Here is a 72,089-nt window from a genome sequence, read left to right on the forward strand (position 1 = left end):
AAATCCACTGTTGATCAAATAAATAAAGTTTAAGCTTGACTCTATGTGGGGAGGGGAAAATAAAGAAGAAATTAAGCCAATGGTGCTCTAGCAATTAAGTACTCAATTCTTGATTTCATGACATTATTAATTTGCTATTTTCATGATAAGCCTCGTAAATAAGGGTATAAAAATCTCTTGTGATCAAACTCTCATAATTAAGGGTCGGTTTAATTTCTATATGGAGTGAAAAGTAAAATTTTTAGAATAAAATTAAAGTAATCATGCATGTTAATAGATCAGGTCGAATTGGAGATACATTGTACAAAATTAACTCGTAAGATGATTTCACGAGAGTTTTTGTGCATAAATAAATAACCAACGACATACTGTTAAATAGTGATACATTTAGCCTTGTAAATACCTTTTAATAAGTGTTTTACCGAATATTACGTTTTTAATATTTTTATGGTTGATTACACACTCATTAGTATTATACAGTAGCTTACATTTTTTGTACTTTAACTTACAAATTTTTCATTTTTGATCTTGTTATCAGTCCATTCGCAATTTCAATATTCCTATAGATTGACTAAAATCTGTGATTTGTTATATCAGTATTTTACAATATCGCATTAGCACTTCGATGAAAATCGACTAAAACTTAAAATAAATACAAACTAGCAAATGAAGACTATAAATTAACCAACAACATGACCGCAAATATATATATACTTTCCCCGCTCTACTAACAACTTTTAGACAAAAATTCCTATATATATATATATATATATATATAAAAGTGGTTTGGTAAATCTAAATCAAAGAAGCTATATATCTTATGTTTAAAACATGAGCATTCCTTAGAAACTAACATGGTATCAAAAACAACAACATGTACATTCTAATTCTCTTCATTCATTTTTATTTCAATAGTACCCAAATAATGTTGGAAATATTGAATGAAAAAAGGGTTGATGATGAAGTTGGCAAAGTTAAAGTTGGCAAGGTTAAAAAAAAAAATTGTGCTCGAGCACAACTTTTTATGCTCTAGCGCGCCTGGAAAATGTCCAAGCAGTAGCCAACAAAAATTTGCATGCTCGAGCACAATTTTTCGTGCTCGAGCGCGCCTGGAAAGTTCCCAGGCAGTAGCCACACAAAAATATTCGCGCTCCAGCACAACTTTTCGTGCTCAAGCACGCTGTCTGATGTTTCCGAAAAATTATGACCTTTTTGGGCCCTTTTTCACTTTGGGTTGCATTTTTTTGACAAAAAAACACGTTCCTTGGACCCAAAACTGTGGTTTTATATATACAACAATCCTCTATCTGATGAAATATATATAATTTACTCGACTTGACATTGCTTGTGTAGTGAACAAGCTGAGTCGATTCACAAGTAATCCAAACGAGGTTCATTGAAAAGCTTTGACAAGGGTTTTTAGATATCTAATACACACTCTGGCGTATGGATTGCATTACACAAGATATCCTGCAGTGTTTGAAGGATACAACGATGCAAATTTGATTTCAGATACCAAAGAGTACTCAAAGTCCACAAGTGGCTATGTTTTTAGCATTGGTGGTGGCGCAGTCTCTTAGAGGTCATCCAAACAAACTTGCATTGCTAGATCAACAATGGAATCTGAATTTACAACACTTGATAAAGCCGCAGAAGAAGCCGAATGGCTTAGGAATTTTCTGTAGGATATTCTTTGTTGGTCAAAGCCAGTGCCTGCAATCATGATACATTGCGACAATCAATCGACAATTGCAAAGACACATAATTCTATGTAAAATGGTAAGTCTCGGCATATTCGTCGAATATACAATACCGTACGACAATTGATCTCAAATGGAGTTATCACTATTGATTACGTCAAATCAAAAGATAACTTAGCGGATCCGCTTACAAAAGCATTGAATAGAGATCAAATGTACAATTTGTCAAGAGGAATGAGCTTAAAATCTACAAAATAAAGATCTCATAGTGGTAACCCAACCTTGTTGATTGGAGATCCCAAAATCTTGGTTCAATGGAACAACTAAATTATGAGAACTTGAGTAAATACTCTGAAATTTTTTCCAACTCATTCCTAGGACTAAGAGTGTTGTAGCCTACACATGTAGTGAGGTTAAGTTTTGAACTTTTAATGGTTCCTTTCCTGGAAAGACGGAGTAATGTTGGATACTTCTAACAGGAGACCACCTATGTAAGTGTAAGGACGGGCCGCCTCAATGAAACTCTTATGAAGCCAAGATGTGTTCCATGGCCAAAACGGACACAACCGGAAAACCAATAGAAATGTAGAAAATTCATTGTGTCTGGGTTTACACAAACCGCCAAGAAGTTCAAGACATTATGTTCACTTCGTGGCTTAGTAAATCCGATAGTATTCTACTACGGAAGGTTCAAAGCCACAAGCTACCTCTCTTGATGCACTGAATTTTCGTGTGAACTTTTTTTAGCATCATATACATTCATGCATTATTTCATTCATGTGAGGGATTGTTGAAAATATTGAATGAAAAAAAGGGTTGACGATGAAGTTGGCAAGGTTTAAAAAAAAAAATCGTGTAGCCACACAAAAATATGCGCGCTCGAGCACAACTTTTCGTGCTCGAGCACGCTGTCTGATGTTTCCGAAAAGGTATGACCTTTTTGGGCCTTTTTCGATTTGGGTTGCGTTTTTTGACAAAAGGACACGTTCTTTGGACCTAAAACTGTGGTTTTATATATACAATAATCCTCTATCTGATGAAATACATATAATACATATAATATACGTATCATAAATTAGAGAAGAAAACATTCTGCATACATTCTTCTTTCTTCCAAAGAGAGTTCATAAACGTTTCTGGTTAAGAAACTTGTGAGTTATAGTGATATAATCACAAGTAGAAGTTGTTGTATCTTGGGAGAAGATCGCCAAACAACGTAAGCACCAATAGCGGGGCAAAATCTTTTTAAGAAAATTGTGTTCAACACGAGCCTCAACTGTTTTGAATCATTTTCCTATTTTCTTCTGCCATTTTCTAGTTTATTCCAAACCTTTTTACCAACAAATAAAATGTATTTAACATCATAACATACATATACATCCACAACACTCGAAAAATATCGGATACATCTTTTCTCCACAAGTTCCCATTCATTCATTCATTCATTCATTCTTCACAATCACAAAAATCTCTTCAATATTTTCTCAGAAATGGAGGCCGGGGATGCGTTTTCATCGGACGAAGGCGAAATGTTGCAGAGTTTCCAGAAGAGGATCGTGCAAGTTCAGAACATATTGGATCAAAACAAGCTACTGATCAGTGAGATTAACCACAACCAAGAGTCCAAGATCCCCGATTATCTTACCAGAAATGCACGTTTGATTCGACAACTCAACGACAACATCAGACTAGTCGTCCATCTTTACTCCAATCTCTCCAACAATTTAACGACAACCAACAAGATTCATTCCGTCCAAGGAAATGGAAGAGCAGCTGGGAATATATAATTAAGAGGCATGATCATAATCATGCTTCATTTGATGATGTCCGATCCCATAACGTAGATTTTGTTGAAAGGGATCTTTAAATGTTTTTATTTTCTTTTTGTCAAAGTTAATGGCAGATTTCAAGAATGTAGATTTTGATGATGATATCCTTTTCTTTTCCCCTTTAACTGATCTTCTTTGTTCTTAACTCTTCTAGTCAAGAAACAAAGCAGCAAATTAACAGTTCCAAAGGACAGATAGATATGTACTCAACAGTGAACTCCAACAACTTTACAAGGGACTCGAAAAAGGGCCCCCTTGTGAGCAACTTATTCACTGTCTTCTTATCCCTTAGCTTCTCTTATCTCTACGTACCTTTGTGATCTTTTCTGTTTTCTTTTTTTCTTTTTTCAGTACAATTTCAGAGGACCACAATCGATTCGTGCATGTTTTTAGAATGTATTCATAAATTCATATGATCGTTAATTTTGAGCTCATGATATATGCGTATATGGATTGTTATAACTTAGACTCGAACTCGTGATCTCGTCTCAAACTTGAGATTCTGATGTCAGACTATACATATGCTAGAGCTCGTGATAAACTATATTTTCTTATGTAGATAGATTATAATTTTTTCTGTTTTCAAAATTTGTAGTGGTTTGTAATAATTAGTGAGTTAGGAGTGATATGGATGTTTTGTCATTTGTGATGATTCCATAAGATACTAATTAAATGAGGGGTTATTACACATTAGTCTTCAATTATGATGTACTACGTTTGATTGGAAGTATTATTAATCTATCTATAACTTATTTTATTCAATTTCACATTCTTCTTGTCATATTATTTATCTATCTATTAATTATTTATTTTACATCAATCAAATCATTGAATTTAAATTACTATATTACCCCTTATAAATAATATTATTCATATTAATTTTATTTATTGTTAAAAGGACAAAATGACAATTTATCATTTTTATATAAAATTTAATCAATCAAATCAAATAAACTAAATCTATCAATCAAATTAAATACTATATTAACTATCACTTTTTATTTATTTATTATTGCATTGTTACTTATCTATGTATTATTTATTTCATCAGTCAAACCAAACGGTGCTAAGATGTCTATCTATCTCGATGACATGTTACATTCTTGCATATATCCAAACACCGTCATTTGTTTTTTTGGAAAAAAATCGCATATTTAAATTAATGATCATTAGATTTACAATGAAAATAATACTCTCAGGGTAATATTCTCACAATATATATAATGTTAATAATGATCAATATTAAATTTACAATGAAAATAATACTCTCAGCCTCAGGTAGAATATTATTAACCGATATTACATATTGCTTGCTATATATATATCTAACTTCTTTTTAGTCTCATTCTCCAAAATATAAGCTTTTCCTGGAGTGGTTCCCATGCATAGTAATTGTGTGATCATGCTCCATACACTTGTTCCTAAATCTCAGCACTCTCTTTGATGGAACAAGCTGTGACTTTGTTGGTATAGGACCAACGAAATTGGGTTCTTAATTTTTTAATTCTCGAGAAAAAATTTAAGAAAAAAAAATCATAATCATTTTTTTAAATTACATCAAGTCGTGGATAGTGCCTATTCCACTAGGAGAATTTTTTTCATAAAATAATTTATCTTTTATGCATAAATTTTCGATAATTCATAGTTTATTTTTCGATAATAATAATAATTATTAATTTTAAATGAAATTTATTTAGTAGGTATGTTTGAATTGACGTACCTAAAAATCTCACTTTCAAAACGATAATGATATTATTGATTTTACAAAGTAGCTCGTGTCATCCACTAGACGATTAAATTGAAAAGTGAGTTGAGAAATGACCTCTACCTCTCACTTCCCCAAGCTTTTCACTTTCATATTATATTTTTCAACCATTCAACCATATATATATATATATATATATATATATATAAAATGCTAGATGTACACCTTGTAATGTACCCTTTGGTTTACACCCTTACTTAAAATTTTTTTAATTTTCCTCATTAATTGCAAAATACCAATGATAAGAAATAAATATATAGTTGATCAAGAAAAGTTTTATAATTAATAAGGAATGGTGTAAACTAAGGTGTATACAGAGGTGTACATCTAACATTACTCGGTGTACACCTTGGTTTACACCATTCTTTATTAATTATAAAACTTTTCTTGATCAACTATATATTTATTTCTTATCATTGGTATTTTGCAATTAATGAAGAAAATTAGGAAAATTTTAAGTAAAGGTGTAAACCAAAGTGTACATTACAAGGTGTACATCTAGCATTTTTTTTTTATATATTCTCATCTATTTTTAGCTATTAGATATTTTCTTATTTATCAATATGATAATCACTTTATGTCTTTTGATTTTTTTTATTAATTAATCAAATTGTTACTCACTAATAACCTTTGTAAAATCTATTGATTTTTTAAATATTTATTAATGAAAACGTATTGAATTTTTTAATTTTTTTTCTTTTCGTTAAAAAAAATTTAATTGTACAAACATACAGTGTGTGTACCTCGAATCTAATACCATACTATTTTATCACCCTGAAGCGATATTACAAAAATTAAAAATAATTTCATAAAACCAAATTACATACAAACACAACATATTTTCCAAAACTATTTTAAACATAAAAAATCGAATCGAATCGAATCATCTTCTCCCGTAAGAAATTCATGATGCTTCGAATTGAAGACCTAATAGACGTCCCTTCTTAATTACCACCATTCATTATTTGATGGAAAAGTGGCAATATGATATATATATGTGTGTGGTGGGGTAATTGTCTTGTGAGATAGATCGATCGAATTTATTTATACTATGAAAAATAATTTTTTTATTAAAAAAATTATACTTTTTCATCAGTCGCATCAAATTACATCTGATATATTCATGATCTAACAAAACCGACATAATCTCGTTGCAATTTTTTTAAAGGGTTAATGATTCGAAGTACGTATTAGAAATTGAATCATGATCATCCCATCCCTTTTCCTTGATACTTCAATTGTCTCTCTAGCCTGTAGTTCTAGTTTTTTAGCAAAGTTTTTTTAAATTTTTTTTTATCTATGTTTATTCATATAACATAAAACTTTACATCTTCAAGCATTTACAAATTAGAATCCCTTGAATCTTTAATTTTTATTATAAATATACTAATTAAATTTATTAATATAATAAAAAGATTGCAAGTATAAATAAATGGTCTGACGTGTTTTAACGAATCGAAAACGTTAACTTCAGGTATAGATCGAGCTGGTCTAGGTACAAATTTAAAGGGGTCGAGATAGATTTAAATATTTCATAATCTTAGGTTGAGTTTGGATGAAAAGATTTTGATTCATTGGATGATTTTAAATTAATTAAATAATTTGAAATGCATGAATTTTAAATAACTAGGTTAGAAAATGAATTTGAAATTGAAGTTCAAAAGAAAATATTTTAGAAAAATCAAGAATTTCAAACCCTTCCTTCTAATTTAAAAACAAATGAATATAATCCAGTCAAAAAAACATGAATATAATAAAATAAATATTCTTCAATCCAAATGAAACCTTGATGAATTGGACGAACAAATCCGACTCGTTACCATTTCACTATGGATTGCCTTACATTTATCGGGGGCCACATCTTAATATCTTGGATGAAGGAAGCAGGCTTGGGCCATCAGATCCTAAAGTCTATAAATTTTTAATGGGCCTTTTGTTGCCACCCAATTCCGAACAACCCATTGACAATTAAAGCCCATTTCGATCGCATCGATTACAACCGTCGGATCAATTCTCAGATCATTTATAATCTGCCGTTTGAACTACCCAAAAACCCTAATTTCCCAGCGTACGCAGCTTGACCTAACAACAGTTCTGCATCAGCCTCAGCCTACGCAAACACGCAAAATGGCTACTCAGATGAGCAAAAAGCGAAAGGTTTCATTCGATCTAGTCTCTAAAATCTGCGTAATTTGTGTTTTATTATGTAATAACTAATGGAGTAATTGAATTGGCTACAGTTTGTCGCTGATGGAGTGTTCTTTGCTGAGCTCAACGAGGTGTTGATGCGTGAGCTGGCCGAGGATGGATACTCTGGGGTAGAGGTCAGAGTTACTCCCATGAGGACGGAGATTATCATCCGTGCAACGCGCACACAGAATGTTCTCGGTGATTATTTATTTCCAATCATCGTTTATTTTATGTTTGTGCAGTTTGAACTTTTGGGATTTGAAAAAGTTCCTTGCTTGATAATTCCTCTTTGAAGATTTTGATTGGTTGTTTCTTTTTATCATACGATTGTTTTGATTTGTATTTCTGGGAAGTTAATTGGATTTTTTTGTGGTGTTAACGCGATAGGCGAGAAGGGGAGGAGGATTAGGGAGCTTACCTCTGTAGTACAGAAGAGGTTCAAGTTTCCAGAGAACAGCGTTGAGCTGTATGCTGAGAAGGTGAACAACAGGGGGCTGTGTGCCATCGCGCAGGCCGAGTCTCTTCGTTATAAGCTACTCGGTGGCCTTGCTGTCAGGCGGTATGAATGCAAAATTGAAAATGTCGTTATTTACAAGTTTTTCCTGTCAAAAATAGTCAACATGCGTGTATTTGATTGTTCTTTGTCTTTAGTGATTTCTTTGTGAACCGTATGTGCATTGTTGATTTCAATAAATTCTGATTTATGACCTTATATCATCCGCCTTACCTTGCCAATATGCTATTTGATGATGGATGATCTTATTGAAATGTCGCAAAGTTTAAGAATTTTACTCTAATGACACTTTCCATTGTCAACATTTTCTACTGCCACATTTCTAATTAATGACCTTATGTCATCCACCTTACCTTGCCAATATGCTATTTGATGATGGATGATCTTATTGAAATGTCACAAAGTTTAAGAATTTTACTCTAATGACTTTCCATTGTTAACATTTTCTACTGCCACATTATGTTTGTTCGGATATATATTTCTTTTATGAAGGTCGGTTAGATCATCAAACAATTGAGATGAGACATCAAATGATAGTTCTCCATTGCCTCAAGTCCATCATTTAAGGATTGAAAGATTCTTTCTGTAATCAATCATTTTACGATCCCAAATGCTTCAATGTTATCCATAAACCAAAGTGGCACCCCAATTAAGTTGATCACCCGCATGCCAGATAAAATTTTGTCGTGTTTTAACTGATTTTGATAATTAGCAACTAAATTTGTCTTCTATAATTTGCAAGCTCTATATTTTTATCTTTCTTTCGGTTTCCAGCTATTATTTATGTTTGACCTTTTAAATTTCTGAAGTATATTCTGTGGAGACTAGGGAAGGGGTGATTGTTCGAAAGTTAGTCCCTGTTCATTTCTATTGTATGTTCAATAGTGTCTGGAAAGTCATACAGTTCATGTTTACATTCCTCAGGGCGTGCTATGGTGTATTAAGATTTGTTATGGAGAGTGGAGCCAAGGGTTGTGAGGTATACCTATGCACTGTCATAATTCTTCAAACTTCGTTGCTTGGTATTTGCTACATTTATAAGATTGTTATCATGGGTCTCAGGTAATTGTTAGTGGAAAATTGAGGGCTCAACGTGCCAAGTCTATGAAGTTCAAAGATGGCTATATGATTTCATCTGGTCAGCCAGTCAAAGAGTACATCGACTCTGCTGTGAGACATGTTCTGCTTAGACAGGTATGAATCTATTCTTCTTTGGTGATACTTATAGTGTAGAATTATTGTGATTATTGTTCAATTCCAGTATTCCACTATCTTTAATTCTCTTTCTGAATTTAATTCGATTTGTGGACCACTGATTGCTCAGGGAGTACTCGGTATCAAGGTTAAAATCATGCTTGACTGGGATCCAAAAGGAAAGCAAGGTCCTATGACTCCTCTACCTGACCTTGTCACAATTCATCCTCCAAAGGAAGAAGAAGTTTTCAGGCCACTGCCAGTTCAGACAACTGAAGTTGAAGTTTGAACCTTTAATGGATTTTCTCAACATTTCTCTGAGCGCGTCAACAGTCCTTAAGACAGATGAAAACCGGGGAGACTTGTTTTGAAAGGTTTTCATGGTACAATGCTAAAGTTTTGTTTTCCATTGAGAAATTTTCTTGTCAGCATTTGATCTGAACGATTGTTCTTATTTAGCATGCTTGCGTTGGTTGTCAGATAACTGAGGATATATTTGCATTTTCAGATTCTTTAAATATTTTGTTTCGAAATTTAGTTTCATCATTCACTATGACATTCACGATGACTAATATAATTGGATGAAATGTATTGTTTTGTTTAACCATAAATCAAGTCTTGACCTTATTTGACAAAATACTAAGTTATGCGGGGGCAACTATCCGGATGATGAGAAAATCAGTTTTAAAGCTAAGAAATAAGTTAATTTTGTATTTAATCTTGAGCTTGAACATTGTTATGTAGATTCCAATTTTTTTTAAATGAATTATTCCCTTTGTCATCTCGAAGAATAAAATTGACCTTTGTTTGTCATCATATCATATTTCAATTTTAGTCTTTTTATTATTATTATTTTTTCAACTTGATCTTGACACAAAACCAATGGAGTAATGATGTGATGACATGATGTTGATGTGCATAGTGCCATATCAAGAGTTTCAAAGAAAATAAACTAAAATTGTCAAAAATAAAAAAATCTCAAGACCAACTAAATTCGATAATATAGATGACCGAAATCGCAAAACGACAAACTTATCAAACTAGTTTCGCTACAGTTGCAACATATTAATGATTATTGTTTTGTGACAGCGTTAAAACCCGATAGAAGTTTGATAATTTGCACTATAGATCACTTTACAATGAAAACCACTCAAAAACATGATTTACGCTTCAAAAAATGCAAGAAAAAATTACAAAGCCAGATATCAGAGAAGTCGACACCGTGCTTGCTTGGGCCATAATATAGGAAATTGTGGCTGTGAAATAGATAACGTTATCCAGCAATACCAAGTGGTGAGACGCCACATTGGAAACTTACAAGATACCCTCATCCTCTCATCTCCTATACAACCAACATTCAAATCCATAACTTATATTCATTTAATCTACAAGCAGATTAAGGTGACTTCCCAGAGTAAATCAAGTGGAATTTTTTTTTATATAAAAAAATGGCCTCCACCTCCTCCTTGTCGATGGCGGCGCCACTCACTGGTGCCACCCTGAAGAGGCAGCCGCCAAGCTCCGATGGGTTTTTGAAGCCATTGCCAATGAAGCTGTCATCAAATGGAGCCAAGGTGTCGAAGCGAGTTGGGAAATTTGTAGTGAATGCTTCATGGAAGGAGAAGGTGGCGACCGGAATCACGGCGGGTGCATTGACCGCTTCCATGGTCGTACCCGACGTGGCGGAGGCGGCCAGCGGCGTCTCGCCGTCGCTGAAGAACTTCTTGCTGAGCATTGTGGCTGGTGGTGTTGTCCTTTTCGCCATAATCGGGGCGGTGGTTGGTGTGTCCAACTTTGATCCTGTCAAGAGGAGCTGAGAAAGTGGCATTTGTAGTATGTTGTTATTTTTCTAATGTGTAATGGACATAAATCACAAATGTGCTACTACTTTTGGTGAATAGAGTGATAATTATTGGGTTTTGTTAGATTTGGTTCCGCCATTGAACATGTATATGTCGATGAATTGAACTTAAAGAACGTGCTCATGGTGAGATATCTTCCTAGTAATTAATTGGGTTTTGTTAGATTTGTTGGATTTGGTTCCACCATTAAACATGTTAGTTTTGGGTCGCTGATGCTAGCACAAGGACACCTATGTCCACTGCCAGGTAGAATTTTTGTACATACGAAATATTTATCCGTGAAACCGAACTAAAACATTTATTAGGGCGGTTCACATCTATCACCTTCCCCTTGAAGAGGATTCTTTGCCGAGTGATTTGATACCATTGGACGACAGACCAAATGAGGCAAAAACCGAATTCATCACACCATTTCTCCAATATTTTGCGTTCTCCTTTCATTTCTTTGTTCATATAGTTTCAAAAGTTTGCACAATAAACTGGTGAAGGGAAAGAGAACACACGCAATCTCTTTTCCTTTTAGTTTTAGTATATATATAGCCATATAGGGTTTTATATTTAATGCAAATTAAGCCCAAAGAAAAATACATTATACTATGAGCATGGAGCTTATTCAACCCTTAATCTGCTATAACAAATCATTTAAAAAAACTTCACAAATACGAAGGCCAGAGCAAAAACATGAACTCACTCACACTAGGTGTACTGATAAACCTGCAAGTTGTCAAGTTTCAATCCTAAAGCTCCACCGATTAAGGGCAAGGGCAAAACAACACGCAGCTTCACTCACAGCTTCAAAAACTATGCATAATGTACAGCCTGAAAACAATTTTATTGGAAGAATCCAAGCCATATCCAACCATAAGTTTTAGTATCTTCACATATGTTTCATTGCCACATAACAATACCAATCTCACAGAAAATCCTATTTTACAGGTCATTCACATTTTCCTCAAATTGTCCAACCTGGCCTGTAGGTCACTGTCTATTCCACCGTCGTCATTTCCTGTTGCCTCAGCTTGTGGAACCTTAGTCTTTGCATTTGAGGCAGCTACTGTGGCAGAAGGTGCATTAACAAGCTGTGACATAAGTAGGATCTATGTCAGTTCAGGAATCAACATTAAGGAGTTTGTGCCACGTACATTTCAAAAAGGATTGAACTAAAAGAGGTGATATTGTACCTCAGAGTTGATGTCAATGCCGATCTCATCAAGAACCTGATTTACCAACTCTTCTGTTTCTTCTTCTTCCTCATCTCCTTCCAATGCATCATCAATAGCATCATTCATCACCTCACTTACTAGTTCCATTTTCTCATTCTGTCTTTCAAATTCTTGCATTATCTTCTGCAGCGATGGCAGGTTCATCTGCCGGTTCATTTGCCCCATTGCCTTGGTGACACCTTTCATCGCCTCCCCCATTGATTGTGTCGATTTTAATGTCTGAAAGTAATTATAAATTTATAATTGCATTCATCAGTGAAATGAATGAGCAACTTTTGTCAAACAACATTTCTTAAACCATTTGCTGGTGCAATCTTTGCAAAATCCGAAGTAGAAAATGCTATGAAATCATGCAATATTTACAATTACTTTTTACTTGAAACAAATTTGCCCCAGTTAAAGTCAGTAGCAGGAAGTTTCAGATTGAACTAAGCCACATCTTCCAGAGGAACCAGAGCAACAAACAAAGAAGTGAAAATGATGGAAACACAAAACAGTTCGTATTTCATCAAAATCAAATGTGTCTGAAAAAAATTGACAAAATATCTAAAGAATATCCTAGAAATCAATTAGAATACTTACCTGAATTCTGAGGGACACACCTTGAAGTTGAGATTTCAGCTTGTAGAACTTTTCAATCTGATGTCGCGTCTAACAAGATCTTTGGCCATCACCCTAACAGCTCCCTGTAACAATTATATTACAGATCAAATGAGTAGTTGGTTTAATACAACTTGCACTTGTTGCATGCAGTATTGCAACTATCATCCCAAAAAGTGCCGAACATATAAACAACAGAAAGGTGAAATTGGAACAACAATATGGATGTTGGTCCACTCAAATTTCTATCAAGTCCAAGTAAAAAAAACTTTTCAGATTCAAAACATCCATGGGGAAGAAGTCTCCTAACAATAAAATGACACAACTATTTACACAAACCATCAAAGTAGCTATCCATTAACTTAGCTCACAGTGTTTTTAAAATTGTTACAGTTATTGATTGCTCAAAATTCAAATTCAGGTTCAGTCAGCTTTCCGACTTCAAGGTTTCATAAGTCAGATTGCAGAATTAAGTCTTTCCAAAAAAGTTTACGCATATTTTTACACTGCAAACAAGCAAAATTGAATCCTTCCATGGAAAATGTTAAGATATAATCCACCCAAACTCCAAAGAAAAAAAAAATCATGAAGTGAACATGCTTTGCCTAGATCAGTATATCATCGCAAGGGACCAAATAAATGTTTCTCGTAAAGAGAAAAATTTTAACTGATGCTGCAAATCTTCATGTAAGGCTCTTGTTATCATTATCGGCTTCTCCATCTTTTAAGACTGCACTGAGATAGAGAAAAAGAGGCATCTGAGAAATGCCCATAGAATTAACAAAAGTGAAAGTACCATCTGCCCCTGCTTTACACTTTTCTTAATGTCCACTATAAGTTTCTTCTCTTGTGCTTGCAGCCCTTGTCTCTCCCTTTCTATTTCCCTTATTGATTTATCAAGCATTCTCTTATTTTCCCGCAGAAGTTCTGGAAAATAAAACAATATATTTAATTCCGATGATCAAGTAATTGAGAAAAGTAAACAAGACCATCAAAAAACAGGCATTCCGAGACAAAATTCCTGATCCTAATTGCTAATCAGAAATAGTAATATTAGACCACCACATTCATAGGATTTTTATTTTATCATACATAAAAAAGTAAAAACAAAAGAATGAATAATTTTTAACACGGGAAAGGATTCAAATGAATCAGATAATTCTACTACAACCACCTATGCCCAGGTAAGGCACCTGAAGGCCCTAAGCCCCTGACACAAAAAAGATGGAGGCAGGACAAGAGTCTAAGATTCGGAGTAAACGCTAAAGCACTTATCATTTATCAAACAAAACAGTATATCGAAAAAGTTTCGCAACGAAAGTTTAGAAGGTTAATACTTGATACTAATCCAACCAAAACCTTATTTTGCAAAACCTCCGGAGATATTTTGAAAAGATATCATCTACTTCTCCACAGGAAATGTTGTTTTCCCACAAGTTATACCCCGATTTAAGAGTAATCCTGGAAAGCTCAGTTCTTTACTACACTTAGTAATCTCATGTCATGCACTTCGATTAGCTCCTACATATAGCTTCTGCAAGCTTAAGTTAATAAGGTAAATAGTAGTACGCCTATCATCATAACTTCATCACATTGGATGATAAGCTTTGTTTAATACTTAATTCATTTCTTTTTTTCCCGTAAACTTTAGGGGGTGTATTCATTACAGAGATTTACCGATTTTTTTTAAATTACAGACTTTTGTGAAGTTGATAGACTTTTGCTGACTTTTATAGAATCTCACAGACTTTTGAAGATTTTCATAGAATCTTGCAGATTTGTTTTTTATGACCTTTACTGACTTTTGTAAACTTTTTTCTAGAAACCTATTAATTTCGTAATTTATGATTGTGATTTTAAATATTTATTATTTTTTTGAATTAGTAGTGAGTTTCAATAACTTATATTTATATATTTTTTAAAATAATGATATTTTTTTAAAATATTTTATCTATCAATATAAATAAAATTTACTTACTTAACGATTTTATTTACAAAAATCGATAAATAGTTAAATTTATTGCAATTAAACAGGTAATGTTACTCTGTAAAATTTTAATATGTTTAATTGAAACTTTGTAGAATCTCACATAATGATTTTTATTAATTTTTATTTTATTATAAATTTAAAATATAAAAAAAATATGTTTGTATAGAGATTATTTTTAATCTAATAAGTAGCATATATGTATAAGAATAGTGTTTGTATATAGTTTATTTTTAATAGAGATGAAAGTGTGTAGACATATAGTATTATTAATCTTGTCATTCTTCATATTATTTTTTTAAAAAAGAATTATTGTTTCGGAGATCTCGTGAATTAATCAATTACATAATCTATGGCTAATCAGTAATTATTAATGGAGAAGTGCGTGTACAAGAATACAAGATAATGGAAAGTAAAACATATAATACGAAGGAACGGAAATAATAAATAAACTTACCCAACTCACGAAATGTCCACCCAAATCTTTAGCATAAACCAAAGACAATTATTGACATTTTATTGTTGTACTTTATGTTTTAATTCTTGTACTTAATAGAATTTCATGAAATCTTTAAAAGTTTATTGACATTTTGAATACCTCTAGACTTTTGTAGAGTTTTTAAAAGTCAAGTTTGAATACCACGTGACTTTTTAAAACTCTCTCAATATTCATCTTGAATACCACTAAACTTTTATGAAGTATATAAAAGTCTAGATTGAATACCTCAAAACTTTTAAACTTCATAAAAGTCATTAAAAGTCTAGAATCAATACACCTTAATTATCGATAAAGAAGTAGGTATTTCAAATAAGAAAATACTAATAGAATCTTAAAACTGTGATACATATATTATAAGAGAAAAAATAGCTCTCCAATCATCTGCAGCTCACCGGTAACTAAATTTACACCAATTTTCTACAAAATATTTAGTCCCCCAGCGCGGATTACTCATCGCACCTCTGCTCGTAAAAAATATCGGCATTTGAATATTAATCATTCGGCTAGATTTTCAACAACCGATCCATATGTCAACAACCAACAGATGATTAGACTAATAATAATAATAACATAAGCCAAAAAAGGAGAAATTTCTGCAAAAATAGGGGACAGACCTGCGGGAGTTTTCCTCTTTCCGAATAGGAAACTCATGGCGAGCTACGATACGATCAATAGATGGATTGATGCCGACTGTAAATTCAGGATTGGAAATTAAAAAGTTCAACGGCCCAACGGAAGATCGTCGCTGAAATCATATAAGTAAGGGGGTAGACTTCAACCTAGGTTTTACCCGAATAATAAATCCAATGCACATCATTCGCCACATCAATAATAATATCTCATTAATTATGCATGTATAAAAATATTGACCATTGGATACATAATTTAAGTAATACACATGGGGTAGGATCTCACTAACCCAAGTAAGGTAATCAACACGGACAAGATTTTTATTTTTGGGCTTCCTACGTGGAAAATTTAGAGAAATTGACCTCCCCAAATTTTTATTTAAAAAAATAGATCTTGTATCTAAAATTACCTATGTAACATCCGAAAATTTTAATACGTAAATTTGCATCCATAATTAAGGAAAATAATTATTTAAAATTTATATTTGGGGTTAAATGTATTTATGTGATATTATGTGAAATATATGCATGATTTAAATGTATTTTAGCATTTAACCCGCAATTATGGTATTTTTAGATTTTTAAGGAATTAATTGTTTTGATCGCGTAGACGGGACCGTGGACGGACGAGATGCCAAAATATTTAGCCAAAAATATTTTATGAGTTTATGAGCCTTAAAATAATATTTTAAGGTATTTTGTCAAGAAAATTTTAGTATTTAATTATATATTTATTTAAGGGTTGATTTTTAGCCAAAATAAGTCATTTTATTGACTTTTATTAATTTTTAAAAATCCCTTAAGTCTTAATTTCGGGATTTGAGTTTTAGTATCAGATTTTTATTATTATTAGGAGTTTTAAATAAAGTTTTGTTGGTATATTATCTTTATGTTGATTATTATTATTTATTTAAACCAATATCTACTCAAATTAAACCTAAAAATCAATCCCTATACCGATTAAAAATCTTTAGCCGCCTCCCCCATATTTTTTTCATCGTCTTCCTCACGTTTCATCAGAAAGTTTCACACCATAGCCAAAGCCTTCTAGGTTTTCAAGAATTCAAGAAGATCTGTTCGTCCCGGAGCGTCGTACACGCGATTATTGTCTCGTTTCTTCGTTTATCTTCGTCTAAGGCATGTCTAAAACTTTTATTTGGCCACCATATAAGCTATATATCATGCATGACATCTTTATTAAGGATTTATTATTGCTTGGTTCGAATTTATGCAAGATATTGTGGTTTGATGCATGCTTTTGGTGATTTCTTGTTCATGCTCATGTTTTATCCATCAAGGTTTGGTCCAGGGCAGTTAGCTGAGGGTCAAGGGGTGTCTTAGGGTCCTCATGGTCGAGTGATGTGGTTGGAAAGGGGCTGGATGGGTCAAAGTCGAAGCAATCACTTCTGGTGCATGGTTCGCTCAGGTTTAGGCTTCTGTGGAAAAGAGGTTCGTTCTCCTTCCTCAGGACACCATTTTGGGTGAGGTTTGTTGGGTTTGAAAGCTTTAGATGTTGGCTAAGATTGAGAGGTGGTTTCGTGGCCTTTGGTGGTCTGAGTCGTTGGCACAAAGCAAAACTCTGGGACTGCTTGCGTCTGCGCGCGAGCTGAGGACGGGGCGACTTGCAGGGATTCGTTCTCCTTCGTTAGGACTCCGTTTTGGCTGGTTTTTGGCTTTTTGGAAACGTCTTGAAGTCCTCTAGGTGTAGATGGTGGAGCTCCAGTCGGTAGATGGCCAGAGCTGGCCGGCAGCAGGCCACAAAGCCTGCTGCTCACGGCTGAGGAGAGCTGGGAAGGGGGGGCTACGGGTTTAGGGTCCAGGAGGGGTTCCGGGTCGGTTATGGGCTCTGGGTCGGGTCTGGGGTGTAGTGGGTCGGTTCAGTAGGGTCTGGGTCCAGATTAGGTGGGCCGGACTCGGGTTATGGATTTAAGTGGTTTTTGGGCTTTAATAAATAGTTAGAAAATTATTTGGGCTTCCAAATATTTTTATTTGGGACTTAAATAATTTATTTAAGTTAGCCCAATGATTTTTATGGGCTTGGGAGCCCATGAGAATTTTTGGGCCAGTCAGTGGATTTTTGGGCCAGTCTAGAATTTTATTGTGTTTAATTAAGTTAATGGGCTTAAATATTTTATTTGGGCCCAGTTAAGTTTAATTAAGTTATTTGGGCTAAAAATATGATTATTGGGTTTTATTTAAGTTTAATGGGCCTAGATGAGTGACCAGCAGTCTGGACCAACCCATGAAAAATAAATAAGTCCGGAATATATATTTAATTATTTTTATGCATGAAGTCTATTTTAAGTATAAGTATATTATATTATGAAAAATTAATTAAATATATATTACGGACATATTTTCAGTGTATGCATTCATGAAATTTCTTATGTATATAATTATGTAGATGATGAGCAATAAAATATTTTGGTGGAAATTGAAGTATGTGTGACATAGGGGTGGTTTTCCACAATATGATTCGGTAGTTTTACTACCATAGGGGTGGTTATCCACCATATGATTCGGTAGTTTACTACCATAGGAGGTGATTTATCACCGCCATCGTACGTTGGTTCAAGAGACTGATCAGTCGACACATGAGCGTCACACTTATGGATAGGACCATCTGCAGGTTTCAAAAGCATTGCTCAATTATGTTATATATGATGAAGAAATAATATGGTTATGATTATGGTTATGATACAGTTTATGATTCAGCAGTTTTATGATGTGATGAAAATATTTGCATGCATGCTCATGTACATGTATATGTATTAGTAATTATGTGATGCATTATTTTTAACCTTGTTATAAAGGATTAGATATGTTGAGCCCCTAGGCTCACTACGTTTATATGGTGCAGGTGAGCATGATGACGTTTATGTAGCTCCTACCGGTGGTGAGGACTTATGAGCTCACGGAGCAGTGGACCCCGTGACCGTCGCAGCTATTTAGTTTTTTTATGTTGAATTTTGAAACACGTTTTATTTTATTATTGTTTTCGCTTATGAGATTTTTCAGCAGCATTGTTTATTATTTTAAATTGATGCATGAAACATTTTTTTAAGGATTTATTTATTTAATATTTTTTTCAGGTTATTTAAGAAAAAATATGTTATTTTTATATACATATATGTATGGGCATGTATGTATAGTAGTATTATTTTTAAAAAAAAATTCTGCATTTATTAGTAGTAGGCGTTTCAACCTATTTGTCCCCTACTTTAACGTTTTTAACCCTAACAAAATCTCTTAATAATTATTTATTCTCTTAATTCTTTCTCCATTCTTTGCTCTTCACTTCTCACTGTCCATCCCTCAACATTTTCTTTCTGCCTTTTTTGTTCTTCACTCTAACCGACTCCCTTCCTCAATGTTTTCTTTTAATTTTCCTCTTCTTCTCTCTTCACCCTCGCGATTTTCTGTTATCTTAACCTTCAAACGAACTCAAAATTTTAGATATCAATTTTGAGTTCTATATTTGGATGGCGTGGGTTTGTGCAACCTTCATCATTTTCATTTTTTTTGCTTGTGAACGCCCGTTGGTAAAATTTATTCTTAGTTCCTAGTTGTGTGAATGTTGTTTGTGTGGATAATTTGAATGCATAGAGCTTTTGATTTGAGTGATATTGAGTATTTTTATTAGGATACTGATTTTTCGTTTGTATTGTTGTGCACAGAAGGATAAGTAATTGATTTCCAGTGTCAAATGCTGATAAAATGGCTGGGTTAAGGTACCGAGGCCTCAGCTTGGGAATGCCCTTGTGTCCAGAAAAAAGTGTTGCTTGAAAATGTGGTGTTGACTCTTGAAACTCTTTACTACCTCAGGTTGTCTATTGTTATCAAACAAGGTAGATATTTATTTAAATTCATCTATAGATTACAAATGTATGGATCTTTGTTTAATTCATAATTCAATAAAGATCATATGGTATTTTACATAATTTCTGATACATTTGGGTATGTAGTTCTTTTGTTTGTCATGTTTCTAATAATTCCTCAGCTTGGTTGTATGATACACCTGATTTATTGCATTACTGAATAATGCATATTTTTAGTGGAACATAATAGAATTTGTTGTTTTATTATGTAAATAAGCGAAATATATTGCTGGTTTTGCTCGAGGAGAATACTTGTTGAAGAATAAGCAACATATCCATTGTGGCACAAGCACAATTTATTTCGATCAATGTCTTTTATCGTTGAAAAACTTTCAGCTTATAGAAGAAAGCAAGGTTCTAAAAAGCGCGAAGCGGTCCAAAGCATGGATGGCAAGCTTCATGCTTTTCAGGCTTAAGCGGGATTAATACGGGCGTAAGCGTGAAAAAGCATTTTTGATTTTTAGTGTAATTTTAATTATCTCAAACCAATAAATAGATAAAATAATTCATAAATATGATAAATTTAAGTCTAATGCATTTATTCTCATATTTATAAAATAATAAAAATATCAAAATTACAATCTTTAGTTGTTTTTGCAATTAGACCATATAAAAAATGTTAAATATTGACCAAATCATTGTCAGATACGCTTAATTATAATTAAAATTTAAAAAATAAACATCTAAATTCTAAAACTAATTTATTATTTAAAAAAACATACATACCTTCAAAATTAAAAAAAAATAAAAAATTTAAAAAAACTTGCACAAAAAACTTGGGTACGTTAGTTTTTTTTTATAAAATTATTTATTTTTCATACTGCTCTATAAATCACTTGAAATTTTAAAGTAATTGAATGTTCAGTTAATTGATATTAGTAGCTGAATTGATTGATTTTTTTGTTCAGGTTAATCTCAACTATCAGAGGGGAAATATTTTAGCTGCAAGTTTAGCTTACATTTTAAATATCAAAAAGTGAGTGAAAGTATATTAAATTTCTTGAACGAGAAGAAAATGATATTCATGGTTGAACAAACACAGTTTGGTAATTTGATAAAATATGCTGCAGATTATAATTTATCTAGTCATAGTTTGTGGTTTATGATGATGAGACAAACTTATGTAACTGATGATGAAATGTGGTTTGTTGTGATTTGTGAATGATAGACCGATAAGATTTTTTTAGAATGGAGTATGGATTGATAACAGGGTTGAAATGTTCTTATAATTTTTCTGAAGAAGTACTTGAGGTCTTTGATTTTTATGGTAGATATTTTCAACGCAGAAATAAAATTTTTGTGATGGAAGTTGAAATGAAGTTGAAGGAGTTGAAAAGTGTGGATGAGTTATTGAGTATAGAGAGGGTGAAGATGGCTTGTCTGTATATCGTCAGTGATGTACTGTGGCCTCTAGCGCCAGTTAAGAATCCTCTAGTCGATAAAAAAAATTTCAGCTTGATTGATGATTTTAATGTTTTTAATAAGCATCATTGGGGTACAATAGCTTTCAAAGGAGCTGTTTTTGATCTAAACAGGATGTTGTCATCATGAGTCCATATTTCTCTCAAGATATAGGTTTTGCTTATCGGAATGCTTGTGATGTTTTCGACGATAGCGTTTGGAAGAAGTTATTTGGCTACGTTGATGGGTATTATCGTCGTTAGAATTCAGTACCATGGGCTAATGCATCTTCAATATTGATTCCATTGAATTTGCCTATACATTGGGTAGCAGTTGTAGTAAATGTGAAGGATGGAATCATCACTAATATGATTGCAACCACAACGTCTACACAGACCTTGAAATGACTGCTTATATTGATCCAGTAGAATATGTGGTTTAACATCTTCTACATTATTGCAAAGTCAAGATTCCTGACATATGGACAGTCTCACACCCCAAAGATTTCCCGCAAATACGAGCATGTATGTATGTTCTTGAATTTTCTGAAAATTTTATTACAAAACATAATTTATCATTTCATTTGATCTCAACATATTTTGCGGGAGTTTAAAATAATTCATTTTAACCGTTCCGATTGCGGTGCATGGATGCTGAAGACATTTGAGGTGGAGTTGTCTCAGCAGTCTCCATATGGATTGAATGATAATATTGTGAATTCATATAGAAAATATTTAGCAACATCTGTATGGTATGGTGAATGGATTTTATAGATTTGCCCTTATTTTATTGATGTGATGATTTCTAACTGGATGTTGATGTCATGGTTTCTGGACTGATGTTATATATTTGGAATTATTTTGTCGATCTGTTTGTGTAGTTGGAAGATGTTATTGATGTGATGGTTTTTGGACTGTTATTGATGTGATGGTATTCAGAATATTAATTTTGTGAAAATTGGTTGATTGATTTTTGTGAATGATTTTGTCGATCAGTTACACATGTAACCGACTGAAATATACATATTAACGACTGAAATAATTTTATTAACCGACTGAAATATATATACAAACCGACTGATAAAACACATGAAACCGACTGAAATATACATATTAACCGACTGAAACATATGTGTTAACCGACTGATTAAACACATTGAACCAACTGAAATATTTTTATGAACCTACTGAAACATGAGTATAAACCGACTGATAAAACACATTTAATCGATTGAAAGAATTTATTAACGGACTAAAATATAAGCATAAACCGACATTAAACACATTATAAATATAAGCATCAACCGTTGGCAGTATGAGCATATGAACAATTAACCGACTGAAACATAAATGTTAACCGACTAATTAAATACATTGAACCAACTGAAATCGTTTTATTAACTGACGGAAAAACACTAGAAATATGAGTGTATGGCCAATTAACCGACGGAAACTTAAGTGTTAACCGACTGAATAAACACATTGAACCAACTGAAATAACTTTATTAACCGACTGAACAGACACATTGAACCAACTGAAATAACAGCATTAACCGACCGAAACTTAATAATCACTGACAATCACGATCAAATGTAATATATGTTTTTACATCATATATTATTATTTGAAAAGACATGCTTAATAGATCATAAGCATAAATGATTGATTACACGTTGAACCAATTGAAATAGACTGAATAATTGACATATAGGATTTAGCCAATTGAAGTGTGATTGTACATCAAATAAACATATGTAAATCCTGTAACATACTTATATATTATATAGTTCTAATATTAACACATTGAACCAACTGAAATAGTTTTATTAACTGACGGAAACAACAAATTGGAAATATGAGTGTATGACCAATTAACCGACGGAAACTTAAGTGTTAATCGACTGAATAAACACATTGAACCAACTGAAATAGTTTTATTAACCGACTGAAATATAAGTGTAAACCGACTGAAATATAAGTATTAGCCGATTAAAATACAAGCATTAACCGAATGAAACTTAATAATCATTGACAATCACGATCAAATGTAATATATGTTTTTACATCATATATTATTATTTGAAAAGACATGCTTACTAGATCATAAGCATAAATGATTGATTACACGTTGAACCAATTGAAATAGACTGAATAATTGACATATAGGATTTAGTCAATTGAAGTGTGATTGTACATCAAATAAACACATGTAAATCCTGTAACATACATATATATTATATAGTTCTGATATTAACACATTGAACCAACTGAAATAGTTTAATTAATTGACGAAAACAACACATTAGAAATATGAGTGTATGACCAATTAACCGACGGAAACTTAAGTGTTAACCGACTGAATAACCACATTGAACCAACTGAAATGGTTTTATTAACCGACTGAAATATAAGTGTTAACCGACTAAAATAGAGTATTAACCGATTGAAATACAAATATTAACCGACCAAAACTTAATAATCATTGACAATCACGATCAAATATAATATATGCTTTTACATCATATATTATTATTTAAAAAGGCATGCTTAATAGATCATAAGCATAAATGATTGATTAACACATTGAACCAATTGAAACAGACTGGATAATTGACATGTAGGATTTAGCCAATTGAAGTGTCATTGTACATCAAATAAACACATGTAAATCTTGTAACATACTTATATATTATATAGTTCTGATATTAACACATTGGCTAACTGAAATATGATTAACACATTGAATCAACTAAAATACTTTAATGATCGACAAAGACTGATTAATATTAAAGGTTTGTATTGGTGAATGTGATTATGCATCGTCCGATTTTACACATTCAGACAATTGATATATTTGCATTAACCGACTGAAATATTTGCATTAACCGACTGATTAAACATTGAAACCACACGATATGTGTACAGTAACCGACTGATTTCACACATCCAACATCCAAATACAACATTTTAAACAAAAAACTAAACAACTTGTTTACATATCAGTCTGTCTCTTTGGGCATTTTTTTCCGATAATGGCCTGATTCATGACACACACCACATTTTTTTTACTCCGCTTCCGGCCAAACTCTCCAATAGAGGGTATTCTTTCTTTTTGTGCTCTGCCACGTATCCTCTTCAAGTCCGAGGGAAGTACATCATATCTAAGATTATCTGAAATGTTCCATCACACCATGAATATTTATGTTCACCGTCAGCCTTCCACTCGCCATAAAAATTAATTAAGATTTGAATCATATCTCGGTCCACAAAATCTGTAACAAAAATAAAATAATAATAAATAACCAATTGAAGATTAACCAACTAATCGAATGATATTAACTGACTGTAATATAAATCTTAGCCTACTGAAATACAACAAACCGATTTAATTCTTGCAACTGACTGTAATATATAACTAAACCGACTGAAATAAATGTTTCAACAAACTAAATGACATATCAAGTTACTCTTGCACTCGCCATCAAAATTAATTAAGATTTGAATCACATCTCAGTCCACAAAATTTGTAACAAAAAATAAAAGAATAATAACCTCTAAAAAACTAACCAACTAATCGAATGTTATTAACCGACTGTAATGGCTTAACCTACTGAAATGTAACCAACCGATTTAATTCTTGTAACCGACTGTAATATATAACTTAACCAACTGAAATAAATGTTTTAACAAATTGAATGACATATCAAATAACTTTTCCACTCTCCATAAAAATTAATTATGATTTGAATCAAATCTCAGTTCATAAAATATATATTCAAAATAAAATAATAATAAATAACCTATTGAAAATTAACCTACTGATTGAAGCTAATAACCGACTGTAATATATGACTTAACCTACTGAAATGTAACCAACTGATTTAATGCTTTCAACCGGCTGTATTATATAACGTAACCGACTGAAATAAATATTTCAATAAAATGAATGACATGCAAATTACTTGATAAATGGATAGCCCACAAACATAAAGACATAAAAACAAAATACATTATATTGATCTCGAATTATGCTATTAAAAAAGATTTTGTGAGAATGAGAATGCCATTAAGTTTTGGTTTTCATCTACATTTCTTTGGAGAAAAGAAAATGAATAAGTTATGCTACAAATTAAATGAAGATTGAGAGTGAAAAATTGGAGAAAATACCGTTGGAAGATGAAGCAGAAACGTGAACCAGAGAAGAGATGAAGGAAGAAGTCGTTGTTTTGGTGTGGTTTCTCTCTTTCTTAAGCCAACAAAACCCAAAATATTATTAGAGTTAAATTAATATTTATTTTAAATGTTAATTTAAAAAAGGTCTATTGACCAAAATAAAATTTGAAGAGCCTTCAAACATAAAAGATTTTTGATTGGAGGTCATTTTTGCAAATGGCCCCCTACCTACGTTCTATACTAATATTTCTTCTTTTTTTTAAAAAAAAAAAGAAAAAAAATTTTGAATTTGAAAACACGTGGGGAATAATTAATTGCTCGATCCAAAGTTCCAAATCAATGATAATCATGTTGTAAATAATAGTGATTTTTTTTACAGGAAATAATAGTGAATTTGATATACATACATACTTTTAATATAACACATGAATATTTTTATAATTATTATTGTTATATATCCATTTATTAATTGGAGTGAAATGTTTCACTCAATGGAATGTGTGTGGAAAGTATAGGGTGATGAGCACAAATCTTATGTAGGATTTAAATCTTTTTTTTTTTTTTGTGATTTTCGTGCTTATCTCACATTTTTATTTCGAATTTTGTGCTTAAATCTGCATATTTTTATTGTTGTTAGGTTTGAATAAAAGTTAAAAACCTTAAAACAGGGGAAAAGAATGTCAAACTTTGCATTGTCACATCGGATTCATTCGAAAAATGGGAAATAATAATCTTAAGAAAAAATGTAAAAGAATTTTGGAAATAGATGTCTGAACCCTATGTTAGGTCTGGACATGGGTCCGTGCACCTTCGTAAAATCAGTCTAAAAAAATTGCGGAAACATTGATGCACGAACGTAACACGGACCACTTTCCGGGCCAGACACAAACCATGTGCATTTTGGCATAAAATTTCCAGTTTACGTGAATTTATGGAAACTTTTGAGTTTTGAGTGGGTTCAGTTTTTGGACATTCTTAGGCCACATACAACGGCCGAGGACGTGGAGCGAGGATGTCCACATCCTCGGCCCACTTCAACTTCTCGCCCCTTCAAGGGGCCAGAATCTCGCACGCGGAAGAAGTGGCCCCGCGCGAAGACCCTCCGCGCGGTGATGCCCCTTTTTTGTTTTTATTTTTATTTTATTTAAATTCATTCAAACGGCTTTCTTTTTTTAATTTTTTTTAATTTCTTTTTTTTAAATTGCATGGTCAGATTAATCTGGCCGTTGGAGATCAAACGGTTCAGATTAATCTGACCTTTTAAATCATTAAAAATTAAAATAATTAATAATTAAAAAATTATTTAATATTTTAAAAAAATAAAAAATTCAAAAAAACTTCCAACGGCTAGTAACGTCTATATTTTTCAATCTTCTACATATATATTCTTCATTACTCCTTGATAAATCAACAACTTCTTCTACACTTTCATTCCACAAAAAAAAAATCTTCTTCTTTGATTTCATTCAATCCAAATCCAAAAATGAATCCATGAAACAATGATGATCTTAATTCTCCTCCACCAAATTTTTCGCAATTCAATGCCCAGTGGATTGGTCTTTCTCAATCTCAATACTCCGACGAGCAAAAGTTGAATCACATGTTCAATCAAACTCAATTTTCCCAAAATCCAAACGAATTCCCTCCTCCTATTTTCGAAACTACATCTTCAAAATCAAAAAAGAAAGGAAAACAAGTTGTTGCTGCAAGTGGGGGTGACGCCATCACGAGGAAAAAAGTGGTTGAAAGATGAAGATGAATGTCTTGCCAAGGCATGGTGCAATGCGTCTACCAATCCGGCACTTGAAAATGACCAAAGCAATGCTAGTTTTTGGGGAATGGTTGAAAAAAAATATAATCAAGAGTTGCCAATAGGATGGAAAGTTCGTTCTAGGGACAACATGCGCCAACATTTTCAAGATATTGCAAAACGAGTTTTCGCTTTCCAAAACAAAATCAGCGAAATAGAAGTCCTCAACCAAAGTGGATCGTCATTTGAAATGAAGGTATTTTTAAAATTTTATCACAATGTTTTATTCTACTTTGATAGTAAAAAAAAAATTTGCTAAATTATTATTTTAATTAGTATGCTCAAGCTCAAAAAATGTTTGAGAAATATTGTGGAGCCGCATGGTCCGACGAGAAAACTTGGTTAGTTCTTAACGATCAACCGAAATGGAGGTTATGGTTGTTAGCAAAATACGAAGGCGATGCGGCAAATACGACCAAAAAGCTGCAAAATATTGATGGTGAATAATCTCCAACTCCTTTTTCCATTTCCACTGATACACCTACAGCCGAGGAAGGAAATGACGTGCAAGAAGTGGAGAAAACCATTAGACCAATGGGAAGAAAGGCCTTCAAAGAGAGCATGAAAGGATATGGCTCAAAAAATTCCATGATAGATTTGTATGCAAAAATGAGTGAGGAGCAGACAAGATTTTATGAAATTGAGGATACGAAAATTTTTATGGCAAGAGAGCATTATGCAAAAATTGAGGAACGAGTGTCCAAAAAGTATGAAATAGAGTTGAGGAAGCAAGAAATGAAGGAACGAAAACAAGCGATGAAAGAGATGGAGGCCGAGAGATAGCAAGAAAATAGAATCATGGAGAAATATATTAATGATCCAAACATGAATGATGTGCAACGTGAATATTTTACGAAGATGAAACAAGCAATTTTTCGTAAAAGATTTGGGCAGTAATTTATTTTGTTGTTGGTAATTTGCTTTAATTATTTGTAATTTTTAAAATTTTTAAATTTTCTGTATTTATGAATTTTTTGAAATATTTAAATTTTAATTATGTGTAATTTTAATTTATTTCAATTATGAAAATTTATTTTGTGTTTAAATAAAAATATATATTTAATGAAATAAAAAATTAATATTTCAACATCCTCTCTACAACATCATCTCACCCTCGCAGAACCAAGCAATGATATTATCATCGCTGACATCATCATGCAATGAAGTTACCAACTTTCTCACACCAACTTCATCTCACCCTTGTACATGCTCTTAGGCACAAATTGATGAGAAAGGATTTTATGAGATAATACAAACAGAAAACATTGGCACAAGTTGGAAGAACTTTTGACAATTTTTCAATACGAAGATTAGGACTAGGGCTTGGAGCAAGGGGAAGCAGACGCATTTTACGCGCTGTCACTGAAATTTTCTCATTCTTCTATTTTTTATCATCATAAATTCAAACATTAGATATTTATCTAGTTTTTATTTTATAAATTAGTCATCTTTTAACTGGGACCACGATAACGTCAAACTATTGATTTTTGTTGTTTGATCTTAACTCGAAAGAGATATAGATTGAAAATATCTTCAAAAATATTGATCAACACGTGGTTAAACCGACTAAAAATAGTATTCGATTCAGTGTGCGATTTTAGGCAAAAAAACTAGAATTCCATAATCGTTAAATGTGTTTTGTTAATTAAATTCAATTAAAAATAATTAGATTGCCAAACAAAAATGGGATTATTAAGTCTAGAAATATATTAATAATTAAGATAGGAAATTTCATCGTGACTTTGGAGAATTCTTGCTTGATCAAATCCGATACATGACAATAATTGATGTTTGGTACCATTATGTGTTTCCGATCGTTTATTTGAATTCAAATTTCTCCTAAGCTTATTTAATTTAGTTATTTTATTATAGATGTAGAATAATCTAGTTGATTTTAATTCGTTTAATTATTCACAAAAACCATTTCTTTGATTTTAGCCTAGATTAAATTAAATAGTCCATATCCTAGTAATTAATATTAGTCTATCAGAGATCGATACTTGGAATTATAATCTATATATTATAGTTTGACTTAGTTCTCTTAATAGATTTATTTACAACCGAAATTATCGGTCAAAGAGTTCAATTTTTAAGAAAAAATGTCACAGTACAACTGGAAAAATATTTTGGTACAATCGATGGACCAAAAGCAACTCCTACGACACTTTTACTCTTAATTTATACTAGTAAACATATGCACACGATGTGTGCATATAAATTAAATTTTTGTCGTGTATAACAAACTTTTATATGAAATATAATAAGAATCGAGTAATTTTATATTTAATTTTATGTTTTTTTGTTATTAATTTTTTGTTATTTATTTTATTTAAAAAGAATTATGATAGTTATGGATAAGTGTATTTTGAAGACGAAAAATAATATGGCATAACCTACCAAAAGTAGTTAATATATAGGTCTCAAACTTAATACTATAAAAGAGATATATATGGTATAAATGAAGAAAAAATTGTTTTTTTAGTCCTATATGTTTGTCACTTTGCGATTTCAGTCTTTTATATTTTCAGATTTCAGTTTTAGTCCGCTAATTATCTTTTTGGCAATTTTAGTCATTTTTTCGACATGGCGCTGACGTGGCATCAATTCAGTGCTGAGTGGAGCTGACGTGTACAGTGCCACGTAAGTAATTGCGAATAAAAAGGACTAAAATTGCCAAAAATCATAACATATAGGACTAAAACTGAAATATAAATACATAAAGAATCAAAATCGCAAAGCGGCAAATATACAAAATCCCAAATTTGCAATTTTCCCTATAAATGAATGTCCACAACTTTAAATCTCGTGACCAGCTTTATAAATTAAATTTTAAACAATCAATATTTTTAACCATTGTCCTTTTCAACAACACAAACTTATTAGAATATTTATATTTATCGAAATGCTATATTAAAAAAAAAAACAAAAAAACAAAAAAAAAACTTTAGATCTCGTGGATATAGACATAGATATAATAAAATATACATGAGCAAGGCCCACAATAGCCCATGATCAATTCATGCATTTAAATACAAAAACAAAAAAAACGAGCCATAATTTCTTTTCGCACAAATTGTGACTTTTCTTGCATGGTGCATCAGTACTTTACACAATAGCATTCCTTCTTTTCAGGGCCTAATTCAATCACAAGTATTGTTTGTTTATCCTTTCTCTGCTCTCTTCCCACCAAAGCTTAGCATGCATCTCCTTGAACTTCTCTCGGCTAAAATAATTCCCATAAAAAATCAAGTTAACTTAAGTTAAAAAAAAAAAACACCATTATATTTGAATCTATTTAATTTATAATAAATTGGTAACTATTCTATAACTAACATATATATCCTAATTTTCATCATAGACCTTTGACAAGAATCACAACATCCTCATGATATACCTGAATCTTACACGTCTGAGTTCTTTTCTACCATCAGGCAGAGCTCTGATGGTCAGATACACTCCAGGCTCATCCTGTTCGACCCATTCGGTATCCAAACAGCTGCCATTGTTTAACGATATCTCCCCGAACCCGTCTCGAAAGGAGCTAGTCCTCGTGGATGCATCCACTGACGATATTTCCGTCTTAACGCCGCTAGTGCTGGAGAGCTTAGGAGTGGCGGCAACACCGTTAGAGTACTGATCATCGCGGGCTCGACAACGTGTGTCGTGGTGGTGGTCTAGTAGTGAATCTGAAAGGCATCCGTTAATAAGTACTGTTCCATTGGGTCGATCCGATGATGTATGAGGTTCTCTAATTAGTCTCATGTCATGATCTTGTGATGATATTGTAGGAGTCGTTGGAAGAGGGAAAGCTTGACGATTCAGCCTCTGCACGTTGTACAGTTCCATCACCTTTTCGCAGTTGTCCGTCCACCACCTATGAGCTTGCCATTTGTTGAACATTTCTTGACTGATCATGAAATTAATCATCCAGAATAAATGATCAGATTCAATAAAATTATATACATAGTTTCTTGTGAAAGCTAAGTAACGAGTTTCAAATAATCAGATTCAATAAAATTATATAGTTTCTTGTGAAAGCTAAGTAACGAGACTAAAATAATGTTAAGAAATGGACTTGATTTGACTCAACCTCAAAATCTAACTCAAGAGGATGTTTGTTTTTGTCTATATATTAGAATCCCATGATATTTACTCAACCAGACAGAACTAAATAGAGTGGTGTAGCATTATTTGTTACACCAATCAGTTTTTGACATGTGTTTCTTTCTTCGTCACATCAATGTTTAATTTCTCTCTCCACCAAACACATGGCAAGAAGTTATTGGTGTAACACACAATATATATGATGTGACGCCAATTTTGTAACTCATGAGGATATTTTTCCATGACTTTAAGAAGACTGGGTGAAATTATCGAGGAGTAACATAGACTTAATTTATCGTTTTGAACCTAAGTGATAGCGGAAAAACCTCACCACATGGAATTTAATTAAACGTAATTAAGGATACCATAAATGCTACCTTCAAGATCGTGTCCTCATGGCCAAAGGACATATAGGCCACATCTTGAATTGAAGACATTGAATGAAAGTTTCTCATTTCCCATGTTTTGCATTTAATTTGCTTGATTAACATTTGGAAGATGCGAACGTCGATGAAAGGTTGGTGAGCAATCAAATTCAATTGTTAGACTTCATTCGAAGCTAATAAAATCATATAATTGTACGAAGTTAATGGAATCATGGTAATCCGATATAGTTTATCTGACACTATCAAAATGAGTTGGATTCGTCAGGTCGCACGACTACTGCTACTCTACTGTCTACTCCGCCAAATAAAAAGGTTGGGTTGATATTTAGTTGGGCAGAAGTATAATCCCGACCAATCTGATATGATTAAAAAAAAATTCAAGCTTTCCGCTCAACCTACCAAACAGTGGGTTGTGACAGATCGCGGATCGACCTGATATGTCAGCTAGAGCTGTCAGACGTGCCAACCCATGTCGGGTGGGCTGACTCACCAAAAACCCACCTTTTGGCGGGTCGAGAGCGGGTCGGTCTACCATCCCAGCGGGCTGGAAATCTTCAACCCAACCCAACCCAAGGTGGGTTGCGGGTTAGGTGGGCCGGCCCGCGGGTTGGATCACTACAAATAAAAATAAATAAAAATTATTATAATTAATTATAAAATTCATTTCATAAATAAATATTATTAGAAACATATTAATAAATATTTTAATTATTGATTTCATACGTATAAATTTTATATAAAGTAATTAATGCAAAATAAACTCACAACTTTCATTAAAAAATACATATATTACAATAAAAATAAAAATAAAATAATAATTTTTCTGGCCCACGGGCCTAAGCGGGTTGGCCCACCTAGGCCCACCTTTAGTTGGGTTGAAAAAATTTCAACCCAATCCACTTAAATTGTGTGGCGGGGCAGACTTAACCCAAATTGACGGCTCTAATGCCAGCTTGTTGTAAAGGTTGTATCCAACACTAAAAGTTCCAAATTTGGAATGAAAACTTGGTCCCCAACTAAAAAATAATAATAATAAAATAAAATAAAATAGTACCTACATAATTATTGTTAGAAATTATTAATAGTGAAGAATTGAAAATTAAATAAAAAAAATTATTGAACTTGATACTTATGTAAGTACACGTAAAAGTTGCACTGATCTCACCTTCTCGTCTACTTAGATTAATACTTTCACACAACTTAAAGAAAATTATTAGTAACTAACTTTTGTAAAGAAACTTCACATTTTACCTACATAAAAACATGTTGAGAATGGTTAATATTTAATAATAAAATAGATTAGTAAAACAGAATAGAAATAAGAATACTACATATATAATTAAGATGGATAAAGAAAGAAATGTTGTTAGAAGCAAAAGATAAAGTGTTTTTTTAAAAAAAAAAATTCATTCTTTATGCGATCCAACGTTTGTCATTTTACAAAAAGTTACGTAACACTGATGTAACTCAAATATTTTAAAACGTGCAGGAAACGACACGTTTCATGATGTCACCCAACATAAAGTAATTATTGTACCTGAACACTAATCAATGGAGACTGTGATTAAATAGTGTTATATGAAAAACCTACTATGTCTTCGAGTTATTATGAATTTCTCTAAACACAGGAGAGTAAAAGCAGCTGCATGCTGGCCTTTTCTATTGTATAGAAGTCAGATTCTCAGATGTTCCATCTTGTCATCACTCCAGTTTTAGAGTGGCAAAAGATGTCCATATCGCTTACTTCAGGTTTCATGCATGAACCAAAAATAATATTATTTAACAGCCTTTAAGGGGTGTTCAAGTTGTTAGAGTAGATAAACTCTTGACCAGAGATTAGGAGTTCGATTCCTTTTACCAACACCTTCTTGAACTAGCATGTCACACATGGCTTGCCTAGTGTGGTTTACCTGGCTAACATAATTTGCAGGCTATTGCATTAGTTCGGGGATTTACCCAGTGCGCAACGAAGGTAGCGGCTGTGAGTTCCCACGTCAAAAAAAATAATTATTTAACGATATACGATGTAAGGCCCGAAAATATTAAATTATGAATTATGGGATTTGAGAATTAAATTCCATATTATGGGCTAATAGTGATTTGAGAAATTATGAAAATGATAGATTTAATTTCCGAGCTGAAAATATTTAATTTGAGAATATGCGGATTTTGAGAATTAAATTCCGAGAATTCTTAAATTAAAAGAATAAATATTCGATTTGAATATTTATGGAATTGAAGATTTAATTCCATGTTTCGGAAATTAAAGAAGATGAATTTGGAAGATATAACTCGATCAGGGACTGATTTGCACATACTAACATTTGAAGGGCTGAAGTGCAAACGATCGGGATTATTTAATTAATCCGAATTTAATTAATTTTAATCCGAGTATATTTAATTTGGGAATATTTAGAGTTTTGATTTAAATTCTAATATTCTTAAATTATTTTGGATTGAAATTAAATTAAAACGAAGGCTGAGGATTGAATTGCAATTACTGAAGACTTGAGGGACTAAATTGCAATTTATTCAATATCTATCCAATCTCTATGATATGAATCAGAATGCTACGTGTTATGTACAAAGGAATTCAGAAACAGAACAGAAGCGAGATCATTGTCATATTCTTTTGATTTCTTCAATTTTCAAATCGCCGTAATTTTTGATCCGTTCGTCCGATTTCAATTCCGATAGATGTTTTGGAATCCTTGCAACGAGGCCTTCGATTTGATGTAAGGTTTATGATGTCTTGAATAGGTTTTGAAATTCGAATATGGGCAGAAATCAGAAGTTGATTTGTTTGATCATGTTATCGATATTCTAGCGTTGTATATTCGAAACCGAATTGAATCTTGAGTATTGAATGAAATTCATATGATAACCAGTATAGATTTTGACTTGTGTAGCATCTGATTATGCTGGTAATTAGCTGGTGTTGATGATATATAATGATATGAAGATATACAATTTGTTGGAAGAGTTGAAAATGGTTTCGATATGTCGTCGGTTACCGATTTTTAATCGCTACGCCGTCGAGTTGTGTTTTGAGACAAGTTTGATAGCTGATTTTGGAGATAAGATGTTCTTTGATATGTTTATGATAATAGCTGTTGGTTTGAAGAGTTGAATGACAATGAATGGATATGAAAAGCCGTATGAATGGAATTGAAATTAGAAATGAATTCGATACCGTAACGATTCTCGATTGTCAATCGCTACGATGTTTGGTTATGTTTTGAAAACATACTGATAGTCTACAATTGAGCTAATGATCTTGGGATTGTATACTGATTTTGTTAGATGCAATCTTTATATGTCAGACATGCTGCGAGCTCAAGCAACTCAAGAAGTCGAATTGTGAACCGAGGAAGTTCGCTTGAGTTTGAAATGATTTGATTGAAGATGTGTTGATGATTTCGACTCGATTCTGAAAGGAATGAATTGAACAAAGATTGATGTGCCTGTTTTGAGGTTGAAGAATTCAGAACAGACGAAATACGAAGGTAAAAGTAGACTACTATTTGATTGGGAATACAACTCGAGATGGTTTGTATCGAGTTCCCCTAAATCACATACTTGCTTGTTTATTTGCTCTTATGTGCTTTACTTTGAGTTGTTGAATAAGTTCTTGATATAATGAATGCTTTGATGATGATATATGTTGCATTCATCTTGAAGACTTATTCCTTGATTTTGAAATGAACGGAAACGTTCGAATAGACGATTTGAGGAATCGTATATGTATGGCCTGGGTGGTTGATTTAGCCTAGCGTCTGATTTGCATATATGATTGCTTCAAAGTCTAGAGAAGAAAGATAAGTAACCCCACCTCGAGCGGGAGAGTCGGTGGATTAGTTATGATATCTACTTCTCGGGATCCCAACCGACGAATGATGAAATGAACCTTGTTTTGAAAACATGCATTGTATTTAATTTTATATCATGATCTTGATATATGTTTGATATGCATGTTTAGTTGCTTTTACTGGGAAATATATTTCTCACCGGAGTTATCCGGCTATTGTTATATTGTATGTGTCATGGCAATAGGAGTGAATGGAGCAAATCAAAGGCAATCTTGAAGAACAAGAGTTGAAGAGATATAGCGTGATGATCCGAGTTAGATGGTTGAGTGAGTTGTCATGTTGTATAGTTGAATTCTAAACATGAGCATGTTTTAGATACTTGTACCAAGACTTGTAAATGATCTAGTTGTTGTTTTGTTGATGTTTATAGGATTTGAGATTTGATGTAAATCCTTAAAACATCATGAAGTATCTTGATCTTGTTAAATAGCAATGTGTTTTGCATATTTTGGAAAGTCTTGATTAATATGATTATAAGGCTTGTTATGATCTAATGGTATCCATTGTATAGCATGTTAGAATGCATGTTAGATGTTGCTATGGATTAGATCATGAATAAATCCTTGTTTGAGTTGATTTTGGATGGAAATATTTGGAGAACCATTTTTGACAGCAGCTGAACAATTTTCTGGTGCAGTGGCCGGCGCACGGGCGAGCAAGTACTCGCGCGCGCGCGCGCGAGCCAGCTTTTGAGATCTCGGTCTCATTGGCCGGCGCGCGCGCGAGGGGTTATGTCCGCGCGTGCGCAGGGCAATCTATTTTAAAAAAAAAAAAAAATTTTACTCTTTTGTTTAGACATTGATACTTGTCTATTATTGTTGATTAATGTTTATTGAGAGATTAGAACTCGGGTCGTCACATACGAGGTTTAATCTCGTCCAATATCATGTTAACAATATTTATTAATTATTCGTCAACGTTTCAACGAAAAAAAAGACAAAAGATTAAAAAATAAATAGATAAAATTTTTTGACGATTTACAGGACTAAGAGTCAAAACCTATCAATTTGCTAGAGGAATTATCTAACTTCTTAGAGAAGGAAATGAGTGGCGACTCCCGACAAGACAACAATAATTAGTGAAAGGGTTTATTTTCTTAAGACAACTATCAAAATAGGTCCACAAATTTATTTACTTATTTTAACGAGTTTTGCCCTTTTGGACTTTTAAAAAGGATGTTCTCTTCACTTATTATTATTATTATTATTTCTCTCTCTACCTTTCTCATGATGATTCGTACGTATAATTTGTGTCCAATATTTGTGCTGAATCTTTCCAAAAGGACATCTAGCTGGAGATTGGTAAATTTTTTGAAAAATTCTGCTCGTTTTACGTGCATAGAACTAGGAGGGTGGATTTGAAATACGTTATTTTGTTTGAGCAAATTCATTTGACAATAATGAAATTGAAATCTCAAATAGTTGATTTGTGAGTCGTTGTGATTGATTCTAAGACAATAAGTTATTTGGAAATCTCCCATCAAATATTTTTCGAATTCAAATTCTTCTAATCAAACGCAACCTAATTTTAATTACCAACAGAGTACCAATCATTTTTTATCTACCCCTCTTTTTGTCATCATGACATCAAAAATATTCCCTTAAAAAAATCAAATATGTATTATATATATATATATATATATATATATATATATAGCTAGTCAAGAATCAAGATATCTCTCCCACAATATTTTTTTGAAATTAGAATTTCTAATTAACAAAAGTATTATATTTTTTAATGTATGTAATGATGTTCCTTTTTCCCGATTATTTAAATGATCTCAAAAGTTTCGAAATAATTAGAAAGTACTTAATTATGCAAATTGCCCGACAGAATAAACAAAAGACACAAACAAGCACGATGAAGAAGCTAATTTTCAATCCTATAGCTCAATTCCATTATTTTTGTAAGCATGCACGCCTTTTAATTTTTTTTCAGATTTTTTTTTAATCAAGAGGTCTTAAATAAACCAATCTAAGGCCTAAATAGGGACGTAGATTAAATTTCGTCAAAACCTAACCACTTTCAAGTTTCAATCATGCCCATTTAACTATATTAATTACGCAAAATTATGCTCTCCACTCACATTGTTTTTTAAGTAGTCTCTAATAAAACGGTATAACGAGTTCGACTCAATTTATAAAAAATAAAATTGACCCATGAAATTATCTTAAGAAAAAATTTTACTTTATTTTAAATCAGTAGCATCACATGATTATATTTGATCGTGATATATATTATAACTACTTTAGGTATTATTTAGTTTATGATCGTTTAATTTGCGACGGTATTATATATGGTTCACTTTTCTAGTATATATTTATGTATCATGTACTAAATTAATTATATTTTGAAACCTTTTTATATATAATTTTGTGCATATTTTATAAATAATGAGATTCTATCTATATATATATATATATACTTCTTGCTTCTTAGTGGTACGCATGCTTCACATCATGGCCTCCTACTATTTACGTACTATTAGGTAATAATTATTATTCAAATAAATGAGACAAAAACATAAAGATTGATTAATAACAATTAATCTTTTCAACCAACCAAAACCCCACAAAAAAAAATAAATAAATAATAAAATTACCAAGACACTTACCTGAATCGGACTCGCTTGAGATCATTCCCACCCTTGGGCAAGGACAAGAAGGTAATTAGCACTCCCGGTTCGACCTGAGCCACCCACTCTTTCGGCTCGCTCTCTTCCACGAACACGACCGGCTCGACTCGGCGGCCGCTGGCTGACGCCGCCGGGGTCCCGTCACCGCTCGAGATCACCTTCAGCCTCGACTCCAGCTCCTTCCTCCCGGAGCTCGAGCTCCATGCCCGCCTGTACAATGCCCGGCGGGCTTTGTCCGGCTCTCCGCCGCACCTCTTCTGCTGCTCCGCCGCCTGATTCGCGCAGGGCGTGCAGTGGCGGTAGGCGCCGGAAGCCTTCAAAGCCATGTCCTTGATCTGCGAAGCACAATAGTTTCAGAATGAAAACAGGAAACTCAAATCGATATATGCAATGAATTTCAATTCATATATATATATATATATATATGTAATATGTAACCTGAGAGGAGAGGGTTTTGGTGGGTTGTTTAGCACTGGAATGCTCCATGCATGTAAGCATTTTCTTCTGTTCTAAAGATCATAGCATTTCTGAAGAAGAAAACGTAACGTACTTAGTGAAGAAGGAATTGAAGTTGATAAAGAAGAAGAAGATGATAGATAATACATTTGAAAATTGCCTGGTTTAAGATATATATATATATTTGAGGCTTTTAACTAAGGCTTCTTTTTCTTAATTTTTTTTTACTTTTTTTTCAACTTTGGCCAAAATTAGGGTGATATCGCTTGACGGATTAATTTTATAAAACAAAAGTAAAGAACTATACTCTTTGTACTTTAATTTATTTATTACATTTATAAAATAGAATAGAATGCTTGTTAAATGTACACCTAGCACATTTTATCTTATTAAGTAATGTTGGCAAAATGATTTTTTTTTGGTCGATTATAACTTATCAATTTTTTGGTTTTGATACATTAACTATTAGTTTTCAACTATTTTGGTCAAATTGCTTACGGGTCATCGAAAAATGATGATATGTCAAACTTTCATGTCATTAAATGAATCAAATAACCGAAAATTAAAAGTTTGTATAACAAAACCCTTGCAAACTTTGAAAAGTTAATGGAATAAAACAAACAAAAAATGGACAAGTTAATTAACTCAAAAAAAAAATTAATCATTTTCCCATTAATGTTTGATAAAATTAAGTACCGTTAAACATTAATTCTCGTTTTCAATGTTAAATTTTGAAATTATTTATCAAGATATATTGCTCTCGGGGACCGTGCTTATGATGGGTTAATATAGCCCAATTATTATTTAGCATACTAGATTGTGCTTAAAATTCAGCTCACTAAATCAGGTACAGTCTCCTTTTAGTAGGGGTGGCAAAAATTCCCGAACCCATCTCATTTTCCGTCCTTAAAAAATCTCAATCCGAAATTTTTTCGATCCGAAATTTCGGGATTTTTCTCATCCCGATAACGGGATAGGGAATAAAACCTTATCCCTACGGGATTTCCGACCCGTCCCAAAATAATATAATAATATATTTTATTAATAACTTTGTTAATATAATAAGCTAAATTAATATTCTTAGGTTTCATCTCATATAACTAGGGGTGAGTTTTCGGTATACCTTATAAAAATTATTGGCATGAAAAAAATTCATACCGGTATCGAAATCAAAATTCTGAAATGTTGGTATGGAAAAAATCTATATTGGTACCACATAGATTCCAAAAAAAAAAATCAATAAACCAAAAAAATGTCTATATTTCAAAAAAAGTTCGGTACGGTATGCAAAAAAGTCGGTATTTTAGCTCGGTATCTCAGCCCTACATATAACACTTAATTGTGGACTTAATTCACATAATTTTTATTGTTGAAACGATCAAATTGTAAAATCACGAAATGACATTTTATTTTTGTGTATTTTTTTTAAATAAATTAATAATTTAATTAATTCATATTTATAATTATCTAATTAGAACAAATATGTAGAACAAGATCAAAAGATTAATTTGACAATCTATTTAATTAATTTTATTTAGTAATTGTATCCGAACATTTTATTAATAATTATCCGATACATTTTTTTCTTAACAAAACCTTGAAACATTATCCAGAATATTTTAATATTATATGTTTTAAGTTGAATATTTATTTTTATTTATGAATATAATTTTCTATATAGTATATTTAATAGCATAATCATATTTTTTATTTGTTTGAACGAAATTTTGAATATGAAAAAAAAAAATCGGGATTTTCTCTCCCCACCCGACGGGATCCCGAATATTCGGGTTCCGAAATATTTCGGATACAAGATCGAGAAAAAAAAAATTTCAATTCTTTTCGAAACGGGAGTTGGGTAGAGGGTTTACAGGACGGGTCCCGACCTTATTTCACTCCTACCTTTTAGTGATTTATTGACGTCTTTTATTAAGGCACATAAATTCAACTAGGGTCATTAAGGCCAAACCTGCAAAACTCTCCGAAAATCTATAAGTAGTTCAACTAACTTCATTTTCAAGTTACGCTCTCTATTTTCAGTCAAATTCAATAGTTCTCTAGAAAATTTATTGAAAAAATACTGACTTGAGCGTCAGACTATATATCTTCATTGGGCAACCCCCGACGCCATTCACTTTTTTTTGTTTTGGAGGTAACAACCACGAAGTTAACTCTTTGAACTCAAGTAATATTCGGTCTTTGGATATCCATGAACTTGCACATATTTTCTCTGATTGGATATTATCATTTTTTTCATATTGTAATGCCTCAAAATTATTTGCAAAATATCCCACTATTTTCTTCTTGTAACTTGTAAGACTCTTCTTTTAGTTCAAAGAAATATCTGAACCCCATCCATTGAAACTTCTTTCTTAGCTCAAAACTCAAACCTTTTTGGGTTACTTTCACGAACTCTATATCAGGCAAGAAAACTTTACACTTATTATTTCCTCTTGCATATGTCGATATACACATCAAGTACATAATCCCCATTCTTTTGGGTGATTCGATCTAGATAGATCAGCACTACACACTTCTTGCTAATTAGTTCGCAAAATTATCGAGATTGGCCAACTCCCCACATTGGATAGTGAATTTGGCTGTGGTCCACACTTGACTATCCATTCTTGCCACAAAAAATTTTATAGTTGCCGGCATGAGAGTCACGATTACATCAAATTGATTGAAATGATAGTACAAAAAATCCAAATTCTAATCTCCTTGAAAAATATTACGCTAAAAAAATGACACTGGAAAGTGGAAAACAAACTCCTGGCATAATTTTGTATTTACAATAATATGTAGGAATCTAGAAAGATAAAAATATAACAAATATGATTACAAAATTTATGGAAAGTAGACTAAAAATATGAAAAACATTTGAACTAGGCTAACTAAAATTTGCAGAGTGATTGCAAGTATATGAGTTGTTTGAGATGTCCTCCATTTATTCCGATTCTTTTCGTTCGTTTAGTTATTGGTGAGTTTCCCACTGCTTACTCTTTTCCACGATCACAGAGTGGAACCATTTTCCTGCTTTCATACCGATTCAAGTTATTCGGAATAACAAATGGGCTTTAGTTGATCAATCTATCTTATTGGGCTTGGTCCAATTTAATTGGGTTGCATAATTTTAGTCCAACAACTATCTCGATGTTAGTGTTCCAATTTAATTGAGTTGCATAATTTTAGCCCAACAACTATCTCGAAGTTGGTGTTGAATTTTGACATGAGAAAAGAGATAAGATAATGAGTTGGAGATGACCATATCTTCTAAAGGGCTAGTCTATAATGATTGGATAATTTTCTTCTACTTTTAAACCTTACCAGCATTACTCGAATGACGCATTTATGGGTGAAGATTTATCAATACATGTGGGGTTCATTGAAAAAATAATAGACTCTGCATTGTTGATAAGTCTCAACCCTTAAATCTGCATCGAGACCGTGTCAGTACAGGTAGAATCTCACTTACTTGGATTGTAGACTAACCCTTTGTTTTTAATATTTTAAAATTTATGTAATTGATTTTTTTTAATCAACTAAAGCCACCTCTGTAAAATTAAAGCTCATCCCACTCCCCACAAAATGTCCTGATATATTACATTGTCATATTACATTGTCTGATATCTATATTATATCATAATAGTTCAACCTCTTACACTAATCGATTTTGGTGTGTCAAATCACACCAAAAATTATTCTCATTTTACCCTAAATTTAGCACACATCACTTTTATGTTAGATCTTAAATGACTAAATTATCCTCGTTTTTCTCTAACAACCTTATCTCCTTTTATCTTTATTTTTTTCCTCAAATTTCATCATTTATCAATTCTTATTAAATTATTTACAATTTTTTTATCAAATTATCAAGCACATAAAAATCATGTGTCTCGATCGCTAATGTATATTATATTGCACACGCTTGCGGTCATTAGTTTTGAATAGTGTTTGGTGATTGGCAGTAGAATTTCTTTAGATTTTTCAAATGTGTTTTAAAATATATCGCATATAAAATCATTTAGATTGCTTGTTTGGTTATTATTTGAATAATTTTGTTGACGAGCCATTGATTGGTTATTTTTTTATTTAAAAATTATTTTCAAGCCATTTATTTGCCATAAATTCCCTTATATATTATCATTAAGGATGGGAAAAACTAAAAAATGTTTTGTATATCGAGTTTATACTTTATCGTACGTAAAATATAATTTAATTACATTTTCAATATTCTGAAAATTTCGGTATGGCACGATAATGAAAATGAACTAGATAACGGTATGACATTTGAAAATTTTAAAATATATCAAAACATTGAAACAAAAGAGTTTCGTGACTCTATAATACTAGGAAATGATAAGTTAGGGGGTGTATTCAATCCAGAGTTTTAATGACTTTCAGTGACTTTTTAAAATGATAGACTTTTTGTGGAGTTGATGGATTTTTATTAACTTTTATAGAATCTCACGGATTTACAAACATATTGGCATGGATTCTTTGTAGACTTTTGAAGGACTTTTATAGAGATTTGAAAACTTTTCATACAATTACATGAATTTGTATCTTTAATATATCTTATTATTTTTCTTTTTTTTTTCCTTTGAAATAATAATTATTTGACATAAATAATAAATTAATTTGAAATTTTTTTTTAATTTATTGATGAAAATGGATTCATTTATTTTAAATTTATATATATATATATATATATATTAACGTAACAAAATTATAAACTAAAAAATTTACGATTGTGTAAAGTTATTTTTTTTTAAAAACCATATGATAAATTATAAATTATTTTATCAATTATATCATTAAAAAATATTTGTAGATTTTTATTTTTTATCGTGTATGTTATCAACTAATCAAATATTTAAATTAAATCATATTATAATTTTTTGAATCATATATTATTATCATTAAATATTATAATTATTGGTATAAATCATAATTAAAAAAGCACAAAATATTTTGAAAATTTCAAATATTTAAATAATATTTGTTATTTTGATTTTAGGAAAAGAACGAATATATAATTCATTTTGAATACGGGAGAGAGTGAGATAGAGAGGAGATTCATTTTGAATATGAGAGAGAGTGAGATAGAGATGAGTGAGATAGTGAGGAATGAAGAAATGTGAGAAAGAAAAGGAAATTATGAGTTTTATTATTTTGAGAAATTCATCCAAATCTTTGGGTTATACTAAAGACTTTTTTTTACAAATATAGTTGTATCTTAAGCATTAATGTTTGTATGTCCATGATTTTCATAGAGTTATTATGAAACGCCTAGTACTACTAAATGCGGAATTTTTTTTTTTTTTTTTTTTACTATATACATATACGCCCATACATATATGTATAAACATTAAAAATAATATTACAAATAATAACTCGCTTAATTAACAAAAATAAAAATAATAAACAGTTATTTGATAAAATCTTGAGTCATGCAATAGATAAAATAATGTTTATAGTGAAAATTTATAACTTATGTCTACTAAAATCATGAAAAATCAATAATTAATCATAACCACTGAAAACATAAAAATATCCTGAATATATAACTCATGCATAAATAAAATCCTAGCGAGACGGTCACGGGGCCACTGCCATGCTCGCTCATACGTCCTCGCCACCGGTAGGAGCTACATCATACTCACCTGCACCATATAAGCGTAGTGAGCCTAGAGGCTCAACATGTCTAATCCTTTATAACAAGGGTTAAAATAATGCATCACGTAGATACTAATACATATACATGTACATGAGCATGCATGTAAACATTTTTCATAACATAAATGCTGAATCATAAATCATAAACATAACATAACAATCTTCAACATACATAACATAATTGAGCATGTCATAAACATAAAAACTGAGTATGGTCATATCCATGAATGTGACTAATAACTGTGCCGACTGATCAGTCTAAAGAACCATCGTACGTGGCGGTGGATAAATCCACCTCTATGCCGGTAGTAAACTACATCTGTGCCAGTGGTAAAACCACTTCTATGCCGGTAGTAGAACTACCTCTGTGCCGGTGGTAAACCACCTCTGTGCTGTCACATCACTTCAATTTCCATAAAAATATTTTACATGCTCAATTCTTAATCATAAACACATCATAAAATATTTCATGTATGCATGCACTGAAAATTTGTCCGTAATATATATTTAATTTATTTTTCATAATAAATATACTTATACTAAAATATGAATTTCATGCATAAAATAATTAAATATATATTCCGGACTTATTTAATTTTTTTTTCCATGGATTGGTCCAGACTGCTGATCACTCATCTAGGCCCATTAATCTTAACTTAAAGCCCATAATTAATAAATAATTTTAAAAATTATAATTTTTACTAAAATAAAATACTTAAATGTTATTGGGCTTAAATAAAAATATTTAGGCCCAATAACTAATTAATTCATAAAAATTCCTAGACTGACCCAATAAAATCACTGACTAGCCCAAAAATTCCGATGGGCCCACGGGCCCATAAAATTATTGGGTTAACTTAAAAATAATTTAAAAAGCCCAAATAAAATTATTTGGAAGCCCAAATAATTTTATTTCTAATTAAATGTCCCAAAAACCAATTAAAACATTAAACATTTTAAAATTAAAATACTCGAGCCCGGCCCACCTAACCCGGACCCGGACTCACCTGACCGACCCAATACCCTACAGACCTGACCCACTACCCTGACCCGACCCGGATCCACCCAAAACCCCAACCCGTAGCCCCCCTCCCCACATACGTGACCTGCACATAATTGTGCAGGTCTCGGCCGTGTAGCAGCAGGCCTTTATGGCCTGCTGCCGGCCAGCTCCGGCCACCCACCGGCCGGAGCTCCACAGCCTCGACCTAGCCAACGTCAATACGGTTCCAACGAGCCATCCCTTGCTTTAACCCGATACCTATACAGCCCTAGAGAACCATTTTCGGAATCCCGAAAACCATCGTAATCTGCTTTGCAACCAACACAAAACCGATCGTTCATGGATTTCCCAGCCCTTAACAACCAAGCCACCTTGAACACTAGACTCCTAGGGACCCTAGCACGACCCCTACTCATGAGCAGCAGACCCGGAGCCTTCCATTCAGAAAGAAACGTGAGGGAAATAACATGGCATGCAAGAGCCGTGAGCAACAAAGAAAATTCATGCAAAAAAATATGGTCTGCTCGTGTTGTGGAAGACTTTATGCACCAATTTCGAAAATAACTTCAATGTTGATGGTTTCAAACGTAACAAATAATATACAGCTTATACGGTGTAAAAAAAAAGATTTAAACATGCATCAAAACCTTACCTACATGCATAAATCGAAAAGTTCATGATAAAAAAAAAATCTGGAATAAAACCATCATGCGTGAATAGTAGCTTATATGGTGTTCAAACGAAAGAATAGACATGCCTTTGATAATTATTGGACAACGATTGATGCGTTTACGGGACTCCGGGACAACGAACGGACCAAAAACCTTCAAAGGTGGAGCTTGGTTGGATCGGCTATGGGGGCTTGAAACCTACTGGAACGAGAGAATGGGAGTGAAGGGGATGGGTGAAGTCGGCTGATGGGTTTCCATTGGTAGGGTAGGTTTTAGGTTTTAAATAAATTAAATAGAATAAAAAAATAGGATATTAATTTAGGAATAAAATCATGTCTAATTAAATATTTAAAACCCTAAATAAATAATAATAATCTGATGAAAAAATATTAAATCCCGAAATATCAAATTAGGGAATTTTTAAATATTAATAAAAGTCCTTAAAATGACTTATTTTGGCCAAAAATCAATTCTTAAATTAATATATAATTAAATACTAAAATTTTCTTGACACAATACCTTAAAATAATATTTTAAGGCTCAAAAACTCATAAAATATTTTTGGCTAAATATTTTGGCATCTCGTCCGTCCACGGTCCCGTCTACGCAATCCACTCAATAAAATTCTTAAAAATCTAAAAATACAATAATTATGGGTTAAATGCTAAAAATAAATTTTAATCATGCATATAATTCACATAAATGTCATTTAACCCAAATATAATTTTTTAAATAATTAATTTCCCTAATTATGCATGCGAATTCACGTATTAAAATTTTCGGGTGTTACATATTAAAAGTTCATTGATATTTTGAATAACACTAGACTTTTATAGAGTTTTTAAAAGTCCAGGTTGAATATCACTTGACTTTTAAAACTCTATAAAAGTCTATTTTGAATACCACTAGACTTCTATAGAGTATATAAAAGTCATGATTGAATACCTTTAAACTTCTAAAATGCATAGAAGTCAATAATTCTCCGGATTGAATAAGTGTATTCATTTCAACGATGCATTTAAAAAAAATGCACACACACACACACACACATATATATATATATATATGAAATTGTTATTCACACTCTAATTTTTGTTATTCACACTCCATCTTCAATTTTTATATCATTTATGAACAATATTGTCCTTCAATTGATTGTTATTTATTTTGATAAATTCATTAGTTATTCCTAAAATAAGTTACTCTAAAAATAATCCTAAAACAATTTATCTGAAATTTTAATTTTAATTAATCAAAAGGTTTTAGTTAAATATGTTAATATCCTTAAATTTTATAAAATATACAAATAATAATAAAAATATTTTCTTTAAACTTATCATTAATTCAAAACTGTTATAGAATTGTCAATCTAGTTGCACATGAAATGACTAAAATTAGCTTAATTTATAACAGAAACTTAACTTTTGATCATGCAGTTTCTCTGTGTATCAGTCATTATATAAAAACCGATCTGATGTTTGTTTAATGAAATTTGAATCATCATTAAAAAAAACAACAAGAAGATCCCTTTACATTTTGCACTTTATCTATGAAATGTTGGTAAATTATAATTATAATCATAATATCTATAATAAAATGGAAGACTGCAAATAAAATATGTCGTTTTAGCAGCGTTTGTCGTTTTCCACTTGAATATATATATTCGTTTGCTAGCACGTCATTCATGTGCAAAACAACAAAGCGAAAGCAGTAGGGGCATTCTCGCAAATTAACTCAATTATTTGGTCAATTATGAATCCAAACAGTCTCACTCTCATCTAACGCCGCGTGTTATTCTATCAAGGGGTGGGATCGTCGGCACCCATCCCGCAACCCCTTATTCGATTTTCATTCCGATAAAAATTAAGATATTTTTTTCTCTCGATCTTGCATCTGAAAAGTGTTAAGATCCGAATATTCGGGATTTCGAACATTCTGAATCTCGTCGGATCGGGAGAGGGTAATCCGAACAATATTTTTTAAAAAAAATTTCTATGAAAATATATTTTTTTTAAAAAAAATTATGAAGAATCTCAAACAAATATTAGTATATTGTAAATAAATTAAAATTTCTTTGTATATAATCATTACAAACTAAAACATCTTTTTAGTATACAAATAAACTAAAACAACTACTTAATTAATACAATTAAAATATATAATTATTCATAATAATAAAAAAACAAAATAAAAATTTATAACTTAATGTTAATATTAAAAAAGATAAATATAAATATAAAAAAATAATTATATGGTATATAATTATAAAACATTAATATTAAAACATAAAATTATAAAAAAAATTCTATTTTTTAATTAAAAATATTATTTAAAAAAATTATTAATATATTCGAATCGGGTCGGGAATCCCGTCGGGTAGAGTTGTCTATCTCGATCCCAATCTAAAAATTGATCGAGTCGAAAAAATTTTGAAACGAAAAAAATTCAGAACAAAAACGGATAAAAAATCGGAAAAAATCGGAAATTTTATGAATTTTGCCAACCCTAATTCTATCCGCGCCAATCAATTGCATCTTCATTCTGAAAAATTTCATCCTACCCTATGGGTTGATTCTGAATACTCCTACTTCAACAACGATGACGTGGAAGCGCGTGAGATAAACCGCAGACTTAAAAGGCGGCTGGCATGGGGATACTATTTTTTTTATGTTTCCCTTTGTTAAATACTGAAACAAATCATATATTCCGTAAAAAAAAAAGAAAAAGAAAGAAACAAATCGTATATTATCGCTTTTATTAAATAAAAAAAATCAAATAAATTTCGTTTAATGATTAAAAAAAAACTAATAAAGCAAAGACAAACCAAACTTATTACAAAAATCTTTTTGACACAGTTCAATTTTGTAAGATTGATTTTATATGTGTGTCATTCATAAAAAAATAATATTTTTTTTGTTGAAAGTATTATTTTTATTATAAAAATATAAATTGGGTTGATCCGTCTCACAGATAAATACCCATAAAATCGTCTCATAAGAGACATACTCCGCTTAAAATTATTAATTGTATATATAAATTAATCATTTTAAAGTAGCTAATACAGATGAAGATGTTATGCAAATATTAGAACAGTTAACAATATAATATATGATACTGACAATACAAATTTTATAAATTAATCATTTTAAAGTAGCTAATACAGATGAAGATGTTATGCAAATATTAGAACAGTTAACAATATAATATATGATACTGACAATACAAATTTAACACAAAAGATTAAATCCTCTTAATAAAAATACTTCGATTTCAAAAGAAAATTCCACATTCATCCGCCGTTATAACTTATACTTGTTCTAACAAATAATTAACGGGAGATAAAAACTCGTCAATGTAACATTAGAGAATTCGCAAATTTCAAATGTATTTGATCGACCATTATTTGATAATATTTGGTTGAGATGTTATTTTTTTAACTTGAAAAACGCGTAGTTAATAGTTTGCTATAAAGCTCAAATAGTGCTAAACAAACAAAATAAAGAAGAAAGTCTTTTATTTATTTATTTTTATATTAATTATGATATGATTAATTTATTTTGTGAAGCCATTAGTGGTTGGTAGATGGATGGTCGACGTATGTCTGTTTTATTTTTAAAAAGAACTGAAATTATTCTATCTATTTTAATAAAATATTTATTGGTGGTATATATAATATTATATTTTGATACCGGGGCAAGTGTTTCGACAGGAGCAGGATATAGCCAAAGAAGGATTTATAGTGTTTCGTTTTGCGTTCGGAGAAGAGGGGACATGCCCAGTTTCATTCCAACAGTTGGGATCATTGTTCCTTCAAGTTTTGGCTGCAGATCCCAAAGGTCCATCTTTCTCTCTCTCTCTTTTCTTCTTTTGTTGCACTGAATATATGAACAGATAGGTACACAGATACATATTTATACATATCCATCAGCTTTTGGGAACAGGGGGCCTTTTTCTTTTGGTGTTCTGGCTGAGAGTTGTTTATCTTGTTTGATTAGTATCTGTTGTTTTGGTCTTAATTTGTCTATTTGTTGTATGGGTTTCTGATGTGGAATGGGTTTTTGGAACGATTCTTGTCCGTGGGGATAAGATTTGGGTAAAGTTGTAAAATTTTTTGCTGAGTTTAGTTGCAGATTTGGTGTATTACTTGTTTGGGTGTTGCCTTATCAAGTATAAGTGTCTTCGTTTATGGGATTATGGAAGTGGGTTGACTTCTAATATCTTGGTGGTACGCATAATTCTTGAATGCATGGCCGGTTTAAGATTTTGGGTGTAGGGGAAAATATTAAATGTACAATTGTTTGATTTTTTTATCTATTTAAATGCATTTCTAATGGAACTATGAACTAAGGATTAGTGAAGCTCTCTGCTTTTTGTTCTTTTTATGCTTTTAAGCGAGAGTCTTCCTCTTAAAAGTACTTAAGTAGGGGGATTTATGTTCTCCGAGTTTGTGTATTTGAAAATAAGGTTGTATGTTTAATCACATCTGTTAGCTATATGATCTATTTTCAAGATTCAAGAAAACAGTTACTAATCACGGTTTGGTGGAAACTTTATTCCACGAACAAATTGCCCCGGCTGCTGGATGAAACTGGACAATATAGCAATCCAGCTTTTATCTGCAATAGTGGAACCTAACAATATAGCATAGATTGTATGGATGGGTGATTGAGTTGAACAATCTTGTTCTTGTTCTCTTCTTCTGAAGTAGCTAAACCTACGGCCAATTGGGTTACAACTTACGGCATTGAGATGTAACTAGTTCATTGACTAACACATGCGTGGGTTTAATATCATTTTTGGAGAAATGTTTGAAAACCTTCAGTTTGTTGCTGTTTATTTATAACTAATGCCCCTTTCCTCACAGAATTTGCAAGAGCATAGGCTTTGAGCCGCAATACCAGTGTCTTTATCAACCAGCTTGTATTTTTAAGTATTGAATGTCATGGACAAGACAAGTTCTGAAGATCAGTGTGCTTCATCAGACTCTGGTACTGATGCCACAAGCATTCAATTTCATCTTTCTTGTTTTTTTCTTCACATTGTATTGTTTCATTATTTAGTTCAATTTTCTTTTACTACTATATTTTTATTTTAAAAAAAAATTACTATAAGGTAGATGACATGGAAGGCATGGTATTTTAGTAAAATAAATGTAAAATTTGAATTTTTCAGTTGATGCCATGATCACCACTTGCCCTCTGTGCTAGGTCTATCCCTGCATGTTGTTCTTGTGATTGATTATGCTTTAGATGCATGTCTATTCATCATCAGCTTTGAGCATGGAGTTTTTCTAGCCTGTGTGCTTGACTTATGTTTCATTTCAATTGTTTGCGCTTTATGCAATGTTTAGGATCCAAGTTGGTTGGTCATGTTAAAATTTTTCTTATCCTCCAACTGTAATTTTCTCATATTTAACAAGGGATTTTTTTCTTGCTAAAAAATCAAATTGCATCTCTGGTTTTGTTTGCTAGTGAGGGTTAATTGATAGCGCATAATATCGAGCAATGCATTGCCAAAACTTTAAAACCTTCTTGCTTAAGTCCTTGATGGGTTCCTTGCTTGTAGCATTGCGATGAGACGAAACTTACTTTCCATTAATTTGATTCAGCCCGAGATAAAAGCTGTGGGAACCCTGGAAATGATGTGAAACCTGCCCTGTTTCTGGGCAATCCCAATTTTTCCATTACCGTTGCTCAAGCTGAAGTCAACCAACCTATGGTAGCTGCTGCCTCATTAGCATTCTTTTGCATCTTGTTTCTGTTTTGATACTTTATTCTGATTTACAGTGATATTCATCTTGTTGCAGATTCCGTATATGTATTCCGACCCGTACGTCGGTGGGTTATTTACTGCCTATGGAGCTCATACAATGGTAATTGACTCTTCACTTCTTAATAACATACTAAATATGAAAAAGCTTCAATTGCCAAATTGAACCACTCTTTTTTCAATTCTGAACGTTTTATCAGATTCAGCCTCACTTGATGGGCCCAGCCTCCGGTCGAGTTCCACTGCCTGTTGATCTTCCTGATGATGGTCCCATATATGTCAATGCTAAACAGTACCATGGAATTCTTCGTAGGAGACAGACACGTGCAAAGCTTGAGGCTCAAAACAAACTCGTCAGGAGTAGAAAAGTAAGTCCTTGTGTTTTCTATAGTGGTATAAATGAGTTGAGCTCCTAAATTTTCAAAACTTAAGGTTGCGCTTAGATGGAGGATTTGATTTGGAATTAAGGATTTGATTTAAATAAAGATTTGAGTGATGGATTTGAAATGACACCTATCTAGGTGGATTTCAAATTATCATTGCATCTGCATGCATTAGCAAGGGATGAATTTAAAATCCACCCAACATAAATTCATCTAAGCAATCATGTAAATTTAAAATTCATGGATTTGAAATCGATAGCTTTGGATCCTTGCATCCAAGTGCTACCTAAGGGGGATCTCGACTAAAAATGATTGCACTCGAGCTCACTGAACTCTTGAGTAAAGATGCTTGAGCTCGGGATCTCATACTAGCTCACAAGCTCAGGTTAGGCTGATAAAGTTTTCTTATTGACATGTCTGCGAGTTAATATCCAAGTTTGATTCCAATTTTGAGTTCGACATGTAAATAAATAATAATGATAGTGATAGTAATCACATAGCTACATATACTTTACTAAAATTATTAAATTTTAGTTATGTTTATAATATAGATAAAACTTAATATTAAGGTCATAAACCAGCTCATGAGGTCATGTACAACTATAATCGAGCTAACCGTAACAGGCTCATGAACTAGCTTTGGTCACCTTACACCCATCACTTTTAATGACTTAAATATTACGATAAAGATGAATATGGTCCACTCACCTGAGCATAATATTCTTTCCCCTACTTCATTATTATGTGCAAGTGGGAATTTTGTGCCTCACAATTGATAAAATTGCAGCCATATCTGCACGAGTCTAGACATGTACATGCACTGAAAAGGGTCCGTGGTGCTGGTGGACGTTTTCTCAGCACCAAGAGGCCTCACCAGTATGACTCTCGTACCCCCACCATCTCTCAGAATGCAGATACTTCGTGTCGGGACATGCATCAATTTGAAACTAACAAGCATAGTATTTCCCCCACAACCGAAGGTGCATGCATTACGGGAACCAAATCAGTCTACCAGCAACCATCAGATAGCAGGTTTTCGAGCCCTATCTCGTCGCATGTGGCTGGTTCCGCTGTAGGCAATGGCGGCCTCATGTACAATGGGAATCGGCACTTTGCTTCAGTTGTCCAGTGAGAAGTCTACTCATGTCAGACGCTCTCAGCTGGGCCGAGCAAGTCATCCTTGGCTTATTTACTCTAGTTTCTCCAGTTTTTTGTGCTATAAAAAGTCGCAACCTGTAACTTTTTACTAGAAAGAAGATTATCGGTGTTTCTTGATTTGTTTTTGTCTGAATATGTTATTGTCCCAACGAACAAGCATGTTTGTGGATATGCCCAAGTTTCTGTTAATTTAAAACTGTATGTTTGTCATAGCAGATGCGTTTGTCTTACGGAATTTTCGTTTTGTAGAGGTTGAAACTAAGTTATCTGAAAGATAAATTAGTATGATGCAATGTTCTGCTGCGTATTTGCTCATTCTCTCATGCGTTATACGCTATTAAACCTGTTAAAAATATTTAGATTCTATATAAAAATGCATTTGGAATCCATTAACTTGATATGGATCCGAGCCCAATTATAAGGTCCATTCCAAATATTTTTTGGGCTCCAAGCTTATTTAATTATTATTTAGATTTCTTTAATTAGGTCCAGAAATTTACAAAAGCCCATAATAAGTTCAATTGCAACTCTACGAATATCTAGAAATAGCTCAAGTGAGTGATTAATAAAAAAATAATAATAAATAATTGAGCGTGAATTTCTGATATAAAAAAAAAGTGTGTTTGACTGAATGTATATTTATTTTTGGATGGTGAAAATCAGAAAATCATATTTTAAGAAATACAACTCATACTATTTAAATTTGAGTGTCCTAATTTATGCGCCTTCATTTTGCACGTTGTTCACAACTTTGACATACAATTTGGTCTGACACTCCTAGCTAGGGATCCAAGAATGATCATTACTCTAATCTTCCATTTCTTACAGTTGACTTCCATAAGTTGGGAGTTTCATTGTCGCGTAAATAGTGAGTAAATACACAATTAAAAAAATATATACAACGTCCAAAACTGACCATTAATTTCTATTAATAAAATTTTTTTTTATTGGCTTACGATTAACCCACTCATAAATCTATTCCGATGTTGATTTTACGTGCATATCAATTGGTATGACTATGTGGCCCATATGATTATGATCTAAGAGCTATGATGCTACACAGTGTAAGCCATGATTAACAACCAATTCCCCCGTTTTCCCGAGAACCTACGTCCAAAAGGTTTTTTTTAAAAAAAACCAATTACTGCTATTAAAAATCAGATATAAAAATTGGTATACGTGCACATGTTAAATTTACAATTTATTCGTATATATAGCAGCTGCGTGTGTCGCATAGCTGCTTCATATTATAATATCAAATATAAATGTATAAAAAAAGAAAACAGAATTAATTCCTCGTGCATAAGATTTAAATATATTTTATAAAAAAGAAAACAGAATTAATTCCTCGTGCATATATTTAAGAATCACACAAATAAACCGGGCTATAGTCACCCACCGGCCATGTTTTTTAAGTGGCAAAAGAATTTTCAGAGTGGGAGGATTTTGCTTTTCTTTTCTTTTCTTTTCTTTTTTTTTAAAAAAAATTACTTTCTAAATATATCTGACTGATCCACTTTGTAACTCTTCTCTTGTTTTGTTTCCTTTAGTGCACACACTTATATATGTCTCATTAATCATTGCTAAAAATAACCACACAAAAATGGGAATTACACAAATACAACGTCAATCGACTCAAAAAGTCAAAGCCTGAAGAATTTATTATGATTTTTCTGTTTTCATTGCTAGACAGTGAGTGGAGTGGAGTGCTAGAGTTTAATAAAATCCTCATAGATTTCTTTTTCTTACGGATTTATTTACGCAGTCACATGTGGATAGTTTGTCGAGTGGTAATCACTAATCATATAATATAATGAATGTGAAAAACATATTGGGAGTATTTGGAAGTTCTTAGATTAAAACTTGGTATGATGCACATACGTTAGCATCTAAATATATTATTGAAATTGTATTCAATTCATCCAATGCTGAATAAATTTAAAAAAAAATGATTCCATCCTTTAATTTATTTTGGTCAAAGATATTGATTATCATAATCCACTCACGCATTAAACGATGGAACATAATTATTTCCACTAAAAAATAAAATATGATGAGTACTTTTTAAAATTTTAACCTCACATGTAACACGTGCCATGAGTTGGTATCACTTTCTGGAATGGCCATATCTTTTAATGCGATAAGGCTCCCTCTAATTCACATTCCAACTCACTACAAAAAACACAGCCTTGACTCCGCCGTCACGCCACCGTCAACCACCCACCGCCGCCACTCTCCGACTGACACATGGCTGCCTCTCAACTCTTGAATTCTTCTCTCGCTCCATCTCTCCTCCACTCCCGCCTCAAAGCAGCACCCACCGTGAAATGCACCGCCACACCCTCAGTCACTTCTCCGCCACCGTCCCCGCCGCCGCCTCCGCCGCTCCGGCTTAAATTCTCCACGAAGTACGTCCCTTTCAACTCCATTTCCACGAGCGTTCCCACCTCGGAATCGTACTCCCTCGACGAAGTAGTGTACAGGAGCCGCGACGGCGGGCTCCTCGACGTGCAGCACGACATGAACGCACTGAAGCAATTCGACGGCCAGTACTGGAAGGCCCTCTTCGACTCCCGCGTGGGCACCACCAAGTGGCCGTACGGCTCCGGCGTCTGGTCCAAGAAGGAGTGGGTCCTGCCGGAAATCGACGGCGACGACATCGTCAGCGCATTCGAGGGGAACTCCAATCTTTTCTGGGCGGAGAGATTCGGCAAGAAACATCTCGGGATGAATGATTTGTGGGTCAAACACTGTGGCATTAGCCACACCGGAAGTTTCAAGGATCTGGGCATGACTGTTTTGGTCAGCCAAGTGAACAGATTACGGAAAATGAACCGGCCGTTGGTGGGCGTCGGCTGCGCTTCCACCGGAGACACCTCCGCCGCCCTCTCAGCCTACTGCGCGGCCGCCAACATACCCTCAATCGTCATTTTGCCCGCAGACAAGATTTCCATGGCCCAACTAGTCCAACCAATCGCAAATGGCGCGTTTGTGCTCAGCATAGATTCAGATTTCGATGGTTGTATGAAAATAATCCGCCAAGTCACAAACGAGTTACCCATATACTTGGCTAATTCTTTGAACAGCTTGAGATTGGAAGGCCAAAAAACCGCAGCCATCGAAATATTACAGCAATTCGACTGGCAAGTTCCGGACTGGGTGATTGTCCCCGGAGGAAATTTAGGCAACATTTATGCATTCTACAAAGGCTTCAAAATGTGCCAAGAATTAGGCCTAGTGGACCGGATTCCAAGGCTTGTTTGTGCTCAATCCCACAACGCTAATCCATTGTTCTTACATTACAAATCAGGGTGGAAGGATTTCAAACCCGTGAAAGCCGAAACAACGTATGCATCCGCTATACAGATTGGCGACCCTGTCTCCATCGACAGAGCAGTCTATGCTCTCAAGAACTCGAATGGTATCGTGGAGGAAGCTACGGAGGAGGAACTTATGGATTCCATGGCGTTGGCGGATTCGACAGGAATGTTTATTTGCCCTCATACCGGAGTAGCCATGGCAGCATTGATCAAGCTTAGGAAGGATGGGATCATTCATCCGACCGAGAGGACTGTCGTCGTTAGCACCGCACACGGATTGAAATTTACGCAGGCAAAGATCGATTACCATTCCAAGGGGATCAAGCAGATGGCCTGTAGGTATTCGAATCCTCCGGTGACCGTGAAGGCGGATTTTGGATCAGTCATGGATGAGCTCCAGAAGTTCTTGTCCAGATGTTGATGTTCTTGGCTTTGGCACTGATATATTTATTTGTGTAGTACGTGGATTTTGCCTTCATTTTGATGCTAAATTCTGTGTGATAATGTAAATTTACAATGCTTCCAGTTAAACAGCGCAATACTCACTCTTTTTGTAAATTGTAACTACTGAAATGAAATATTGTTTCCAATAAAACATATTTAGTTTTAGTGTTTCTTTTTTAACTTGGTTTTGAATTTCGAGGAAATTTAATTAGTAAGTTGGTTGACAAATTTAAGTTATTTATTTATTTATTTATTTATTTATTGCCACACAAAGTTACACACATCAAGATAATATGTATTATACGTGTTAATCCTATTTATATTTAGTAATATTTTTGACAAAAAACTCACCTTACAAAATTGACCTATGAGACGGTTTCACATGAGTTTTTGTGCATGTGTAAATGTATTGTATAAATTGGTATTTAAATTGCAAGTAAGAAAAGCATACTAAAGAAACCACATTGCATGGGATAGAAATCAATACTCACCGACCATGTGCATTACAGAGTTCAGAAATTTAGGATTAAATGGGACATGGATTTCCCTGTCAAACATGGACAATCTTTAGCGAAGACAACATCGAACGGCACATTCTTTTGTTCGTGTACACATCGGAGCGGAAGAAACCTAAAAACTCCAAAGCCCTAGCCTTTTGGTTTCGCCCCATATATCTACAAGTGTGTAAAGTATATGAACTCCTATATCCGTGCATGTGAACATTTGAACAAATGGTAATAAAAGTAGTGATTCCAAAGCTAAACGAGTAGGATAATGAAGATTATGAACAATAAGACGGAGCACGCCAAGGCCTGCAAAATAAAGCCCAGTTTCAGGTATTTTCTAGGTTAGATTCGATGTCACGGAAGATTAAGATCATGTAGAATAAGTATAGACTCACAGAAATTGCAGAAGCAGCAAGCCCAGCCCGTTCCCTTGGATCCTTGTGATAGTAACTTCCAAGGTATAAGATTGTAGCATAATACCACATCAAAGGGCATAAAAAACCAACTAGGAAACTGAAGGAAGAAAGAAATTATTAATATCAGTGAGAACTGGAGACGGCGTATAAAAGAAATAGGATTCTACTTACGAAAACCATCCAATTCCACAGCCGAAGCATGGAAGAGGCTTGTCGTATGTTCCCGCTTGATAGTTTTCTTCATCTCTAATTAGAGAATATCTGCCCTTTTCCCGGTCTGCAACATCCATTGCTTGTCCTACGAAACATATTTGTATATATCATATGTTGGTATTAGAAAATGTAAATTACAATATCATCATTTTCTACACATAACAGAGGACAATAGAGGTCCATATGTAGTATCTGCTAATCAGGCGAGAACCGCGGAATACGAAAGAAGAATTATTAATAACCCGGATGAATTTAAAATTGGCGGTGAAGGTCTCTAACAAAATAATGCTTTGGTAAAATTTTTCTCTTTGGCGTGTGAGATATGGGCCTAAGTACCGGGGATCGCTTGCTCTGAAACAAAAAAAAATGATGATAGGAAAGATAAAAGTTTCATGGCAAGCTAAATCGCGTTTAGCACTACTGTATGAAGATACTTATTGTCCAGTGTGACAACATTTAGAATGAAGGGTGGATACATTTATGGAATAATGCCTATCATTTCCAAATGCTTCACGGCAAGCACCAAATGATATTTAGAACTAGTCTACAATGATATTTATGGTCCTGTATGAACACCATTGTCAATGATAAAAAGGTAGTTTTTAACTGTAATGACAAACAAAATTACTACCTTTAAACATGGAATAATATCGAACTGATGCTCTGAAAAGATTGGATTGCTTATCTGAAACTGAACTGATAAGTTCAAAGCCATTTCTACCCTCTCCCTCCTCAATAGTAGCATCTGTAACACCAAGAAGTCCCACGGTTTATCCTCTCTTTTCCTTTATTTTCTTCATCTTGCAAAGCTTAGTATTTCAGAAGATAACTAACTACAAAATGAACTTTCACAGCAGCCCCCTTAATTGAGAGCTCGATAATATATCTCCCCACAATTCAAAATGACACATATTTCTCTCTGACAGTCATAATGGGCATTTAAACCTTATTAAGTTATAATTGACATATTTTTGTCGCGGTTATTGAGCATGAAAGTTGTAAAACTTCTGTGATACAATGCTGTTGCCTTCATTGAATTTAGCTCACTAAGACTAGATGATGATAAATTACTTGTAGAAAACATCAATCAATGCTAAAGGGTTCAAAAAGATAGACAAGTGATTTATAGGTCACTATGTTCTTCTTTAGTCATAGTCAAAATAGGTGGTTCACAGCTAAACGGTAAGAACCCAAACACATATTGGCATTTATTTACACCTCAAAGTATGAGACAACTGAACATAACCCAGCCATCAAAAAGACACGTTGCCAGACCTAGTTATTATTGGAGACTTCTGTGCTCAAAATTTATCGGCTTCTTTCTAACCCTTATAATATTGTTCACTTTACCACGTGAGAAGCCCGTATTGGTGGCTCAGAAAATAACAAGAAGAACGGAACAAGATGCAGATATTAACTTGAAAATTTACTCATTCAATGTACGAACAGAAAGCAAAACTAAATTACTCTGTTCCATGCGAATGTCTCCAGAGGATTATAGAAAAGGGACTTGATATCCTGCCTTCCACAGTCACGTCTTGGCTACCTGTTTTACAAAGTTAATTGAACATCAACATCTTATAATTATAGAGTTTTACTATGATTTAAGAAAACAGAAAACTACAGATTGAATGGATAGGGGAAGGTAAAAAGCATGTCCTAAGGACCTTGAAACAACAACCGTAAGTCAATAAAAGTCCTACCTTATTCTCTGAGTAGGTAAACCAAACAGGCAAACATAGATGTAATGTATTTGATTGCATATAAGAACAAGGCTTCACACGATGTTTTGTCTAGAATTTTGTTGAGAAAAGCACAAAATAAGAGCAAAACCAATTAAAAGTTATTTACGTGACATTTTTTTCATGGATACAATAATACAAAAGAATAAAGCGAAATGTAATTGGAGAAGGTTTGATAAAAACATATTTGTAAAAAAATTTCTTTCCTGATTTCATCAATAAATTCATGATTCAAACATAGTCTCAAAGGTTCAAAAAGTGCCTATTAGAACACATGTACAACACAACTACACATGTTCATATACGTCCACATAATTAATGAGTTATTTGCACCAACCACCTCATGTGAAATATTGAAATTTCACATTTCTCCCATGTGAAATTTTAATAGGTATCTTCAACCCTAACCTTTTAAAAAATTAGCACACTCGCCCATTCAAATGAGTGATTGTTGCGCACGCGCCCCTCATGCGACTGGGCAAAGATTTTGATATTTTTTTGCACCAAATACCCCTGTGAAATATAAAAAATGCATATTTGACCCCTCTGAAAATAATTTTTAAATCTATTCAACCCATAATACATAATTTTTAATAAAATCCAATTATAAATATTTAGAAAACAATTTTTGTTTTATTAATTTTTTATTTTTTATTTTAAATGTATTATAATTAATTAATTATTTCTAAAAAATATTATTACTTTATCATGTTATCATTATTTTATTAAATTCACTTCGTATTTCCAACTTTTTCATTAAACATGCATTCATAAACAAGTATTTAAATAATTTCAAGAACCAAAATATTTAAATAAACTGATAAGTTCAAACATATTGTTTTTTTGATTTAGGACTATATATTATTGAACCAAAATTTAAATTTTTCGAAAATATGCATTGCACAGTTTTTAATAAAAAATAAAAAAATAACATGCTTATATAATTCTAAATCGAAAAAGTAATATTCATGAACTTATCATTTGGCTCAATATTTTGATATTTTTAGATATTTAAATCCTTATTTATGAATCATGTTTAATGAAGAAGTTGAAAACACGAAGTGATTTGATAAAATAATGATAAATAGATAAAGTAATAATTTTTTTAAAAAATAAATTAATTATAAATTATAAAATTAAAATTAAAAATAATAATAAAAATAAAAATAAAAATAAAAATAAAAATAAAAATAAAAATAAAAATAAAAATAAAAATAAAAATAAATAAATTTAAAAATGTTTGGTACTTATCATTCACTTATCATTTTGATTTAATATTTTGTTACTTTTAGGTATTTAAATCTCGTTTATAAATGCATTTTTAATGGAGAAGTTGGAAACAAGAAGAAAGTTTAATAAAATAATTATAACAAAATAAAATAATAATATTTTTTAGAAAACAATTATATAATCATAATAAATTTAAAATTAAATATAAAATTAATAAAACAAAAAATGGTTCCTAAATATTTTATAAATAGATTTTAATAAAAATTGTGTATTATCGGTTGAATAGATTTAAAAATTATTTTCACAGGGGTCAAATATGTATTTTTAATATTTCAAAGGGGTATTTGGTGTAAAAAAATATATCAAAATCTTTGTCCAGTCGCATGAGGGACGCGTTCGCAACAATCACTCATCTGAAGAGGCGAGTGTGCCAATTTTTTAAAAGGTCAGGGTTGAAGATGCCTATTAAAATTTCACAAGAGAGAAGTATGCATTTTGAATATTTTACAGGGGTGGTTGGTGCAAATAACTTCATAATTAATATATCATTTTATCATCTTACACTGATATACAATTTGAGTTACCATACACGTTCGCCAAATGAAAGAAGCCGGTTGATTTTTCCCGATCCCCAAAAATTCAATTGCATAATAATTTCGCCACAGGCCCACAACCAACATCTGTTGCTAAATCAGAATAATTTCCACAGTTTTATTGTATCCATACCAAAAAATATAAAAAAATCATTTAAATGCTCACCAAAACAAAAGAAAAAGAATCGTTTGCACAAATCTTAAACATGCACTCTTTTATACACCTTGTGAGGCTATGCTGGAATCCTGGAAAATTGCTGCCATGAATGGAAACAAGTAAATATTTCCCCTTTCACAAATTAAATACCTAATTTTCTCCAAACCCATTAAGCCAAAACACGAAACACCCTAAACCCAGAAGAGAATCCAAACCAAAACCAACAATATAGCAAACAAACATGGGGAAATATGACATGAAAAAAATTCACAAAAAATCAATTAATTGAACTGAAAATTACCTCGGAGCGGAGAGCACCGGGGTCAGGGAACAGATTGTTTACATGAAATGATTTCGCAAAATTAATCAAAAGATCTAAGAGAGGCAATCCCCCAAATTAATCAGCTTGTATTCATAGTGTTCGAGTTTCAACTCCCATAGCCATACTGGACAAATAAGCAGTCTAGTCTACACATTCGAACCGCCGGTTTGACTTTTTCTTTATCTTTATTCTTTTGTCCTTTAATTTCTTTTTCCCATTTCTTAAATTATAGTTTTATTATTATTTCGAACAAATTATTTTTTTTAGCAAAGTTTATTTATCAAAATATTTTCGAACTAAATTTTTTTTCTATTTGATTTATTTATATTTATTTAGAAAATAAAGGATTTTCAAATTTTTGAATAAATGATTATATTTAAAACAATAGATAAATAAACTAAAAAGTTATTTATAAGTTGAAAATACTATGGACATAAATATCTGATTTATGGAGATTGAACCCAAATAAATTCAAAAACATTTTTTTGTAAGCCGTACGTATCTGGATATATTATAATGCAAAAGATATATCTAATTTTGATAGGACTTTCATCTATCATGCTCATTTTCGTACCCACCATCAAGATGTCACTTATCATCTCATTGAATGTGATTAATTATATATCTAATAAATGAGTGTCACCTCAGTGTTGACACATATCAAAACTCATATATAAATTTATTTACTTATTAATAAATTTGTTTGATCGATAATCAAAAAATTTTCTTTAGTTAGTTATAACTTATATCTTATTTTCTGATTAACAAAAATTCTTATGAAACTGTTTCACTGGTCAATTTTGTAAAACAAATTTATTGTTTGACCAACTCATAAAAAATATTTTTTTTTATGTTGTAAGTATTAATTTTTACTCCAAATAAAGATCGGATCGATCCGTCTCACAGACGTTCCACGAAAAACCTACTCTATCTAATTTTTATCATATTTGAAATCCATTTCAATTTATAGTAATTTTAAATACTTCTCTCATATATTTCCTTGAATCCAAATGAAATCTTATTTTAATTAGTACATAAGACAATACATTATTTACGGATTGATACAATGTTTTGGCTTGTTTTGCTTATATTCGATGTTAAGGTGATTAGTAATGGTAACCCATTATTTGGCGTATTTAATTCTCTGATTCCCTTGTGTATCTTTAATTCTTTATAAACATTTATATTTAAAGGAAAACTAGCAAAATACAATTAAAAAATCATAAAGTTATGACAATAATATATATATATATATATATATATATATATATATAATTAACCTTATTCATATATTATCATAACTAGTAGAAAGATGTGTGTGCTAAAACAATGACCAAATCAAATAATTTTTACGGAAGAAAATGATGTGAAAAAAAATATAATTGGTTTCTTCAATTTGAATTTTGAATTTCAAATTTGAAATTAAACGTGATTATGTGAAAAGATTTGTATTTATTCTGATCATTTTGCCTAGAGATAATATGAACTAAAATGTAATTTTCTAGTATATATTGGTAATTTGATTTTGGTGTAAGCAAGTCGAACCAAATCGATTTACGTGGGGCTGAAGTTTTATAAGCAAGGGTTATATGGTAAATATACGTTGGTGTCATCAAAACGTACCAAAATGATTTTTAAAGATGGCTCAAGTTTTGTATAATAATAATAATAATAAAGATGCACGATGAAGGCACTATCTATAAAAATAGGTTGAAATAATCCGATTATCTGTTAAAGTCGCATAATTTCCCTCTCACAAGATACTTATCCCTATAACAGAATGTCCGGAGTCCCTCTAAATCACGTGGTTTCTTTTGGATTTCGTAGTCATTTAATTTGTTAATTGCCTTTAATTGCCGTCTGGTCCGAAGTCTTCCTTGCATTTTTTTTTTTTCAAACTAGTTGGAGCATTTTGAGAAATTTAAATATTCAATGCTTGGTTTAGTATTTTACTAGGACAATGCTATATGTATATAGACTCTTACATAGAGTCGTACACGCCCTATTAAATTAGGAAAGAATTTCAAATTCTTTTAAAATTTCTTTTTTTTTTCAACCTACAATTTTTTGTCTTACTCAAAAAATTTTTTAAGAAAATATTATTATTTTTTATTACTTACTTGTAGAATTAATTTTACTTAGTTCCACAAAAATAATTATTTTATAAAATTTTAAAATATAATTATGAAAATATAATTATTAATTGAGTTAAAAAATAATAATTGTCTATTTTCTTATAGAAAATATATTTTAAAATTTTTAAAATTAAAATTTCAAATTTAAATCATATATAAGCGAGATTTATTATTATATATTTACATTTATTATGGATAAAATATATATTTAAACTAAAATATATTTAATATTATTATGTGTAATAATTAATTATTTTGTTAAAAACAAAATAAAAAATCAAATAATATAGGTTTATGTTGACCGTGTTAGTCGAGTTTGAGTCGATCGCTATTGATTTATTCGGATTTTGTTTGAGAAATTTATCAAAAAAAAATTGTACTTATTTGTAGAATTAAGAAATAATTACTATATTTTTATATATTGTATGCTTGAAAAAAAATATTGTATATTGTATCATAGATTTTAAACATGTAATAATTATTTTGTAAAAAATTGATTTTTAAAAATAATTTTTATTGTGTGTATTAAGTTTATTTTAAGGGCAACTTGTAGATAACTCCCTAAATCAAACATAAGTTTCAATTTACTCCCTATATTTGTCTTTCCGAAAATGCCCTTGTCTTTATTTTAATCATTATTATTTCTTGAATTATCAAATGTGGAATCGAATCAAAATCTGATTCACTTGATTCATCAAGATAATAAATATTTTCATCGTCGGATGAAAATTCAATTGTTTCTACTGGATAGAATCCAATAGTATATATTTCTTCAAGAAGTTTAACTTTATTTTTCTTTTCGTTTCGTTTTGGACATTCATTTGCATAATGACCTTCTTCATTGCACAACCAACATGTGCAGTTCTTTCCTTTACCTTTGGGGCAAGGTGGTTTTTTATTATCAAACTTTTTATAAAATTTTCTTTTATAAGGTTTTCTGAAGAAATTCCTTCTAAATTTTTTTTCTTATAGGGAATAAATTTCCTATTAAAATATTTATAAGGTTTATTTAATTTATTATGTTTCTGTCGTTTTAAATGTTTGTGTGACATGTTTGTTTTACAACCGTATTCTTTTACTGTGAATTTCATTTTGTCACAACAAAGTTTATTGTTTTGTTTGTAAGATTTGGATATTCTTTTATTTAATGTTACTTCATGACATTTCTTTGTTATAACGTCTTTAATAAATTTAATAGCTCCTCCTAGTGTTTTGGCATAAGCACTAGTTAAAAATTCATCTTTACTATTTATTGGTATATTAGGTATTTTATTAAAAATACTTAATTTATAATGCTCTTTTTTATCAGCATCTATTAACTGATAATAGTTTGTTTCATAATCACATATAAATTCTTTTAGATAACATAGATTACATAATTTTATATTATCCAGAATAAAAATTGCTCTATTTTGTTCTATATTGGCTACTAAATTAGCGTCATTATTAGAAACTCCTAAAAATTCTTGGTATAAGGCATCAACAAATAGTTTGAAATATCGATGTCCTGTCATTCTTTGTGGTAGATTAGTAATTATTAGGTTTTCAGTTCAAGTTCTTACTGCTCCTACCAGTGTCATTTTTATCATCTCATGAGTTAAAACTTGAATATTCTCACTTTTGTCTAATAATTGTGTTAATTGAATTTGTACTGATACTTCATTTGCCCAATGATCTATCTTTGATTTTCTTTCTTTGGCTGTTGAACAACCTAAATCTAAGATATTCTGTTTCACAAATCCTGATGTTTTTGATTCTCTAATAATATCTCTAACATCTTTATAAGATCCAGAGTATTGGTCTCTATTATATTTAAATTCTTCATCATCTCTTCCACCACTACCTTCTACATTCGTTCGTAGATTTAATCGTGGTCTAGAATCATCTTCAGATTCTGATTCTGAAATATCCATATCTCTGTATTGTTCTGAGTCTTGATGTGAATGATATAATTCTTCTGTATTTACTCCTATTTGTTCAGATTCAGATGAGTCTGTTTCACTAAACATCTTCATACTTATGTTTGCCATAACTAAGGAAATTTCTATACCATGATTCAATTTTGAATGGTGGTTCTTCTTCCATTTTTCTTTTTCCTTTATCTATTGGAAGAACTTCCTTAAGATAGTTTAATATTTCATTACTATGTCTTTCTTGTTCGATTATTAATCTAGTCGTTGCTAAATCAATATATTCTTTGAAATTCTTCTCTAATTCTTGTATTGATAGATTGATCTTATTGATATTATTTTCTAAATCTCCTAGGTCTTTTTCTAATTTTATTAAGGACGTCATTGCGATGTGGTTGATTCATTAACAGTAGCTTGTTTAATTTTAAAAATATTTTGATTCATGGTTCCAATCTTTTCAAGAATATCTTCATCATTTCTAGCAAATGATAATGATCTTCTTGGTACAAACTGTTTTGTGATTTGGAAGTCATCTGAACTCCATCTTTTATAGGGATTTATTTCTTCAATAAATGCTTTTCGAGGGTGTTCAATTCTTGTAATATTTTCAAACATTCTTTCAACAGAAATAGTTGGTTTTGTTGAAATTATTCCTGTTTGAGAATTATTACTTATTGCTAAACCGACAACATAGTTTATATTGATCGGATGGTTTTCTGTTAACATAAGATTATTTCTATAAAAGTAATAATCTAATGTTAAAATGTCATTTATGTTTTTATCAAAAAGAGATATATTGTATTGTGGATAAATATAAAATTTCATCTTTTTGTAACATAAGTTTCCTTCAATTTTTTCAAGGATAGAATCCTCAAAATTACGTATCCTTTTGTCACGAACTGTGATTTCAATTGGTGTATCTATTCCTTCTCGGTAGTGAGCTGATACTATTATTTTGATTCCTCCAATGTGAACATATTTCAGTTCAGATTGTTCTTTTCACTGGCTTTTGCCATGATGGTATCAATATCTTGAGTTGTTAATAACTTCAGAGTATTAGACCTTGATTCGTTATTTATTTTACAAGATCGTTCTTTTGTACGAATCGAATAATAAATTAAATTTTTTCTAGGATTAATAAAATTTGAAATCTTGCTTAATATTCCTGGTTGGTCTATTATATTTGTTTTTGAATTAGAAAACCTTTTTTTCTGTATCTCAGCAAACTTATTCTAATTAAATATAATATTCAAATTATACTCTTGGTTCTCTTCAGATTCATCAATCTGACTATTTTGATTTGGAATTGTTACTTCTGTCATTTTAACAGATGATAGAACTTCTTAATTTTCTTAAGGCTATTAAAAGCATTTTTGTTGAATCTATCTGTTCTAATAAATTCTGAAAATCTTCGAAACTATCAATTGAAGATTGACAATTTTTAAGATGTTTCAAATTATTTTCACAATTTTCTATATCAAAATTTATATTTTGAGAATATAAATTAAAGATATTCATTTTTGTATTTTCATACATTTTTCATTTTAGTAAAAATTGTTACTTTTATTATTTTGTTTTTGTTGATCGGATTTTGATAACAAAGTTTGTTCTTATTCATAACATATTGTTATGTCTTCAATTTCATCGTTTTCAGAAATTTGAATTATCATTTTCCAGTTGCTTGAAAAATGTTTTTTTTTATGATTTTTGAAATAAAAAGTTTGGAGATCTTTTATTTTATTTCATAATTGATCTATTTGACGTAAATCTTTTAGTAAAATTATTTTATCAAATAAATTTTTAATCTCAATATCTAAAGTTAATCCAAACATTAATAATCTGCTTTATTTAACTGCTCTGATACCAGGTTGCGGAATTCTTCAAATTCTTATGAATTTTCTCATTCATGGCTTTACAGATCTGATTCATTTATAACAGATAAATGTTTTCAGATTAGTTTGGTTCCATTCATAGGTTATAATTACAAATTTTAGTTGATAAATTGATTCGAATATGGTTAAATCAGAAGTATTTAAACGATATTCATGAAATGTATCATATTCATGATCATCTTCTATTTCAAACCAATTTTTTTATTATCAATCTTCCATTTCTTATGAAGGATGATGACATGATTAACGTATTTTGAATATTTATTTGAATTAAGGGCTGCAGGAGTTTTAGGAAGGTTACCTTGTTTGAATAAATCTTGGTTTTGAGCAGAGGCCAAATCCTTGCTTTCCCTTAACGATCACTTGATCAACTGGTACTTGCTCTATGTATCTCCAGGTTTACTCTAACCAAGAATCTTCAATGGTTGGTTTCCAACCTTATCCTCCTTACGCCCTGCTTGTTTAGTTATTAGCCATAAGACTTATTTTTGTTTCTGATTTTATGTTTCTTAGTTTCTAATAGTTTTCATACGTCTTGTATGAACCAGATTGTAAGAAACTTGAGAAGAGAGAGATACTCAAACTTCACTTATCCATTTACAACACAAACATCTCCTTTTATAGGCGTGGAGAAATGCATACAGTAGTAAAAATAAAGGAAGAGGAGGACCATACTACATAATGGAAAACAACTCATTTTACATATGAGTGATGCCTTTCACATGTGGTGTGGCCCACGATTTCATTTGTTTTTACATTGTGTCACTTTCTGAATCAATGGTACATTTGGACCATTTCTTTATTGGTTTGTCTTCTTTGACAGCTGGTTTGTCCTCTTTGACAGATGCTTTTTCTGTCTGAATGGGTTGGCAATGTCCACATTTGTGAGTGAAAATTATTGTTCTTAGTCTTTGACATAACATTTGTTGGGTTTCTCGGGTCATGTCAACTCTTGCTTCATAGATTGGAGCTTCGAATTGAGCTAACATGGCTTGTTCTTTCTTTTGGATTGTCTCCTTGTGTCCATTGGTTAATAAAATTTTACTGGTTGCAAAATTTATTTTAACCTTTGAGTTTCCATCAATCTTTTCTGTCTTTGAGATCATGTCAATCAATGTCTTTATTCTTATCTCAGGAAGTATTGAGATATCCATTACTGGTTTCTCTTCATTTGATCCTTCAAATAAAAACTTGTCTTTATTTTTTCGACATTGAATGTATATCATCGGCTGATAAAATTTGTCATTTTCCCAATCTGGAAGGGTTGAATGAATACTTAATGTTAACACTGGTTCGTCCTTGAAGACTGCTTTCTTGAACTGGATAATACTATTTCTCAGTTGATATGGAAATAGTTCTATCTCTTGATTGTTGGGACTGACTTCTAATCCGCTTAATAATCCATTTGAAAAGAATCTTGCGACTTCATGCGCTGGAGCACCTTGTAGTGTTCTTGCTCTTGATATGCTCTATGTGTCACAAGTTTGTAGCCAAGATCCTGCAGATGGTTTGGCTATTCTCAAATAGTTTAGTGTTTCAAAGAATTCAGTTTTGAGTTTTTCTGGAAAATTTGTTTTTTCAAAAATTGGTTTTTGTGGTCGCAGATTGACCATCTTTCTTTCTCTTGTTTCAAGGGCGCTTTTAAACGTCCTTTTTTCTTTTTCATTTTTCTCGGTGTTGGCTGTGACCACCGGTTCTTTCTTCTTTTCTTTTTCTTTTCCTTTTTCTTTTTCTTTGTTATCAGTGTTGGCTGTGACCACTGATTGTTTTTCATTCATCTCCATTATTTTGTCAAATGGAGTTGCTAACTTGATTGGTGTTCTTGGTGAGGATGATAATGACGAGGTTGTTATATTTTCTTTTATCCTCTGAATTTTTTCATTTATATTCTTTTTTCTTTGTTGAAGAATCTGAATTTCTTCATCTATATCAATCAATTGTTCTTTTAATTGATCTAATTGCTCCATCCTGCACAAGAAACATATATATATATATATATATATATATATATATAATGTTTAGAAATTTAACTCTTTATCGTGAGTAATTCGGATAGTTTTATTATGCGTATCATTGCATTTATGAATTCTTTTGCAAGAATTGAACCAATCTTCATGAGATTGATTATTTTACTCATAGAGAAATTCATGTTTCTGAATATAAATCTCATTTCATCAATTTATATTCCCCATGCTTTCTAAGGCATGTTCGGATGACTTGAAGTCATAAAATAATTCATGTTTTTGAATATAAATATCATTTCATCAATTTATATTCCCCATGCTTTCTAAGGCATGTTCGGATGACTCACAGTCATTTTTTGGATCACTTAGGATCTCTTTTGTTGTTCTGGTACTACGGATAGTATAATTTGGATGAAGTTCTCTAGTTAATGCGTCGAGTAATGAATTGTCCGTTCCTTTGACATGCTGGATCTCGAACTGATAATGGTTCAATTCCAATTGCCATCTAATTAACTTTGCTGCATTTCTCCCTGCATTTCTTGATATTTTTCTTGTCTTGAAATATGTTAAATTCATATTATCCGTTCTTACTAAAAACGATTTAGAAATAAGATAAATCTCATAATTTCTAATTGTATATATTAAAGCTAATAATTCTTTTTCATTTGAATGATAATTTAGTTGTGCACCTTGAAAAGTTCCTGATGTATAATTACATAATTCTTCATTATTCCTAGTAGCTATTTTAGTAAGTTCTTCTAAATTTCTTTCTCCTGTATAAGCTTTTAAACATGCTCCCCAGTATTCATCTGAGGCGTCTGTTTCAATTATTATTATGTCTTTATTTGAAGGAAAATATAATTCGGGAAAATTACTAATTATCTTCTTTTTAATAGTGTCAATATAATTAGTATCTTCTTTAGACCATTTTCACTTATAGTCTTGTTTAAGTTTTGTCTGAAGAGGTTTTCTGATTTCAGCAAGTTTCTTAATGTAATTTCCAGAATAAGTTAATAATCCTAAAAATCTTCTTAATTGATCTTTATTCTTGATTTCACTAGGAAAATCATGAATTTTTTTTAAGTATATGCTGTTGTAAAAAATGTTTTCCATCTTCTATTTGTAATCCTAAATAATTTATTTTTGTTTTAAACAATTGTGCTTTCTTTTCAGAAAGTATAATTCCATCTTTATGACAAATATCTAATACTGTCATGAGGTCTTTATAATGTTGATCTAGTATTTTTGAATAAATTAATATGTCATCTATATAAACACAACAAAAATCTACATATGATTTAAAAGATTCATCCATATATCTTTGAAAGATACCTGGTGCTTGTTTAAGTCCGAAAGGTAATACAGTCCATTGATTCTGTCCTTTTGGACAACTGAATGATGTAATTAATTGTGTTTGTGGTTCTAGCTGAATTTGCCAGAATCCTGATTTACAATCTAAACTGGAAAATATTTCATTCCTCCTATATAAGATAGTAAATCTGTGAGGACCTCGGGTTGCTAATCTCTTCTTAGGGCAACTAAAGGTTAATTAAACAATTAATAAAATAATTAAAGAATAATAAATCAAAAGTCAAAAATTTTTTTTTTTAAAAAAATCCGAAGCCTTGCTCGATCGGGCAAAATTAGCCGATCGAGCGAGAACAAAGCCCTGCTCTCGGTTCCCAAAATATATTGGCCTCGCTCGATCGGATGAACTCGTCCGATCGAGCGAGCCCTGTTACGCCTTAAACGCATACAAATCTCGTGTTATGAGATTAATGTTTTTAATGCATTAACAAATCTCATATTATTATGTTTTGATGATTACAAAACTCGGTTAATTGTTACTAACCATTTAAAGTGAGACTTTGCAGATTA

General features: G+C 31.8%; 6 protein-coding genes and 1 pseudogene across 8 annotated transcripts; 4 read left to right on the forward strand and 3 right to left on the reverse strand.

The window, feature by feature from the left end:
- Positions 1 to 7,335: 7,335 nt before the first annotated feature.
- On the forward strand, positions 7,336 to 9,729 carry LOC140890541 (small ribosomal subunit protein uS3x). Its single transcript, XM_073298406.1, has 6 exons — positions 7,336 to 7,451; positions 7,535 to 7,682; positions 7,872 to 8,043; positions 8,923 to 8,977; positions 9,061 to 9,192; positions 9,323 to 9,729. The coding sequence occupies exons 1-6, from the start codon at positions 7,422 to 7,424 to the stop codon at positions 9,479 to 9,481; spliced, it is 696 nt and encodes a 231-aa protein (XP_073154507.1). The 5' UTR covers positions 7,336 to 7,421; the 3' UTR covers positions 9,482 to 9,729.
- Positions 9,730 to 10,541: 812 nt separating this feature from the next.
- Positions 10,542 to 11,117, forward strand: LOC140892508 (uncharacterized). Its single transcript, XM_073301431.1, has one exon. The coding sequence runs from the start codon at positions 10,641 to 10,643 to the stop codon at positions 11,007 to 11,009; it is 369 nt and encodes a 122-aa protein (XP_073157532.1). The 5' UTR covers positions 10,542 to 10,640; the 3' UTR covers positions 11,010 to 11,117.
- Positions 11,118 to 11,849: 732 nt separating this feature from the next.
- LOC140891911 (vacuolar protein sorting-associated protein 2 homolog 1-like) lies at positions 11,850 to 16,178 on the reverse strand (annotated as a pseudogene).
- A 14,214-nt stretch (positions 16,179 to 30,392) lies between these two features.
- LOC140892405 (protein Brevis radix-like 4) lies at positions 30,393 to 38,825 on the reverse strand. Its single transcript, XM_073301280.1, has 4 exons — positions 38,687 to 38,825; positions 38,228 to 38,583; positions 30,649 to 31,161; positions 30,393 to 30,477 (listed from the first exon to the last, which is right to left on the reverse strand). The coding sequence occupies exons 1-4, from the start codon at positions 38,744 to 38,746 to the stop codon at positions 30,399 to 30,401; spliced, it is 1,008 nt and encodes a 335-aa protein (XP_073157381.1). The 5' UTR covers positions 38,747 to 38,825; the 3' UTR covers positions 30,393 to 30,398.
- Positions 38,826 to 49,760: 10,935 nt separating this feature from the next.
- On the forward strand, positions 49,761 to 53,577 carry LOC140891989 (nuclear transcription factor Y subunit A-4-like). The gene is made up of 6 exons (XM_073300709.1): positions 49,761 to 49,893; positions 50,922 to 51,045; positions 51,666 to 51,775; positions 51,864 to 51,929; positions 52,027 to 52,194; positions 52,997 to 53,577. The coding sequence occupies exons 2-6, from the start codon at positions 51,000 to 51,002 to the stop codon at positions 53,339 to 53,341; spliced, it is 735 nt and encodes a 244-aa protein (XP_073156810.1). The 5' UTR covers positions 49,761 to 49,893; positions 50,922 to 50,999; the 3' UTR covers positions 53,342 to 53,577.
- A 1,913-nt stretch (positions 53,578 to 55,490) lies between these two features.
- LOC140887108 (threonine synthase 1, chloroplastic-like) lies at positions 55,491 to 57,296 on the forward strand. The gene has a single exon (XM_073294154.1). The coding sequence runs from the start codon at positions 55,615 to 55,617 to the stop codon at positions 57,106 to 57,108; it is 1,494 nt and encodes a 497-aa protein (XP_073150255.1). The 5' UTR covers positions 55,491 to 55,614; the 3' UTR covers positions 57,109 to 57,296.
- A 285-nt stretch (positions 57,297 to 57,581) lies between these two features.
- LOC140887109 (uncharacterized) lies at positions 57,582 to 62,443 on the reverse strand. Of its 3 annotated transcripts, XM_073294156.1 has the most exons (7): positions 62,290 to 62,438; positions 61,998 to 62,088; positions 59,734 to 59,812; positions 58,898 to 59,011; positions 58,225 to 58,351; positions 58,033 to 58,150; positions 57,582 to 57,943 (listed from the first exon to the last, which is right to left on the reverse strand). In XM_073294156.1, exons 3-7 carry the CDS (start codon positions 59,741 to 59,743, stop codon positions 57,890 to 57,892), a joined length of 423 nt encoding a protein of 140 aa, XP_073150257.1. In that variant the 5' UTR covers positions 59,744 to 59,812; positions 61,998 to 62,088; positions 62,290 to 62,438; the 3' UTR covers positions 57,582 to 57,889. The 3 variants fall into 3 exon arrangements, with proteins under 3 accessions (XP_073150257.1, XP_073150256.1, XP_073150258.1); XM_073294155.1 differs by lacking the exon at positions 61,998 to 62,088 and having other exon boundaries at positions 62,290 to 62,443; XM_073294157.1 differs by lacking the exons at positions 61,998 to 62,088; positions 62,290 to 62,438 and adding an exon at positions 60,417 to 60,498.
- Positions 62,444 to 72,089: the final 9,646 nt, after the last annotated feature.

Source organism: Henckelia pumila, chromosome 3 (assembly GCF_033568475.1).
Source record: "Henckelia pumila isolate YLH828 chromosome 3, ASM3356847v2, whole genome shotgun sequence".
NCBI lineage: Eukaryota > Viridiplantae > Streptophyta > Magnoliopsida > Lamiales > Gesneriaceae > Henckelia > Henckelia pumila.

Excerpts from the sequence above, each read along its gene's own strand:
- LOC140887109 (XM_073294155.1), bottom strand. Across the intron at positions 58,352-58,897 it reads ATATTATTCCATGTTTAAAG|GACAAGCAATGGATGTTGCA; the intron begins GTAGTAATTTTG and ends TATGTTTCGTAG. Across the intron at positions 58,151-58,224 it reads TGTGGAATTGGATGGTTTTC|TTTCCTAGTTGGTTTTTTAT; the intron begins GTAAGTAGAATC and ends TTCTTCCTTCAG.
- LOC140887108 (XM_073294154.1), top strand. The coding sequence starts at position 55,615 with ATGGCTGCCTCTCAACTCTTGAATTCTTCTCTCGCTCCATCTCTCCTC.
- LOC140891989 (XM_073300709.1), top strand. The coding sequence starts at position 51,000 with ATGGACAAGACAAGTTCTGAAGATCAGTGTGCTTCATCAGACTCTG. Across the intron at positions 51,776-51,863 it reads CTGAAGTCAACCAACCTATG|ATTCCGTATATGTATTCCGA; the intron begins GTAGCTGCTGCC and ends ATCTTGTTGCAG. Across the intron at positions 51,930-52,026 it reads CCTATGGAGCTCATACAATG|ATTCAGCCTCACTTGATGGG; the intron begins GTAATTGACTCT and ends ACGTTTTATCAG.
- LOC140892405 (XM_073301280.1), bottom strand. The coding sequence starts at position 38,746 with ATGCTTACATGCATGGAGCATTCCAGTGCTAAACAACCCACCAAAACC. Across the intron at positions 31,162-38,227 it reads CTCAAGCGAGTCCGATTCAG|TCAAGAAATGTTCAACAAAT; the intron begins GTAAGTGTCTTG and ends TTTCATGATCAG. Across the intron at positions 30,478-30,648 it reads CTCAGACGTGTAAGATTCAG|CCGAGAGAAGTTCAAGGAGA; the intron begins GTATATCATGAG and ends GAATTATTTTAG.
- LOC140890541 (XM_073298406.1), top strand. The coding sequence starts at position 7,422 with ATGGCTACTCAGATGAGCAAAAAGCGAAAG. Across the intron at positions 7,683-7,871 it reads GCGCACACAGAATGTTCTCG|GCGAGAAGGGGAGGAGGATT; the intron begins GTGATTATTTAT and ends TTAACGCGATAG. Across the intron at positions 8,978-9,060 it reads GTGGAGCCAAGGGTTGTGAG|GTAATTGTTAGTGGAAAATT; the intron begins GTATACCTATGC and ends CATGGGTCTCAG.
- LOC140892508 (XM_073301431.1), top strand. The coding sequence starts at position 10,641 with ATGGCCTCCACCTCCTCCTTGTCGATGGCGGCGCCACTCACTGGTGCC.